At 38.3% G+C, this 64,588-nt stretch overlaps 3 protein-coding genes, 3 long non-coding RNA genes and 1 pseudogene across 8 annotated transcripts; 1 reads left to right on the top strand and 6 right to left on the bottom strand.

The window, feature by feature from the left end:
- Positions 1-4,956: 4,956 nt before the first annotated feature.
- On the bottom strand, positions 4,957-7,055 carry LOC136261858 (uncharacterized). Its single transcript, XM_066055937.1, has 4 exons — positions 6,632-7,055; positions 5,730-6,493; positions 5,449-5,672; positions 4,957-5,391 (listed from the first exon to the last, which is right to left on the bottom strand). The coding sequence occupies exons 1-4, from the start codon at positions 6,946-6,948 to the stop codon at positions 5,095-5,097; spliced, it is 1,602 nt and encodes a 533-aa protein (XP_065912009.1). The 5' UTR covers positions 6,949-7,055; the 3' UTR covers positions 4,957-5,094.
- Positions 7,056-10,166: 3,111 nt separating this feature from the next.
- Positions 10,167-13,058, bottom strand: LOC136261857 (uncharacterized). Its single transcript, XR_010704039.1, has 3 exons — positions 12,845-13,058; positions 11,716-11,770; positions 10,167-10,340 (listed from the first exon to the last, which is right to left on the bottom strand). It is a non-coding gene; the product is annotated as an uncharacterized lncRNA (long non-coding RNA).
- A 5,540-nt stretch (positions 13,059-18,598) lies between these two features.
- On the bottom strand, positions 18,599-20,805 carry LOC136260850 (mannosyl-oligosaccharide 1,2-alpha-mannosidase IA pseudogene; annotated as a pseudogene).
- Positions 20,806-20,836: 31 nt separating this feature from the next.
- On the top strand, positions 20,837-28,865 carry LOC136261856 (uncharacterized). 2 transcript variants are annotated; one of them, XR_010704037.1, is made up of 4 exons: positions 20,837-21,020; positions 26,517-27,588; positions 28,564-28,620; positions 28,673-28,865. It is a non-coding gene; the product is annotated as an uncharacterized lncRNA (long non-coding RNA). The 2 variants fall into 2 exon arrangements; XR_010704038.1 differs by having other exon boundaries at positions 27,528-27,588; positions 28,673-28,862.
- A 2,950-nt stretch (positions 28,866-31,815) lies between these two features.
- On the bottom strand, positions 31,816-36,839 carry LOC136262430 (uncharacterized). The gene is made up of 3 exons (XR_010704193.1): positions 36,750-36,839; positions 32,045-32,115; positions 31,816-31,988 (listed from the first exon to the last, which is right to left on the bottom strand). It is a non-coding gene; the product is annotated as an uncharacterized lncRNA (long non-coding RNA).
- A 5,051-nt stretch (positions 36,840-41,890) lies between these two features.
- LOC136261855 (uncharacterized) lies at positions 41,891-55,608 on the bottom strand. Its single transcript, XM_066055936.1, has 5 exons — positions 55,322-55,608; positions 43,561-44,024; positions 42,659-43,422; positions 42,379-42,602; positions 41,891-42,321 (listed from the first exon to the last, which is right to left on the bottom strand). Exons 1-5 carry the CDS (start codon positions 55,469-55,471, stop codon positions 42,025-42,027), a joined length of 1,899 nt encoding a protein of 632 aa, XP_065912008.1. The 5' UTR covers positions 55,472-55,608; the 3' UTR covers positions 41,891-42,024.
- A 6,029-nt stretch (positions 55,609-61,637) lies between these two features.
- On the bottom strand, positions 61,638-63,910 carry LOC136261519 (uncharacterized). 2 transcript variants are annotated; one of them, XM_066055527.1, is made up of 12 exons: positions 63,760-63,910; positions 63,536-63,697; positions 63,336-63,484; positions 63,183-63,278; positions 62,938-63,060; positions 62,759-62,884; positions 62,591-62,659; positions 62,453-62,538; positions 62,240-62,366; positions 62,083-62,179; positions 61,933-62,006; positions 61,638-61,883 (listed from the first exon to the last, which is right to left on the bottom strand). In XM_066055527.1, the coding sequence occupies exons 1-12, from the start codon at positions 63,905-63,907 to the stop codon at positions 61,749-61,751; spliced, it is 1,392 nt and encodes a 463-aa protein (XP_065911599.1). In that variant the 5' UTR covers positions 63,908-63,910; the 3' UTR covers positions 61,638-61,748. The 2 variants fall into 2 exon arrangements, with proteins under 2 accessions (XP_065911599.1, XP_065911600.1); XM_066055528.1 differs by having other exon boundaries at positions 62,938-63,054.
- Between the last annotated feature and the right edge of the window lie 678 nt (positions 63,911-64,588).

The following is a 64,588-nucleotide window of genomic DNA, read 5'->3' as shown; positions in this document are numbered from 1 at the left end:
AGATAAAGACTTGTTAGGATTTACTATTATTCCCTTGTGGCTGAAGGTATGAAGAATGAGTCAGTTACCTACTTATGTCCAGACCCTACAAGCATATTGATTTAGTACTTTATGAGGCACCGTGACAGAAAATTGTCTAGTTATTTAAGACTTGCAGCAGTAGCTATATATCTATAAAATGTATAAAGCATATTATGGCAAAAGTTGGCTTGCCCTCAAGCTCCCCCCACCCATGGAGTTTTGCCTGGTCAACCTTGAGTTAAAAACTATCTAAATGGTGGGAAACATAGCTGAGCTCTGAAATACAATTAGTTTGCTCACACTGAGCTGACTCAGTGACTCCTGAGAAAACAGTTTAAAAAATGAAATTTGCCAACTAGAGCAATGACAGCAAAGTTATGAAGAGCACAGTTTTAGTAAACTTATGGATGTAGTTAGATATTTGACAGAAAATCTTTTTAGGGCCCTGAAGTACTACAAATGAGCCAAATTACATTTATTACAAAGCCAAAGTTGGGAATTAGTAAAACGCGGAATACGGAAAAACGAAATAAGCAAAACTTATCTTTTGCCGATTGTACAAATAGTTATATATATAGTAATTATACTTTATTTACCTTGTAACAGCTCTGTATGGCGCACCACGGCGATGGATAGAATAGCAGCTGGCGAGCATTAAATGGGACGAAGCACACAACCAATCACCCTAGAACAATCTACCTTTGCTAAACTTACTTACCTACACTCTTGATTCAAACCTGAAGAGTTTTGTAATCCATTTAAAGACACACAACCACTGGACTTCACTACTGAACTCTAGTGTGACTCTAATAAATTCGGTCATATGCACATGAAGGGTAGCTAAGAATAGATCTAGGTCTTGGCGTTTTGTAGCTATATCAACTAAGGTGTATAGCGAAGGCAGATCGTTCTAGGGTGATTGGTTGTGTGCTCGTTCCATTTAATGCTCGCTCCATTTAATGCTCGCCCAGCTGCTGTTTATCCGCTGCTGTGGCATGCCATGTAGAGCTGTTGCAAGGTGTAAATAAAGTACGATTGCTATAGAGCATTAAATATTTGTACAATCTGCTTGACTCTAACCTACGCAATTGCCTTAGCAGGATTATGTGCTGTAGTATTTCTGATAGCACTTAGTTTCAAGCTACTTTACCTTTTCGTATGGGAGGTTTGGGGTTACGTGACGCACAGCATTCTTCTCACCCTTATTTTCTGGGTTCATTCAGCCCAAGTTTTGGTGTCCCGCTTAATAGAAACTTTTGATGCTACTTTGTCCATGCCGGGAGAAGACTGCTCTCTCTTATTTAGATAATTTATCGGCCCGGCGATTCCTACAACCAGTGTATCCTCCCAATGTGAACTACAGGCTTCTCTTGATAATCAGCTATTTTCACAGATCTTTAATACCTCAAACTTTCGTGGTCAAGCACGCCTGCTTGCTGTTTCTCATTCTTCTGGATTAGTAGTGGCTGGCTGAAGGAAATTCCACAGCCTTCTTTGGGTTTGGCTTTGTCTTCGCATGATTTCATTATTGCTCTTCGCATATGGTTGGGTGTTCCGCTTTTTCCCTTATCACCGCTTTGTACATGCTTGTCTGTGATTGATCAATTTGGTGACCACCTCCTAGGTTGCTCACATGGCCCATTGCGTATCCAATGCCATGATGCTTTGGTTACTGTTGTACGTCATGCTCTACTCCAACGGACCATCCTGGTGTTCTTCGGGAGCAAGGTATTGCCTCTTCTGACTGGTCTCGTCCTGGGGACATTTATCACCCAGATTTCTCATTGGTTCGTCCAGCATACTTTGACCTCTCTGTCAGGTGCACAACTCAGCCTGCTTTTATATCCTCTGCTGCTTCTCAGGCTGGGGTGGCTGCTGCTGCTGCCAGTGAGGTAGCTAAGGACAATCACTATTTAGATTCTGTTACCAATGATGGAGCCTCCATCATGGAGGTGACTTTTCACAGTATCCCTCTAGTGTGTGAATCATTCGGTGTTTGGTCTCCTTTTGCTTTGTCCACTCTTTTTAAAATTGCTGACCACACTACAGTTAAAAATGGTTTGTCTCAGAAGTTGGCTAGGAGGCAATTGTTGCAAAGGTTATCAGTGACTTTATGGAAATACAATGCCAAAATGGTCCTCAGATACTATGCACTTTGCTCAGAGGACACGATAGATTTTGTTTAGGTTTTATAATGTAGTTAAGTAGGTCACAGTGTAGCTTGTAAGTAGTTTAGTTTATTGTAATTAGTGTGGTAGTTTGTAATTAGCTAGTCTTTGTATTCTTTTGTGTTTATTTTTTCATTTTATAAAAATCTGCAAAATATAAGTTTTGCTTATTTCGTTATTCCGTATTCCGCTATTCCGTATTCTGCGTTTTACTAATTCCTGCCAAACTTGTATAATTCCACCAACAAGAAGGCTGGGGTTGCACAAACAGAGTAAAAATATTAGGTTTTGTGTTTCACTGCCTGTCACAAATAAAAATCATGTATAGGCACATTTGCAAGGACAAGAAACACATGACCTTGTTCATGGCTTGTTTGCAATCCTTCAAATTCCCAGAATCTGGGGATTCAGAACGAAATGGCTTTGGAGTTTTAATACAAAAGAGGAAGCTCCTGCAAGACTTGCAATAAGCTACTGGCTGGTCTGGCCAATTATCATTTCTCTTACGAGCCGCTTCTGATACACTCCCCACTGCCATAAATCTGCGAAGGTGGTCAATAAAATGTAATACAAAATGTTTATTATGTGAGTCCTCCCAACCTACAACAGCACATGTCTTGAATCAGCAGCGTTACACTTATCGTCATAACCAGGTGCTTTCTGCTCTAGCCACTATACTTACTAAGGCTTTTACTGACTGTCCATCTATATGATTCAAGTGTTTGCTGACTTGCATAACCACTGAACCTGTGAAGCACCTCAAGCTACCATTCCAACTTCGATTCTGATAACTCCATATTGCCCTGATATTGTTGTGTACAATTCACAAGCCCATTCTGTTGCTATGACCTGTCCACTAGACTCTGTCCATCATTTAGAATCAGCACGGAATAGAAAGCAATCAGAAGTTGAATATTTATAATTATTGGCAGACAGATTAAATATCATGAAACTATCGAAATTTCAACACTTGGCCAATACCAACCAGCCTCCATTGGAAGTTACCTTAATTTCATCAAATTTTCCAACCCTACCAAACTATCCCTAAATCTACTGTAACTGTGAGGAAATGTTTAGATGATGCTGCCTACCAAAGTATTCTAGCCTCTAAGAGGATATTTTTGGCTAGGAATAAAGAGTGGCTGGATGTGGCTAGTATAAATTTATATAGCTTCTTTTTTATATTTTTATATTCACACCCTTGCCATGCCCATGCAAGTTCTTCTTTAGGATGTGGTCACATGTGACCAAGGACTATCATACTTTCTGTAATTTATGTACTTTCATCATTTCATAATATTGATGGTTTTCTCTCTCATGGAGGAAAACTCATATGATGAAGGGGACAATGAAGTGTCACTATTACAAGTACTTGCATTCTGAGACAGTGAAGAATAGTACACAGAAATGTCCTTAATGCCCTTGATAACTGCTATACAACTGCATGCACTTAACTACTCAGACCGGCACGGCATAATTGTGATGGTTTGTTGCACCATAGATCTATGACTCACACAAGAGGTAATTACAATGCTGGAGGAGGACAAGTGATCGGTGAAACTTAATCGTTTGCAGCATCCCAGAGAGATGAAAGAGCTGACAGGCTGAGTTGGCGTCATGATACATATATTCCATGGATTAATTATACTGATTGTGGGTTGTAGTTGTTTCATGTTATATTCCTCCGCAGCTCCGTAAAAGCCAGGTAGTTCAAAGTAGACTAGTTTGACCAGTTTATCAGGCTACTTCACAGGTCTATGATCGAGCTCCAAACAGAAGTTGAGTAGACTCTCTACTCAGTTTACTTATTTACGTAGTAGTGCTGGAACTGTACATGTGATGTTTCAACTCCCTGGGATACTCTTCTATCAGCAACAAGCTGCCTATCCCATTTACAAATCAATCAACTAGCTACAGGGTCAGGTCTTACAACTGTTGGACTGAGTCACTGGACACTGAGCTGTAGTAGTTAATTGTTCAGGCATCTAGCTAGGACACTGCATGGGTTATGATGCAGTTGTATGGTAGAGATTGTAAAATTGCAGTGTATTTAAATACATGTGTAGCATTCTGCAGCTGTACTTGTATGCGTCACTGACTGTGTCACTGTAGAACCATGTAGAACCATGTAGAACCATGTAGCTGACACTTTGATATTCATGGCAACTATTGCCATGCAGCTTGTGGGAAGTACACCCATGCACTGTACTTGAACTTGCTGCAGAGGTATAGGTGCACCCCCTGCTCATTTTCTGGTAGTTTTCAGCAAAATTTGAATGTTTGAAACTGATCATGAGTGTTGTTTGCAAAGTTGTTTGCTCCCTTGAGAAATACTAATGTAAATTAAGTAGCCAATAGCTAGCTAAACAGTGTATGAAGTTTCCAGTTGGAGATTTTTGGTGAACACTTGAAGGCAAGGTTAGAATATTGCTACCAAGTAGAAATAGGTTTTCATAAATTTTCATGTTAATTAGGCCAGACAAATATAATTAAATTTGATTCTTTGTCCGCCTGTATCACCTTCTAATTACTGCATCTAGATTCATTACTGCTATAATTGATCACCTGTGCTGGAGTTCAGATGTTTAGAGAAAGTAGCAGTCATTTTCAGCTAAGAAGACATTCTTTGTAAGTGGTAAAGTGTAAGCATAAGCTTTAAAATGGCTTTTGATAATCCTTGTAGTGACAGATAACCTGCATGATGGTGCTGTGGTTCATTCAATACTGTGAAAAAATGACCACCCACCCACATCAAAATTGAGGAAGTGGCTGAAAACCTTAGGTGTCATACATGTAGGCATTAAATAATTACACATGGAGTTAGCTACATGTACAAATTACCTGTTCAAGTTGTATACAAAAAGCAACTCAAAGCTACAAAAAATCTTTGGAAACAGAAATGCTGTTAGTCAAACAGGTACTGGCACTGTGTAAGTGCTAACATCACAGAAGTATATGTGAATTCGTCAGAGCTCCAAAATGTATTTGGGTATTTGTATGAGTTGTAGCCATGGAAATCTACTGGTGTTGGTCTACCAAAATGTTCCTTCTTTAGCTCGTCTTCATACCATTGTTCATCCACCACTCCCATCATGCCAACACCACTATAAAAACCATTCTCAAAAGTGGGATGTATGTCAGAAGGTATAGTTGAGCCATTAAGAAAACGTCGATAGTTTGCAGGGTAATAGTAAGGATTGTCCTAGTAACAGTACACAATGATTTAATTAATACACCTTATAAGAGATGTTTAACTGACCTCGTACTCATTTCTTCTTGAAAGTGAGAAGAAACCATTGTAAAGTTTGTACTTTCCAGATAGTGTATTGTTTATCAGCCAACCACATAGCTGCTGGATAATGGTGCGTACAGCGGGTTGGGTATCTGGACTCAGCTTGAAACCATCTCTCCAAATATAGAGAAGTGCATTAGCTGCCATAGAAGTTGAGAAAATTCGATCCTCGGTGCGATTCACAGGCATACCTAGAAGGATACAACAGATAAGTCAATATACACAATCACACGTTTATAGTTGCGTACCAGAAATGTCTACATCATTATTTCCTATATAGCCATCATAATATGCAAGACCATTTTCATCATGATTAGCTTGTTGCAAGATCTCTTCAGTAATATTGTTTCTCAAAACTGGTTCAAGCGTAGTTAGAGCTGTATTCAGTTCTGTGTAAGGCAGTTTCTGGTCAGTTGCTTTTAGAAGCTGAGTGATACGCGCAACAAACCAGTAGGTAACAATCTTGGAATAATAGTACAGATTGGAAAAATCTGGTCTACTAGAAAAATTGTGAGTTATTTCATATTCAATGTAGTCCACTGTGTCTAAATACAATTGTGAGTCAAACCAATCTTCTGGCAGAGTCCAGTTAGACAGCGCAGCGGCTGTGAGCCCGTACAGTACATTAGCTGCCACAGGTACAACAACGTTATTGACATTGGAGGGCATATACATATGCTTACTGAATGTCATTACATTTTCTGTAAAACTGGTAATCCAAGTTGATGGTAATTTTAGAGTGGTATGCCCATCGCTTTTCTTTTTGTTTAGATAATGTCTAAGATAAAGATACATCCTTGAATCAGTAAGGTTTTGATCAAGATCATTGGTAAAAGGCTGATAACTGTAGTTGCTAATTGCTTGTATACCATCTCCAATGAATTCATTGTCTTGTAGCCACTTTAAGTAAGATTTCTGGTATTTTGAGTTTTGTAAAACATAGCCAAGTCCAATGTAACCTAGTGTGCTATCTGCATCAGGTGGGCTGGCTAAGAATTGCACCAATCCTTGCCTGTGTAAAATGAATTAAAATTACAACAATTTCTAAACATACATGTTTAGTGAAGTATGACATATGGACTATAATCAATCACCACCGTTATACACATTTCTTAAAACTTCCACAAGTTAACATTACATGAGCACTTACACTGAACTTGTAAACTCCTGCAAAACTTTAGACTGATTAACTAACCCAACATCTTTCATCAACCAAGTCAACACATTAGAAGCAGTTTCTTCACTATCAGCTATATTTCTAACATTGGTACAATGGGTGGTCCAAAATTCAACAGATCCGTTATAAAACTCTGGCCAAAATGTCACTATGGAAGATCCCATTCTTTTATTGTTATCATGAAACTTGTTTAGGCCTTCCAGTGCAAGCAACAGCTGCCTGTCTCCAATGTCCGGTCCCCCAGGTATGGATGCTGCTTCCAGTTGCATTATGACTAACCACAGTGACATAAAAATATTATTGTCATAGATTTTCAGATTATCACGTAGCAGTTCTGACTCTGGATTACCAACAAAATTGAACCTAATATGTGATCGATATAGACCCTGCTGCCTCTCCCATTGTATGCCTGGAATAAATTAGGCTGCAGCACATGTTGCTGCAGACCTTCAATGCTGGTCACTGTAAAGCATTAATACAATACAATACAATTTAGCATCTTTTTTCTCCTACAAATAAAAGAAATTGCTACAATACACCAATATAAGAACAAAGCTAAAAGTAGCCTAAATGTACATGTAACCTTGTAGCACATCAATTATCTGGTGAGCAATAAGATGACATTGCAGAGGTTATACCAGCAGGGATATTAAACATGTAGATACGTCACTACTATAATTTGTATAGATCGCTACTGAACACATAGATAATTGTGTGTGCAGTAAAATACTAGTCTGATAAAACATCTAATATTACTGTACTAATGAACGAATTTAAAATTAATATTAAAAAAAAAACTTTTAAAAGAAAGAAGAACTAGCCCTTCATGTACCATACTCTACTTTGTGTGGTTTAGACTGCACCTACAGATCTAGAGCTATAAAACAGGACCTTCAGAACAAAGAATTGAGAAAAAGTGGGGCTAGTAGACAGTTCCAGGATGTCCTACCCCGCTAGGTCAACTGTGGATGGAACTTGACCCTTAAAGGGATTACCAGAGAACACCTTATGACATGATGGCAGAGTGCAACAAGGAAAAACCAAGATGACAGCAAAGCTAGCTCATAGGACAAGTTTTTAAAGCCGGACAGTTATAAGCCACAGTAGTCCTACTATAGTTGAACAACATCACCCATTCCACTTGTCTACAACACTGCCAATTTGAACTGGGACACTTTAATAAATTTTTAGAAGCCATAACTGAATTTTTGTAATGTTTTCATACTATACATGTGTCCATATGCACTTTTGTCTCTTACAAATAGTGTATACATGTGTACCCATGTGGTCTACATATACTGCAGCTATTGATTTGAACTGATGTTTTAGTTAGCTACCACCCAGCTATCAATGGGTAATCCATCATTAGAAGGGTCATTCGGGGCACCCCCTTTCTCCTTCCCCATTTTTACTGCTGTATTTAAAAATGAAATAGGGATTCAAGCAATTTAGTGAAACAAGAGATACGAATGATGGTATTACAACATAGTTCTGTGGGAAAATATGTAAATTGGCAATTAATAACAATTATTTTCCTAATTACCACCATTCATATCAAAAAACCAATGAATTTACAAGATGTGTTATTTAGGGGACAATATGAAGAACAGGGGCGGATCCAGAGTTTGAAAAGAGGGGGGGCACCTTGCTGAAAAACAGTTGAAGACCAAAAAAAAAAAAAAAGGTCACAACAGTAATAGCTAGTTATCCTTTACCAAATATATCACGTCTGTTATGTAAAATAAAATCCTATATATAGCTTCATAGGTAAGCTACACTGCCTCATTAACATTGTGACTGCTTTATTAAAGTAATTGACTGCTCTATTAGAGTATCTCGATCTTGTATGCAATTTCTTGAAGGGGGGGGGGGGGGGGGGGGGGGCATTTGCCCCAAATGTCCCATCCTGGATCCGCCATTGAAGAAGGATGTGACTTGTACTAGTGTTGTTTTAGTATGGAGTTTTAGTTTTAGTTATAGTTGTAGCTAGTTTCATCAATAATTTTAGTTTTAGTTATAGTAATCTTTCTTAATTCTTTTTAGTTATTGATTTAGTTATGGTTATTCACTCTTTGTTGTTTTAGTTTTAGTTATAGTTACAGTTAAAAACATGAAAACCTTTTAGTTTTAGTTACAGTTTTAGTTATGTACATGAAAATGATTTAGTTCTAGTTCTAGTTACAGTTAAAAACTTGAAAACCTTTTAGTTTTAGACACAGTTTTAGTTATGTATCTGAAAACCTTTTAGTTATAGTTTTAGTTGTGCATAAGAAAACCTTGTTTAGCTTTAATAGTAAGCACCAAGTGAATATTTTATGTGAATGAACTCTTGTTATAATTTCAGTACCATTTTTCCAGCTTAGTAATACAAAATCTTTGTATTACAAGACCTGTCAATTTTTTTATAATATAGATTAATACAACACTTAATACAGTGCATTTGACGCAATCTCTGTCACAGGTATTCCTTATTCTTTCTTAGTAGAACTTCCCTTTTCAAGTTACTATCAGTAAGTCTGTTGCGTTTGCTAGATGTCGATTCCCCACTTGTAGAAAATACTACTACTACCTACTACCTACATCACTACTACCTAGTACCTACATTACTGAGTTCGTGAATTTTGGTCAAACAGTTTTTATTAGTTAAGCTATATCCCAGGGAGAAATCATGTGCAAGACTTGCAAGTCTTCAAGCAAGATTCTTGCACGGAAAATGTCCCTTTTCTTGCAAGATTCTTGCAAGCAATGCAAGTCTAACTTGCAAGTAACTTGCAATATTCTCGCAATGCACGATTCCTGCAAGAAACTTTAAGTGCAAGATATGATTTTTAAAAAAATGACATCAGTCAAATAAAGTTTAAAAAAAGTGCAAGATTCTTGCCGCACGCAAAATGTCCCTTTTCTTGCAAGTCACTTGCAGTCTTGCAAAAATCTTGCAACTCATTTTTCCCTAAGTAGCGAGCTAGCTATCTACTATCAAGCATCAGAACCTCTCTCACAGCTTTTCTGCATTAGCTAATTCATATCAAACAATTAAGCGACTTTAAAAAAATTTTTTTTCGTTTACAAGATACACGCGTCTACACTGCAAGCAGGTTTTCAAGGCTCTGTCATGGAGCGTCAGATAACTTTTAAACCTTTCCCCCGTTCTAGCAGGAATGACCAAGATGACATCTACTTTCACGTAAAACGCAACAGCTTAATAGGGCCTTTTTCATGGTACAAAGTAGGGGGTTTAACATTACACATAAAACCATTGGCAATGAAAATATTGGCTCACCCCAACAATCCAGGCGCGAACTTTTAAACTAATCCCCGTCATACAAGGCTAGATCACTCCTTGCTTGAATACTTCAGCTAGTTATACCGTTCGTGACGAACGTTATACATGATACAAATAATTTTATAAAAATCACCATCTCAATCCAATAGTCGCATACCCCGGCTGAGCACTAATTATTAGTGAAGCGCGCGCTATATTACGTGGGCGAGTTGCAATGGAGAAGCATTCCTTTCGTGAATGTTTAATTCATCAACTTTTCAATGGTCAATAGCCATTGTACATGTAATCAAATAAATATTAATTTTTAAAAAAAATTGTCAATATAAAACTTTCAAGTTAGCTGTTTGCAGATCTCCAGAATGTAAACCTTAGCTGTTTGCAGATCTCCAGAATGTAAACCTGTGGAAAAAATAGTCACATTTTAATTGGTGAATTTTAAAAATCTTTATCACGCACGCACGCGCATGCACACACACACACACACCCACACTCACTCACACACACACACACACACTCACACACACACACACACACACACACACACACACACACACACACACACACACACACACTACACTACACTACACTACATATTCACATAAAAATAAAACACTACAAGGTATTGTAAGGGTTGTTTACATTAGATAATTTTGTGGTCCACCACATATAGCAACAAGGGAAATGTGTATCTGTGATCAAGAATTTAATTTATATTCTAATATCATTATTAGATGGTCAGACTACCTTTGTCAACTAGTGACTTTTGGTAAAAAGCGAGGGGTAGCGAATGCCCTGGGACTCTTGTACACTATGTGAGAAATCCAATCAGAAATACACAAATATTTTAGAAACCAAATCCTAAATCCAAAATCACGTAAAAATAATGGAGAAAGTGAGTTTAACAAAGTAGACAATGATCGATCACGAATACCTAAAACAAGATGTAGATCAACAACTGTAGAGTAGTGGTGGTAGTTATGAGACACTTAACTTCAAAGCATTGCTATCACCTAAAATTATAACCCTGGTATTTCACAACACTAATAGGAAAAAGTATACCCATATACTATATTATCCTAAAATTTCAACAATTTTCATACCATTTGGTGGTCCGTAAGATCATTTTTCTGGAACACCGTTGGTGTGTGTATTATGAGACATATGGGGGTATTATGAGACGCTGTGCGTTGACTATTTCATATTTGACTATGGCAAATTTTATATGTAAAGGGTAGCAGGGACACTGCAGACAGTCAAAGCAGATTAGTTCACTTCATAATGTACTTTACATATTTGTACTCTTAACAACATAGTGAGTGGTACAAAGACAATCATTGACAGTCTTTCAATATGATATAGCAAATTTTAGGAGCTATATTATCCCCTAATTAGAATTGTGGTTGACTTATAATCACTGTATGTGACGATCTGAATAGGTACTATCTCTTTACTGCTAAATCTGCAGGATTTAACCCAGTATACTTGTTTTAAGCTATGTGACCCATATTACCCCCTGTCCCATAACACCAGCCTCTACTCTACAGGTAGTTACTAGTTAGCAATCTCACTAAATGCTTTTAGAATACATAAAGATTGGGACTCTCGTACACACCATTTGGGTACTTTGCGTGGGCGTTGGCAACCCCTCCGGTACACCATTTCGGTGTTTTGCATGGGCGTTGACTACCCCTCGAAAAAACAAAAACAAAAAGACTATACAGAAGATGAGCCCTGCACAGCTACGTGGGTTTCTTAGTACAAAGCATACACTCACCTTATTTGCACAGTGCCCAATCGTCATCATGGACGCTTCCACCTCCCACCGTGCACTAAAGTAATAGAAACATCATTAAAATAATAATATAAGCATTAATATTATTATAGCATAACACAGCAGCTCAATATTACAGCATGATAAACAAACCAAAGTATTTATACAGAAAACTACGTCCTAGACATTTAATCGTCTTTGAGCAAGGCCATTTTAACAAAGGTGCAAATTGTGCGTGGGCGGGTGATTCATTATATTCTGTTTGCTGTTTATAGCTATCACTGGCAAACTAATGTATATACAATATCAAAGAACGTATATATTTAAACAGTTGCATGATACTTATAGACTGTTTTTTCACTGTCAGCCACTTCTTGTGCGTGGGCGACCCACCACCCATCCCCTCCGCACCCTCCCACCCACCCACCGCCTATATGATATACGTGCTATACAGGTGAGCATATAAAAGTTGCTAAAATTAACAGGTTTCTGTAGAATCAGTTTTTTAAAAATAATTCTAATTGAACAAACAGTACATTTTCATACTATAGCTAAATGACATTAAAATATATTGAATTGTTCTGATATGGTGATACAGGCGAATGATTGTTACATGGAAAGCCCAGAATGCAATATTGGTGGAGTCAATTCTACCAACTGTTGATGTGACATGACCACACACACACACCTTTGGTATTACCAATGGTTAACCCCTAACCACAGGTCAATCAAAAAAACCTCTAAACGTACATGTACAGTAGAATGATTGTAAAATACGTACATGGAAAGCCCTGAATGTAATATTGGTGGGGTCAATTCTACCAACTGTTGATATCACATTACCACACACACCATTGGTACTACCAATGGTTACCCCCAACCACATGTCAATCAAAAAAAAATCTAGTTTCCTCGGGCAACTATCTCCAGCCATAGATCGTAGCTAAAGGATCCGCTATGCTCCAGCTGAGTGTTGAGACTTGCCGGTGGTAATTAGGGTGCTAGCTATCCACTTTGCCATTGTTCACCGCGCTGTTGTTGAAAAGTAAAACAATCAAAAGAAGAAATAAACTATAACACAACCACTACATGACATGATGTATGATCACTACAGTTATTCCAAATAGCTTACCAGGCCTGCCTCTATCCTGATTCTGAGTGCTTCAATCAAATCTTTAGTCTTATCTTTGAAAGCTGACTCTTCACTGAGCACCAAGTACACTACTAGCCAAAGGGGAAGAACGCCCCGAAGGAAATGGAATCTACAAAGCATCATATGAATGACGATAGCTAGCTTTAGCTACTGCATGGTCGATTGGTGTGACACAGCTTATATGCAGCATAACAAAAGGCGAGACAAAAGGTCAAACCAGTAATATATAGCTATCGTGGGACAGCAGCGGAAACGGAAACGTACAACATATGGTGATGTTTTTATTTACTTTTTTTTACGACCTGCATGGTGATGTGATGCATCTATTATATAGGGCGTGGCTTCGTATGATCTCTTTGATACGTTCTATTCCAAAACAGTCCCTAAGCAGCCAGAATAACTGGGTTGGAATAACTCGCCACAGCACGAGATCGAGAGAAACCATTAATGGAATGATGAACTTGAACGTACAAATAGCTAGGCCTGCGAAAACAGGGCATGCACACTATCAATTGAATGCTTACTAAGCTGAAAATTGCATTGCCATAACTTTATGGTGTAAAAAGTTATGACTTTACAGGGGTGTAGCCAGGATTTTTTGAAGGGGGGTTCCAGCACCATGCAGCATTGAGTTACTAGAAGCAGGGGTCTGGGGGCGCAGCCCCCAGCCGCTGAGAGACTTTCAATATTTTAATAGATCAAAACTCAGCAAATTACTATATTTTATGCAAAAAGTACATTAATTATGATGCATTAAGTGCCCCTGGGATAAAGGTAGTACTAGATAAAGTCACCTAGTGGAAACAGACAGCTAGCTTAACACATAGAGACACATATAGTAATCTGTAAGTGATGGTTATATCTCACTGGTATAGGAACCATGAATCCACTGATACAAATGGAATGACTTACAATCAAACAATATAACTATACAAATATGCATAGCATGAATTCATTTTGCATAACACAAGTGATAAATTACTGGAGCTCTATATCTTTAAACACTGCATGCACACCAAAGCTATAGCAATATAAGGTCATGCTAAGTTTTGCATTTAATGTTGGAATGTCTGAAAAACTTCATATGGACATGGATATTTACATGCATGTTCTATTAGAGTATATCTGACTGCTCTATTAGAGTATATACCTCTATTAGAGTATATCGATCTTTTTAACAAGTTTTGAAGAGGGCTCATGTTACCTCTGTAAATCTTTCCCTGAGAGATGAATGTAAGTTTTATCAATTGTTGTGCTGTGCCATTACACTATATTGCAGGCTCATTTTGTCCTACCACACTAAATGGTGTGTTAGGATCCTGCTTGCAGAAGTCTAAATTTTACAGGGGGGTTCCTGAACCCCCCGGAATCCCCCCTCCCTACGCCCCTGCTTTAATAGCTATGAGTGATGAAAGTTTGAAAAAGTATACACTGTAAATTCAGAAGTGTGATGTTCATACTGATGGTATGACTCCTGCAGTCACTTAGTGTGATGCTCATACTTCAGAAGTATGACAACCACACTAAGCGACTGCAGGAGTCATACCATCAGTATGAACTTCACACTTCTGAATTTACAGTGTATAGCTAGTAGAGCGGCTAGGTGAAAAAATTGTTCACTTTTTGATAAAAGCACCAAACTTGGTACAACATTTACTTAATTCATACTATTTCATATTAGATATGGTGCCATGCTAAAAAACCTGAAAAGTAAAATCATTAAAATGTATCGGGAAGCTATAAAAGTGCTCAGAGCTGGCTCAATGGTAGTATGCCTCACCACCTAAATTTGGTCATTATTATCAGTTTTCACCATTATTTCATCATCTCAATGATTGTATAGAAGTTATAAACTAACTTGCTGGCTTACATAGCTAGGTATATAGAGAAAGAAAGGCTATAGAGCCATCTGCCTGCATTGTGTTAAGGCTAAGTTTCTGATCTAAAACATAAAATTAGGCAAAAATATATAGTTGATAAACAGTGTTGGGCAAGTTACTTTGTAAAAGTAACTAGTTACATATTACATATTATTTGCAACTGAACTATTTAGTTACAGTTACATATTACCCATAAAATAAAGTAACTGTAATAATATTACATATTATATTACTTAGTGTCCACAGCCTTAACTGTCACGTGTGAAACTACCACCTTATCACGTGACATGATTGCGTTGTTGGACAATATACAAATTTTGGTTATAAATAAGAAGCTGGTGAATAAGCTTCATTCAGTAGGCCTCGTTACTTCGTTGTGGCTAAGTGTTACTCAGGGGATAACTAACGAGATTAGTAACTTCGTTTCTTGCAGTAATAACAGTACGTAATATTAGACTCGTTACAGTAACTAAATTACTTAGGTAACGCGTTACATTTGTAAGTAAAGTAACTTGCGTTATATTACCTGTTTTTATTGCGTATTTCGTTATATTACTTTGTTACCACAAAAGTAATAATATTACGTAACGCGTTACATAAGTAACGCGTTACTCCCAACACTGTTGATAAATGACACTGTGTAATAAATACTAAACTACTCTAATAGAGCAATCACTTTGGCAGATAGAATTGGTCTTTACAGTGATGCCTTTATATCTGTATCTTAAACAATTTCACAAACTCATAGGCTATCTACACAGTAGCTAGTATTAGAGTATATCACTATATGGCTACCTGCATTATATTTTAGGAAACCACAAAAGATGTGATATTGATACTTATTGTATAGAGGATCACGTACGTAAACATGTTATTGAGGTCACTGGAGCTGGTTTTGTAATAAAATGCTCCAGCAGATATAAAATGATTAACTTTATGGTATTTAAACTACAAGCACACTACACACAGGGGAATACTGCATAACTATACACAGTAAAAACAAACTAGTGAACGTCACTACTAAATGTAGTGAACGTCACTACTAAATGTAGTGAACGTCACTACTAATGTCTGCCACAATACTCACTATTTTTGTGTAGTGACGTTCACTACTAATTTTGTAGTGAACGTCACTACATTGACCACCAAGTAGTGACGTTCACTACAAAATGTAGTGACGTTCACTACAAAAAGTAGTGAACGTCACTACTAAAAGTAGTGAGTATTGTGGCAGAGCAATTCACTACTAAATTTTTACAGTGTAGGGAAATTCATGTAGAAGTTGGTAGTTATCATGGGTGGCTCTGGTAATTTTCGTGACTAGTTTCCAAAGTCAATATCTGTTATAGAGTGACTAAATACTTTCTTTCTATATACATGTATGTGCGTGATTTCTTTGGAGTGTTATTTGCCACTATCAATTGCTGTCTGCTCAGTATTATTAAATAAACAACAGGTTACAATGGGGTAACAAGAAGACACAGTAGGTTACAACAAGTTATATAGTAGGTTACAATGGGTAATGACAGGTTATATACAATGGGTTACAACCAGGGGCGGATACAGGGGGGGTCAAAGAGGGCTCTTGACCCCCCCTCCAAAAATTTTTAGTATATCAAGATCGAGATACTCTATAAAGCAGTCACAGTATTAGAACAGTGTGTAGTTGTCATACCCAAAACGAATTTCATTAGAACATGATATGCAGTATGATTTGATCTTTGAATGAGGTGTTGAATATCACTAAGAAACCTCCTGGCATATTAGAAACCTTCTTGAGTTGGTAACCTGTTGAGTAATTTATTCAGACTTCAAGCACATTCACTGTGTAGTAAACACCAAGCCATGTTCAAAGTTGGTTAGGAACCACACCCTTGGTTCTTCATAATTTAGCTTCTCCTTGGTTTCTAAAACCATGAAGAACCCTGGGCTGGGTTCCTAACCAATACAGTGGAACCTGTTAATCAGGATACTTGAAAATGAGGACACCTTTGTAATCTGGACACTTGGTAATGGTCCCAAATGATTCCTTAGCATGTAAACTGACCTGCAGCTGGAAAATCAGGATGCTTTTATAAAATCAGGACACTTTTGGTTGGTCCCAAAGTGTCCTTAAAAAAACAGGTTACACTGTAGTAATACTTTCTTTTAAAACTCAATTAGCTACAAGCGTAGGTCTTGTAATGGAGCCCGTGATTGGAGGGTAAGAAATATAACTGATTTTGGAGGTGATTTCAGAATTTAGAATTTCTAAGTAATTAATGGATTTCTAATTATATTTCTCAGATAGCATATATACAAGAGTCCCAGGTTGTTGGCAACCCCCTTGTAAGGTTCACATTATTAATAGTGTATAATTATGCAATTTATGGTGTTTGTTTGGGGCCAACTGGAAGGACTGCATGTGCAAGTTAGGAGTATTGACAAAAATTATGCTAGCTGATTGAGTTATGCAGGCAAAATTATTCTCAAAATTTCTATTCCAAATTTCTCCAAAATAGCTGACATTGTGTTTTTTGTAATGTACATAATGCGCCAATAATTAATCATATAGCAGGACAGTAAAAATTGACAGATCTAGCTGTGCTCAAAACCCAGACGTCTCCGCAATCCATGTAGACACCACACAGTGGCCCTCACCAAAGCAAACCCCAACCTTGCTCTCATCCATGAGACAACATCACTGTGGTTTCTAGGTGCATATATATAGACAGTAACTGACCTATTTATTAATTTTGCTTCAATGTTTTTTACTTAGTTTCCTGTATGCATTATGCAGCATTAAAATGAAGAACAGCATGAGAAGCACCTCTGAAATATTCATAAAATGATTATGCTTGGCTTAGTTAGATAGCAGAAGATTCAGTTAAACAAAAAAAAAAACTTGTTGTAAAGGTTAGGGGTTGCTCTGAAGACATTTATTTGCTTGGTTATGCCTAACCACTGCTGCCAAGCTGTAGTGAAGGAAAAGGAGCGAAGCTGGTTTTTTGCATGGTCGATACTTTTGGGCAACCTTCACGATTCCTATACAGTATGAATCATAACTATGGGCAAACACAACACAATCAACAACAATATATTATTTATAGGAAACTGCTATTGCAAACAGTTGCTATATATCATGTAAATATAATTATATAATGTGGCCGTATGCCATGCCATTTCAAGCTGGTAGCACCCGAGTATATACACAGCTGCACCACTATACTGAAGTTAACATCCCATAGTTGTGGTGTATAGATGATTACTGGATTATATTATAACGAAAAGACAACATTAATATATACCGGTAGTATATTTATGATGGGCTGCTAAGATATTAAAAATATGAATTCTGTTATTGCTATATATAATTATTATGCCTTTGCAATGACCTGTGCATACAAATTTTGTGTAGCCTATATACAAAATAGTGGACACCAAGTGGTTGTGAATTGTAAGGTAGAAAATTGCTTCCATTTTTGACCAAAATTTAATGTATGGAATATGTATTAAGTTTTAATCCCATTGTATAGGTTTATCAATTTTATTTTATTTTTATGAACTATCGTGGAGTTTGGAGAGTTCACAGTACTCTCAAATGTTTGGGTGGTCTAGGATTTATCATGAATTGTACATCTGAATGTATTTGTCAAAGTCTGGATTAGGGTGTTATGTGAATATTAGAATAAGTATAGTCAAATCCAAAGACTGTGACTACTACCGTGCATTCTGCAATAAAGAACCTGCTCTGAAAATTTAATTTTGTAATAATTTTAGTTTCTGTTGTTGAAATGCATTGTATAATTTTTATCACAAGTTTTTGCAGTTCAGAGTTGAATACAAACAGACTATGCCAATTAATATTGACACGTTCTCTAGCATCACAATTATTTCTATAAATTTGCATATTTCCACATTAAATTATATAAACTTGTTTAATAGCAAAACAAATACTTTAAAATGTTCATTGCTACCATATTACCATGTCAATTATCTTTCTGTATCTTTGGTGGGCACATCTGGTAAAATTGGTAGTGGATGAGCCTCAGTGTTGAACACCCACTTGTCAAGACTTATCAACGAGTCATCACAAAATATCAAATATAAATACTTGAGTGTCTCAGCTAAAAAGAAGCTCTGCTGCACATCATCTTTTGGTGAACGCTGGTCATACACATCCTTTAGTCCACAAAACCCAGTTTCAACTCGACAATATTTGTCTATGGCCTGTATAGCATCCCACGCCCATTCACGATATTTGCTATCATGTGTAATTCTCCAGAGGATAAAATAACTTTCTACTGTTTCTGGTCTCATAAAGTAACCCTTACTTTTTCCTATTATTGCCATTGTTTTATCTGACCCAAATGAGAATGTATCAGGGCCAATATGTGTAGCTGTACTGATGTATGACTCATGACAAGTGTTGGTAAGATCAGCACCAATTTGATAATGGTGTTTCCTTTCCTCAGGATCAGTAATATGTAGTGATGACAAAGCAAACATCCCACCTGCAAAACAAGCAAAATGGTCCATGCCAGGTTCAATCCGACCATTCTTATAGTTACCAATGTAAGCCAACCCATTAGCTGACCTTTTGAGCATTATGCGTTCAATTGCTTTAATGGTTGTGAAGTACATTTCTTTAGCCTGCACATCTTTTTCACTGGTGCCGATCCAAGATTTTAGCAAGTACTCAAAGAAACTATCCCCTAGTGCTCCCATTGAAACATGCCTTGAACCCCAGTTTCCTGTACGGGGATTTAAGTAATTGTAATATAGTCCATCACGTTTCTCAACATCCTGTAACACTTGACGAATACGTTGCACTTTCTGCAAGTATATTGAATTTCCAGTGATGTTGGTTAGGTACTGAAATTCAAGGTGAAAAGTTCCAAATTCGGCCAAGATAGAACAGCCCCCAGATGCCCACCCCCAATTACGTGAGCTTCCTGTCTTTAAATTTAGAATGGCATTGGGTATTCCAGTGGGGGTATTGAAGGCTGGCAACAGTTCATCAACAATTTGTACAGCTTTAACTTTGTATATCTCATCTTTGGTCAAAGCATATAGGCTCAAGAGTCCACCAACAAACCTAATATTTATTTCAAACACTGATACATCAGTGGATGCTGATTTGAAATCAAAAGAATGAGCTATCCACTCACGCGCCATCTTGTATTCATTATGCAGTCCCATAATATAGAGAGTATCGGCACCATCAATTATCGTAGCACCAAGGGCACTCTGGCCAAAAATACCAGCTGAATGGCCTGACTTGGAAAGGGGCTTCAGTTCATTTTGTCCCCAAGCATACTTGACATAATTGTTCCAAGAATGTAACATTATTTCTTTGACCTTTTCTCTTCGTTTAGTGGAGATGGGATCAGAAACTCCTGGATCAATAGGCTCATAATTCCTCTCATCTGGTACATCAACAATAGTTTGCTCCTCTTCAATCTGATGATCATCAGGATCTTCTCTAACACCTTTATCTTCTTCCTGTCGCACCTCCACTTCATCAGCAGGATTGCCGACCTTCGTATTGTCTACTTGTTCGCTATCTACGGTATTATCAAATATGTTATCAGAGTTCACAGATGGCACATATTTTATATCCAAACGTTTGCCAACTCTATCATCAGTTTCCTGCTGATCTGGCATGACCTCTGGTAAGTAATACACACATCCAAGGAAAACAATCACAAACGCGGCTAGAATCACAAGTAGTAGATGTCTCCCCTTCCAGTTACATCTTCTTGTACTGGCAGGAAACTGAGGCTTGCCACCAGTGGAATGATACACAGGAAGTTGGGCCATAGAATCGAATCACTGTCTGCCGGCTCACTGACTGCCGCTCTAGCTCAACTGAATCCCGGCGAAGATTATTAAATTCTAGGCAGTTGTAGTACTTACCAACAATATGAAATGAGGTAAGTCTATCAACTTACATTTGCCCAAGCATTAGCCACGGCTTTGTCGACTTATTGAAATGGAACTCACTGACTCACTCTCCAACTCTCAAGCTCACTTTGGTACTCACCATTTAGAATCAACGGACCGCGCGCCCTCCCTAGTAGACGCGCGTGCGCTTTTTTTTTGTAGTGCATCATCTTCAGGTAGTTATCTGAGGAAAAGTCACGTGTTATATCAAGCAATACCTGAGTAGTATCACCCTTTTTAGTCGCATGTTTGGGTAGCGCTGTATTGCCATATTGAAGGATGCGGGTGTGGAGTAGCGCCTTGACTGTCTCTCCGGACGCATTGGAGTTTAGTGAGATTGGAAGTTTATTGTGAGTTTATGCACTTGTCAATTTCATGCCCCACCCCCCCACACCCGGGGAGGGTGGGGGAATACAGGGGATTTGACAAATCGCGGTGTCAAATTCCCCACTACTGGGGCAAAATCGGCTGTCAAATCCCCACTATGTCCCCACCCCCATAGTAGGGGATTTGACAACACCTCAAGGATGACTAAGCGCATATTTCATACACATGACTAGTAATAAACCTGCCCTGTAGCTAGTAAAATTATAGCGAGTGCGATTTTATTGTTTAGAAATGTAACTACCGAAAATCGGTCAGTGAATTGGACAATTGTCAATTGCCCCAGGGGTGGGGACAAGAAGCAATGTCAAATCCCCACCTGGGGTGGGGGGGGGGGGGGGGTGGGGCATGAAATTGACAAGTGCATTATTGTGAGTTTAGTGTGATTCAAAGTGCTTGTGTATTGTAAATGGCCTAAGGCAGTGTGTCATCTTACTCTACGCTGTATCCTCGGCTGTATGTATCCATACCCTGAAATATGCCTGATCATAGATAGGTGTCACACGCACGAGACGAGGTCTCATGATGTTCCCTTGGATGTTCCTGTCCCACTGTACTTGCGTGAACTAGCAAACATGTTATGAAAACCACAGATGCAAGGAGTGACTTGCACAGTCACCCTCGCAGTCACCACTTAAACTCTGACCATGGGAAAGGCACTAGACTTTAATTGCAGTTGCAGCTCCGCCTGCAGTCCATGCCTCTGTAACACCATGCAATGCAGCAGTCATGATTTCATTAAATCATTTGCTATGGAAACACCACATTATTATTATTGACGTAAATGTTCAGGACTGTATAAAATGTCATTGTATACTGTTAGTAAACTATTGACTCTTAAATTGTTACTTCAACTGCTGAGTTGGGTTCGCTAGCGTCTGTGAGCTGCTCGTCATTAATAATGTTTAAACTACCTTGATCATTCAATGTTAAATCACAAGCCACATTTCCAGTACTATTTTAGTGCTTTCTCTATTGCTGTATATCATGCTGTAGGCAAGAAATTCATGCAGGTTAATTTATCCTTTCGGCAGAGCGATTTCATGGTACTGCAGGTACAATAGGCGATAGAGTGTATAGCAGATACTTTTTGATCGCAAGAAAAGAAATATTATTGTGCGTGTTAGACGGAACAGACTCAACCCAATGACCACATGTGCCAACCACACACACACACATACAAACTCAGTATGCAAGTTGTTAGCTAATAGAGTTCACTTTTACAAGGACTACACCATGCATACGGTTTTAAAAGTACATTACTATATATTCGTAGCTGTGTAATGCAGCTATGTGACTTTCTGCTTGGTATACCACTATTGTAGGCAGAACATTCATTGTCATGTGTCTGGCACACATCAAGAAAAAATGTAGCCTCTCAGTTTGCCTTGTATTGTTGTCCACACAGAGTAACAGTAGACCTATACCTATCTATAATGGCATTACCTGGATTCATTAAAATACATTTCCAAATTGTTAAACTTTAATATGATACTTATAGAGTGCACAACTGCATCCATGCTTACATGTATAATATATAATTTCAAGTGAGATTATAATGTGTTATTCATTGTATTTGCTACTATTGGCACAGGTTAGCCTTTGAACCCGGCCTACTTTATTCCACGGACTGGACTGGACTAGACTGGACTGGACTGGACTGGACTCGTGGACTGAGCTGGAAACAGCTTTTAAACAATAATCCAGGAATTATATCCATCTCTTGCAACACTGGAGACACCACTATCGAGCTACAACTGCTGCTGCTGGCTCTTCCTTACAAGTCATGACACTAGCGCATGCACTAATTAATTAGAATACACTTACGATACATGCCGTACTAGCAGTGATACAGCATGATAAAGGCTATTCTTGTAGCGTAGATGTTTTCCTTTGTTGCTTTAGCACTAGTGTTAACAGCTGTAGAGATGAGCTAGTAATTATTCTTAACAGATAACTAGGTGGCACCTCCAGACAAGGTGATGGGGCTATGCAAATAATCTGGCTCATCACTACAACCCCAACGCTAGTGTTAAGTACTGAAGCAACAAAGGAAAACATGTACGCTACAACAATAGCCTCTGTCACGCTTTATCACTGCAAGTACATGTGTATCATAAGTGTATTCTAATTGATTAGTGCATGCGCTAGTGTCATTTGACTTGTAAGGAAGAGCAGTACCAGCAGTTATAGCTCGATAGTGGTGTCTTCAGTGTTGCAAGAGATGGATAATGCCTGGATTATTGTTTAAAAGCTGTTTCCAGCTCAGTCCATGAGTCCAGTCCAGTCCAGTCCGCGAGTCCAGTCCAGTCTGTGGAATAAAGTAGGCCTTTGAACCCAACCTTATCTATTGACAAAGCAGATAGTACAGGTGCGTAGTGTGTGTCTAGTGTTCACCCAGCTGTTACATCAATGGCCACCTGGTATAAACCAGGGAGGTACATGTAAATGCCAACTGTCCATATATCGCAGAGTGGGTGAAGGTCACAGATGGGACTTTGGGTGTCCATACCTTCACCTGTGAGACATGATACAGCCTCCTGTGAGTAACTGGTCCTGTCCCAGAATATTTGCTGGTACTGACTCATAACACCTGGGTAATGCACAGGTGTTTCAGTGCCGGTTCACTGCGTGCGTGCGTGTGCGTGTGTGTGTATGTGTGTTAGAGAGAGAGGCAGAATAGCCAAGTGGCTAGAGCACATCCTGTTAATCAGAAGGGTCATGTCCGGTTATGCTAAGTTGGTGTTGTTGTTGTTGCTTCCTTAAACAAATATCTTTACCCATATTGCTCCAGAGTACTCGGCTGTAAAATGAAAACCTGGTGACCTTGTGTCAACTGGGGAAGCAGCTGTAACATTAATGGGTACCAGAAAACAAGCTAATACCCAACTGTCCTGGTCTCGCTTAGGGGTGTAGGGGTCGTTGTGGAACTTCGGGTTCTGTGACTTCTCTCTGTGAGACTTGGGAAATCCTTGTGTAGCTTACGAGTGCTGCCCCAAGAGGATTTGCCTGCACCAAACTCAAGTAACTGAGGCATCCCAGTGCTAATTCACTGGGGAGCAATAGCCATGTTTTGTTTGGCTGCTGTGTTTTGCTTGGCTGCTGGTGACTTTTTTTTTTTTTTCTGTAGTGTGTGTGTGTATTTGAAGTAGGTAATTAGAGTAATCAAAGCAATTTATGCATTGTATATACTCACCATCCACAAAGTGCACATTATCCCCATTAGGTCCAGTCCATTGCCTGTCTAATATGCATAACAATAGTTCTGCCATAGAACAATTATTCATTACATTTTGAGATTTTTCTGCTATGGGTTGTTTATGTATGTAGTAGCTGCTTTTGTGTTGGGGTAGGACTCCTAGCAATGGAGTAAGCCCAATATAATTTTCAAATCAAACCACTATAAGGTGCTCAGCTGAGGGGTACACTGGTGACCCCAATCCGCATGCATCAGCTGTTGTCACCCTACTCACTCATTCATTTGGTGTGATATATTCTGCTTACAAACTGGATGATAGGACACACAGTTTGAGCTTTACACATAATCCATGTGGTATCTACATAGTTCTTGCAATGCACATTATTGTTTCACGATTATTGCTACTTAGTCTTCACAAAGTCATGCATGGAATAATTGATTAGAAAATACAGTAATGCTGTAGTATTCATAAATTTGTATATCTGGTTTCTTCATTACTGCAGCACTTGGTATAATAGTAGATTTTTAGCTTTAGCAATAGGTACTTTTTGCCACAAGTGCATTTGTCATGGTTATAGCTCAAATCGATGGCAACTATGTACCCTAACTAAGATTTCTAGCGTCACCTTTTAAAAATATTAGTGCGTATATGAAAACAGTCTCCAACATTTCTTGTTTCAAACCCTGAGTCCATGGAATGCATTGTGCTCATTCACTTATCAGTTAATGGTCAGCTGGTTCATTCATTGTCATTCTCATAGGTGTAGTTTCCTCTGGCCTTTATTTGAGGCCAGGTATTACCATATGTACGTATGGTGATGATAGTTTCAATCGCATGAAGATTGGGACAGCTGTGTGATTTGTGTTAGTGGCACAGCCCAAGGGCTATGAGTGTATAATATCAGCAAATACCAAGCAGCCGTGGCATAAGTGATATATATCACTTGGGGTGCACTCACCTAATAGGTGAAAGAACTAACGAGAAATCATCCCGTTTCTTTTATACGGTAACATCTGAAGATCAATCATGGTTTTAATAGCGTGGGCTAATAGCCATCCGAACATTATCCATACGTTAAAACGTCATTAATATGTTACCATGCTTCAACATGCAATGTTAGAAAACTTTCGATTGTGGGATGGAGTTTATATTGTTGTCATTTTTGTACTAAGTTAAGCCAACTAACTTTGGATAGTAAGTAAGTTATTATATTAAGTTACTACTTAGGACTGTAAGTTACTAACTGATTTCAAAGTAGCAGTAGTAGGTTTGCTGTTCCGTGGTCTGTTCAAAGGCTGATATGCGGTGGGTAGAAATATGCATCCACTATTGCCCAAACAATTATTTTGTGCCTTCATTATCCTTTAGGAACAACCAACTAGCTATCTTAGCAAATATACTCAACTTAGCAACCACTACAAATATGAGTCCCACTATCCAGAATACATTCATTTCACCACTAGACACACTAGACATCACCATCTGTTTCACTTAATTGTGCCACCAACAAACACCACCACCTACATGACAAGTTATTTTCCAAGAACCATCCGGGAATGGAATTCACTGCCACCGCAACTAATTGAACTGAACACTTTAGCTGCATTTTAAAACTTGATTGAACAGCACTTATAATTTGTAATTATCAGCTTTGCTCTCTGCCCTTTTCCCCCAAATAAATAAATAAATACAAAGCTCTATGTTGCTCAATATAACAAGTCAAAGCGCATCGTTTCTTTGAACTGGCTGGGTATCAAAGTCATTGGCAAACCGCTTTCCCATGATATTGCCTGGGCAATATGCGAGTTAAACCCCAAGTGGCGCCTTTGAACACCCACGCTAAAGTGGTATATATATATAATAGTTCTATAGCGTTTATCTTGTTGAGTACATTACAATAACTGTTTTTTGGTTGCCAGGAAATAACTTGTTGCTGACATGATGTACTGTAGGATATGAGTATCAATGCATAATATTATCATAAGATATTTCCCTGTGAATCCCTGTGAAGGTGTAAGTGTAGTTTTGACTTTTTTTCAAAGCCGGGTTGGTAAAAGACAATTACCCAGAGGAGGTACGATGTGGTTTATGTGAGCTACAGGGTTTATATAGAGAGCCTATTTTTGGAGTGTAATGCTAAGAACTATGTACCAATCACAAGGTTTTCTTACGCTAAATTCAGTAGTGTAATTCAATCCCAATGGTTTAACAGTAATATACATGGTCTATTGGAGACTTTGTCACATGATGAATAATTTCAAGTATGAAATGGAGGATAAGCAGCCACCAGAGAAGACAGCACTACTAGTAACAAAGTGAGGACTGCCCAGGGAGTCTTAATTATAATCCTTCATATAACATTAAAACATTCTTTCCACAATTTAAAAATTCAAGAATTCAATTAGCATTAATTCTTTATGATGGTGCTGAAATTACCCTATACTGAACTGTAATCACTTGCAAGTCCTTGTAGGTGTTTTGTCGTAATTGTTTAAGTTGGGTCCTAATACATAGTTAGGGTAAGCTGATTGACATGCAGTGATCTATTTAATGGCAGTGTAGCCAGATATATATGTGACCAGATTTTACAGAACCGATCCAAATCGCACATCAGGCAAAATCAAACTAACACCACCAGTGGATAGCTACACTATCGTACTACAAGTTTTGACCCTCAGCACTACTCAAACTACACGAGGCTGGTTTTTACACATGTCTTTTCTGGGTGGTGTGGAGTGCTCAAATGGTGGTTTCAGGCCTTGTGAAGGACCTGGCTTGGCAAGAGTCAGTGGTTTACTGGTGGACAGCCTTATAATGTTGGCCAGACGTGTTCTCTGTTGATTTTGCTACATATCAGCCACTAAGGAGCCAGCACAGCCCTGTAATCTCGTGTCTGGACTCCAATTGTGGTCTGCCTCCATTTTGAGGTCTAACTTTTGCCCTCCCCGCCACCCCCCAGCCTCCACCCCTTTGTGAGCACTTGTGATACTACTTCGCTCGTCCAACTGCTCAGATTTTCTATCTTATTTGGCGGGAAACTGTACAAGCAGCTACAAGTACTGGAAGTGGCTTGAAAGGTAACAGATTGATGCATCTTTTGTGTAAATTTCATACGCGTGCTTGCTATCCTTGGAGAGTTATGCTGGCTTCAATTCTTTAAAACCTTTTATCTCGGAACTTCTAATGTGCGATTTGGATCGTTTTTCCAAAATCCAGTCACATATATACACTAGTCAGTGTGGTACAGCATGTAACATGCTGTGGTTTATGTAGGTGGATTGTGGTACTTCAGTGAGTGTGAGTAAGGAAAATGAATGAAGGTATCAGTCATCAGGTATGACATAATTATATATATATATAATTAACAATGTATACCAGTCCCCTGTCACTATCTGGCATTTGCCTGCAAGCTGTGAAATTTGATTGTCGATTTCTACAAAGCAATTATCATACATAGCAATAAAATTAATTCCTCTTTAAAATATTTTAAAGTTTGTTTAGTAACTTTAACCCGATGCACTGTTAAGCTGTAGGCCAGCTGTGGGCATGAACCTGGTTTCCTGAAATTGGATATAGGAAAACCACATGTCTGCGTGTAGTATGATTGTATGTTTGTCTGTCCACATCATACTTGTGAACAAGTTTGAAAAGTTTCAACCTTAAAGGAAACTTTGTTCAATGAACGAGCACCCATATGCATAAGGTTAGCTTTCTTACACTTAATCATTCTCATTGTGATAACTTAAATGAAGATGGCTGATCTCTGAGAACATTGAATGGGGCTTTCCTTGTGTGCTGTGAAGCATTTTAACTAGAAATGGTGGGTGGACACACCCATCACAACTTGTAATGAACCGTTTACTGGCTAAAGAATTTGCTTTAGAAAACATGTCAGGAAGTACACCTTTGCTGTGTTTGGAAACTACTTGAGGCGGCCACTATAGAGAAGTGGTTAAGAAGGTGGCCACTACATACAGAGAGGTGGTTAAGGAGGTGGCTGCTGAGTGAGCCACTCATGTCAATGTCTGTGAATACATCTCAGATCCAGCTGCCAAGTAAATTTCGGTAGTAGGTGCACGTGTGGTGGCTACAGCTCTTCTATGCAAACATGAGTTCACTTTTCGTTGAGATTGTTTTGTTACTACTACACTACTCTGCTTGTCAAAGTAATTTAACAGTAAAGGTACATTGCATTGAAGGTTTAATATTTTCAACATTTAAAATTTACTGCAACGGGACTGTGTATTTTGCAACATGCACATTTTACTTTGCATGTACAGTGTATAAGGTCTGTTTGTATCTACATTAGACGTAAAATTATTTTGATGGGACTGCGAAGACAAGATGCTTATACATATTGAGCTAGGTAAGCTACATACATGCAGTGGTTACAGATATACATATATTTCTACTTATAGGAGAAACAGAAAATGGTGATTCAACGTTGCTGTATACATCTGAGAACAATTATAGTGCTACTTTGACATTTACAGTGTGAATGTTGTGTCTGTATTGTGTTATTGTAAACTGTTTACACATCGTGATCGTTTTTATTCCTCACATTAGTCATAAGTCAGTACATTATGTTTATGAGTACACGGTAAGGATCCAAAGGCAGTGTATGTGCTTACTGGAGATCCAGGCCTAAGGCTTGTTTGGAGACCTAGTATGGAAACCACATGATGAAGTGTCAACTGATATCACTGATACCCTTTCTACATGTGTCAGCATAAAAGTGCCATGCTCCATGGCCGTGCATGGGTAGTCAGTGGTAGTAAGGGGCATTGTTGCGACTATGGAAAGGTGGAATGATGTGATTGTTGTACCACAAAGCTAAGCAATTTACTAACCGCATACCAAATGTACAAATGTGACCGGATTTGCAAAAGAGGGTCTTCCACACACATCCAGTTTGCCAACTTTGGCAATTCATATCTTTAGAATGGAAAGAGCTATCGACTTGAAATTTGGTCAGAAGTGAGCACCAACATAGCTGAATATACATGGTAAAAGTTTCAGGATAATAATTATGTTACTTGGAACACTAAGTTATGGTCTCCCAAGTTTACCGAATTGGATGTGTGGAAGACCCTTTTTCCTAAATCCGGTTGCAAATAATGTTCTTTATAACTCTTTCACAAAGATTTCTGAAATAATGTTGAAGATGCGCACAATTACGCATACAACTACTGTTGTAAATTATGCTACTCTTGAAAATTAAATACATTATAGCTAACTATATAATACAGATCTAGGTACGGATAAACTTAGGGGAAGTATCATCATTTAAATGCATATACAAATTATAATACAGATATTTATATACACTATCCATATCCTGGCCTTTCAGTTTCAGTATAAGGCCGGTAGTTTATACAGGAGCATGTATGGATTATTAACCAACTGGTCTAAAGCATTTTTTTAATCTTACATTTTTGGTTATTAATTTTATTTAATTAAAAGTATACCTCCCCCTAGCAGCATACTCTTTGCATACCTGCATAAAGTTAGACTGTAAAGATGGATGACTCATTGTAATGTATGACTTACTGATATGTAATTCTATTATAGCTAGATAATAATAATAGACCAGTATGTCACCGACCTGTTTGTGATAGAATAGACTCAAATAAGCACACTTCTTCAAGTGTATGGCATTTAATGTAACTTTGTTTACTTTTTCTATATATGCAAATATGCATGTTTTGATTTACATACATGGATAGACTACATCAGTATCATTCATGAAGTGATACAAGCAATCAGCGAAATGATTGTTTTATTAGAAAGTTTAAGCTAAAATACATAATGGCACAGATCCCAGATTATCCCGACACGTATGGACTCTTCCATAATTATAACCATTGATTTCTTTAACAGATATATAATTATACAACCAAGTACTAAGAATAATACGAAACGCGGTTAAAATTACGTCATAAATAAATAATTAAATAAATAATTAAATAATTAATAATTAATGTTTGAGAAAACCACGAGGCCTAGAGACATGAACTAACCGGGGATAGATTCGCCTGTGAATGAAGGCACAAACGTATAATCATCGCTCCTGTTTGTGCTGATGACTTGACCATACGTGTAATTCTATATAACGCCCAGTACCACACCCTTGCTTAATTACTTGCATATTGCGCGAAGAAGATTAGCGAAGAAGATTAGTGATGCCCGTGCAGGAGAGCCAGAAGCCACTTGTGTAAACAAGAAGATTACAAGTAAGTTTTTATGTTTGTAACATCTCAAGTCTCCATGCCAGCTGCCAGTGGATTCATTCACGTAAATAAACAATTAATACAAGAAAACATTAAACTGACATAGCTATGCCACGCTCTTTACAATAAGCTTACAGTTACATATAAAATACAAGTAAACAATTTTGTCTTGTGCAGCTGGCATGGCGAACTTTCTTTGTGTTGGTGTCAGGCAATTCAATACGTGCTTAATCTTTTTTTTGCCTTCACCTGGCGTAGCTACTAGGCTCTAGTGGCTTGGCTGTCTTCCTTTATCTGGTTCATTTGGCTTGCATACGCCTACAGCATTGTGTAGCTATCTCCTGAAAGTTGTGTATGCATAACTATAGTGTGTCACCCATCACTGTGCCATTGCTACATCACTGATGAACCTTACTTAGCTCTAGTTGATGTTGATATGCATTGCTGTATATTGGCTAATAATTTTTATCTGCATGGTGATGTTGCCTATAATGTATTGCTGCATACAATACTGCAATAATGTATAGTTCTCTCCTGTATGTTTTGTATACATATACTTTGTACACATCACTGTGCCATTACCACACCAATGATGTACTGGCACTTAGCTACTGGTGGCCTTTAGTAACGATGCCACTATTGTGTTATATCTGTCACTACTGTGACATGTTGAGTTGATTTGGAGATAATGCATTCACCACCTAATAGCCTCACCGGGGGGCTGTCACGTTGGTGTATGTACTTGGTTGTATGTGACGCGGTCCTAGTAATAATAATAATAATAATAATAATTGTATATAGACCATAATTGTAGTAGTACAGTTTGTATAACAATGCATTATAGTTTGCAACGACTGTAACCATGCTTGCAACAGCACATGTAAAGAGTTATAGGTTATAAAGTTATATAATTATATATATGTATATAGGCAGCAATAAACCCATACATGCATGGTTACTACAATATACAATTACACACTCAGTGTTGCAATGTTGTATTTAAGATACATATATAATATGAAGTTCACCATCGATAGCAATATATATAGTAAAGATCTGCCAACAGCTTCAGAATGCGTGCATTATAATGCATAATACCTTATCATAAAATAGTACTACATCCACTTAAGTGATATTTACATTAAGGTTATAAGCTTATATGTACTATACACTCTGCATACTATATAGTTACAGTGCATGATATACTTGTACACAGTACATGCTATTGAACTTGCAATCACTCTTATAAAACACACATAATATTATCTGCCCACATTGTTGTTCCAGTATATTGCAACATAAGAGATCTATTATATTTGAAACAGTACAACTATGGCATGTATTGGTTTAATTTGTATTAACATATATACACTTCTATTACATGTACACTGCATAATATTATGTACACACAGAACGCTTAAATATGCAACATTGTAACTGCTGTATTGCTGTTTGATGCAGTGCTGCTGTGTAAGAGTCCCTTTCCATGTCTCCTTAGAATGACCTGTTAGTTATATTTAATGGCATACTCAACTGCACTGTATATAAACTATAGCTTACCTATGTAACAAGCATTGATGGCCTGCATCACTAAACTGTTGAAATCCCATCATGTCACAATATTTTTTAATCTATTAAATAAAATCATGTGGGTCACTAATATCCACCACCATGAATACAGACTTGCAGTTACAACGTATGAACACAATACATGTACAGACATACATGCACAGTACAGGACATTTTATTTAACATTTGACTTTCAAAATGGAAACATCATGCAGGATTTTAAAATTATGAGTTGTCTAAAATATATGTGCAGCCTGTTGGGATAACTAGCTACTTTTCTCTGTACTGTAACTATGTTACAACCATGGTTACATAGTATCTAGTAATCATGCATTAAAACCAAAACACCTCCTCGGGGAATTGGAAGCAGTGGAAATGGAAACAGAAAATAGAAACTGGAAAAGGTCAAATCTTCATTTACATGTATATACTAGGGTAAAACCATTGCTTAGTCTCCACCTCTCAAAGACCACCTCATTACAAAGACCATCTCTGTACAAGGACCACATTGTAATTAGGTCTCAAAGATGCCAAAAGGCATACTTAATGACCTATAATGACCACCTCTTTACAAAAACTGAATGTAATAATGAATTTGTACAATTACATATATTCATCATGATCCCAACCCGTTACTGTAACCAGGTATACTCCAGGACCTTTACTATAATGTGTAAAATATGTACGCCTCAGAAAATTAATGGTGTATCTCCTCTTTATGACCCCATGGTAAGGTCAATATTATCCTCCATATTTTGGTCTGATCAGACCATCTGTACCATAAATCAGTTGATCAGTTTGTAATGGATATTCTCATAAAGTGTTGTAAACTATAACTGTATCAAAGAAAATGCAGTCTCAAAAGATTACCTATCATTTTCTAGGTGTGTTAGTGAACAAGTCATGCATAAATCAGTTGATCAGTTTGTAATGGATACTCTCATAAAGTGTTGTAAACTATAACTGTATCAAAGAAAATTCAGTCTCAAAAGATTACCATAAGTACCTATCATTTTCTAGGTGTGTTAGTGAACAAGTCATGCAATACATGTTTGTAGCTTAGCTATGAAATCTTAAGAAGTGGTCTTTGTAAAGAGGTGGTTATTGTAAGGAGGTAGTCACTGTAATTTTCTTGTATATAAGTGTGCCTTTGTCATCTTGTGACCTTGTACAGAGGTGGTTTTTGTAATGAGGCGGTCTTTGGGAGGTGGCCACTAAGTAAGTGTTTTACCCTAATATACATGTCATGAAGATTTGACCTTTTCCGTTTTCCATTTCCATTGCATACAGTTTATTCTTCCCCTGGGTGAAATGGGGACATGAAACTAACTAGTAACCTAATTTCTAGTTAGCTAACTTTACAAAAAGTAAGTTGCATGGGATATAAGGAATTTGTTAATATTTCTACCCCTATACCAAGTTTTTACTTCAATATTTTTTCACAAAAGTTTCAGGTTATATGTATGCCAACCAATTTCACTTGGTAAACAAATGGCATATACTTGCTGATGACTGTCTTACACATCCTAAAATGGAAATAAAGTCTATCTGCTTCAGTTTATAAGAAGTGCCTCCATGCAGACAATATCATATACATCAGACTAGGTACTCCAAAAGAAAGCATGTTTTAATTCTTGAGTATATACATTTCTCACAAAGTTTGGGATAGCAAGATAACTAGTCTATTGTGGCCACGTGTACACAAACTACTGTGGAGTTGTGGTCGCAACTGTAGTCACACCAACTCAGCATTTGCTTTTGATATTTGTAATGAAACTCAGTACTTGTCATGCAGATCTTACAACATGCAAATATAAAACTTTTGGACTGGACTTTTGGATTACTGGACTAGAATACTGGGCTGGATTACTAGAATGGACTACTGGACTCACGTTAAGTTTGCTCAAGTACCTTTTCAACTATTATGCATCATTAGCGATGTACATGTACACCACATTCTCAGTCTTGCATATTAGAGGCACATACAAACTGTAGTCTTGTCTATTCAACAGTATGAGTGCATAATTAAGAGTTTGAACTCACTAAATTAACATAGTTTTTCACTAATATGTACAGCCTTACCTGCATGCCTGTTAGATAGAGTGAGCGAGTGTGTGTGTGTGTGTGTGTGTGTGTGTGTGTGCATGTGTGTGTGTGCCGTGTGCGTGTGTACATGTGTGTGTGCATGTGTGTATTACCAGGCCAAGTGGCTAGAGCATCAGCCTGGTAATGGAAAATTAAGGTTCTAGGTTTGATGCCTGGTTACACCAATTGATATTTTGGTGTTTCCTTGAGCAAGAAATTTTACTCACATTACTCCAGTCTACTCAGCTGTACAATGGGGACCTGGTGGCCTGGTGTCACTGGGGAAGCAGCTCACCCAGCTGTAACATCAATGGGTATTTGGTAAACTGGGGAAACTGTCCATGTATCACATAGTGGGTGAAAGTCCATGTATATGGGACTTCAGGTGCCCATACCTTCACCTGCGAGACATGGTACAACCTTCTACAGGTTACTAGTCCTGTGAAAGTCTTTGAGATACTTGTAGGTAGTGCATCAAAACTTTTTGATGGGATATTTGGGCTTGACTGCACCTACCTATGTACCAGTGTACCATCCATACATGATAAATTTCTGAAAAATGCTCTTTGTTTTCTAGCTTGAAATTACAACCTATTATATATGATTTTCATGATACCAACATTTGTATACAGCTACAATATTGTGTTATTATACTGGCTATTGGTATATCAATGATTACAATTTTTGCAAAAAGATTGAAGGTATAAATGTTGGAGTGTGTTGTGGAAGAAAAACTGGAAAATATTTTATAACATAAACATGTTTCTTGCACAACAAAAAGCTAAGCAAAAGTAAGCAATGGCGCTATATTAGTTTAGCTTTCTTTTAGAATTAATATGGTATAGTATAACATTGCAATAAAGATGGTTCAAAGCTTCCTCTTTATTGTGGTCCATTTATATGCTAAGGGATACTTTGAGACCATTAAATGTCCAGACTCCGGATTTTACAGGTGTCCACATATGATTAAGTGTCCAATATTAACATTATTAACAGGTTTCACTGCTAATTGATAGTCAAACAACAAAATGATTTGCTCCGTGGAAACCTGTTAATGTAGACAGTTGGGAGGCTCCAACTTCACCCGTAAAGTGAACTGGAAAACCAGTACGTTTAATTATCAGGATACTTTTATCACTCGTGAGCTTGGGAAGAGTGATGTATTAAAGACTGGCACTACTTTGACAGTGATGTATACAGCATTAATTTTGTGCATGGCGAGTTACTTAAACACCTGATTTAAACTAGCTAATGGTCTGTTGTGATGTAAATTTACTGTACTTATCATTTGACATGAAAGACAGGTGTTCATGTTTGTGGGTACATTCTACCTGTTGGTGTATAATACAGTATATTGATTTTAGGTGGTTTCTAAATGTTCTAAGGCAAATAGTCTGGATGTTTCATTATTCGGATACAGCACTTTTCTTAATGCGAATGACCAAATAATATACTGTATACATACAAATTTTTGAGGTACAGTATGTAATTTTCGGGATTGATGAATTTCAGGATTTTCGTGGTTTTATTTTTGAGGATCAGTCGTTCTCACTGAGGTTATCTATTAGAAAGCATAGAGCTAATCTTGATAATTGTCAATTTTCAAGGATGAAAATGTTGCGGAAAGCAACTGCGAAATCCACAAAAATCACGTCCCTTGAAAATTTGGGTGTGTATGGTAACCATGGAATGTACAGTTCTGTAAATTCATCCTCTAATACGCAACCCCAAATAACCTAGAGCTGTTGGAACCACAATTACAACAAAAGCGAGGCTAGGAAATTCCCTCACCTTCGTGGCTTTCAATATATAATAAATTATCAACAATCCTTTCCATGCTACAATACCAATTTAGAATCACCTCCCTGGACTCCTTAAATTGAATAACGTGCTACTATATATACTTACTATGTTCTTGTACAAGTAATTTTATTTGTATATGTGACTGTACCCCATGGCCAGATGCAAAAATAAGGCACGTGGGCACAAACTACACACTATCACACAAGAGGTCATATCTTATTACTGGAATAGAATAATATGTATAATGTTAAGAGTGATGAAAATACAAAAATGTAGGCCAATATACGTGCCCACATGTCTTGTTTTCACACACATCACCATCTTCAAAAGGTATATGCTACATATGGGGAATAATATTTACTATTAATATCCACTCTGACCACACACTTTAGTCTAGCAATCATAGATATAGTTGTCTATGGTTGTTTTTTATTGTTTATTGATGTAACTACAGAATTACATGTAAACACAATGACTAATTTTGAAAGCGAAAATTTATAATTTCATTTGTATACAAAATAATAAGGTTTCAGTAGCTTGTACCTAATTCTGAATAGAAGAGTTTTAAGCTAGTAAGGTCTGAAAGTTTAGTACTAGAGTTTAAATGCTAATACAAAAAGATTGTGAGCCCTCCCCCCCAACCAATGCGTGGGGCATTTGGGGCAAATGCACCCTTCTTCTTCCCTTTGTGGAGGAGTCATATCATCTTTTAATTGATTCAGAATTGCTAAATTTTCTCAGGCCAATATCAAGTGACCACTTAAGAAGTACACTGTATCCACATTATGGCCATTTATTACAAACTCACCCAAGTCAAATGAGCTGCTACACAGGCTTTCAGTAGTGGGTCCCTAGGGGGATAGTGAATAATAAATAAAGAAACTGTTACCCAGTGCCTATTTGTACCCCTCCCCTTGCCACTCATGGATCCGCCCCTGCCCCCCTTGACAAACTCTCTTCCCCCCTTCAATAGTTTAAATCAAAGTGCCTCAGAATGTATCAGAAGCAATCCGAGAAAGTCTAAAATGCAAAAAATCTCCTATGTACCTGAGAATGCACCTAAAATGCAAAAATCACCTGGAGTGGCAAGTTATTCTCAGATACTTGAGAATGCACCAGGAGCAACAAAACACAGTGGCATGTTATTCTCAGGTACCTGAGGATGCACCAAAAGCATTCCACGAGTCTAAAATGCAAAAATTTCTGGTGAGCATGCCCCCAGACCTAAACACCATGTGTGTACATGGTAAGCACATGGATCTTTAAACTACTGCCCCCCCCCCCCACCTCTCATAAAACCTTCGTTTGCCCCCCCCTACCCCTGACTAGATGAAGGCCTGCTATGGAAGATACTTGTTTGTGTACAAGGTACAGTTACAATAGCTAATCTCATGTACAAATTTAAGAGTGCTGCAAAGGACAACTATCAAGTACATACTTGTTAGATATACAATGTGAATGTGAGTTTTATGAGAATTTGGCTAATTAAGAGTTAAGCGTCCTTTTAATGTCAAGGCCCATTTTGTACTTAGACCAAGAATGAAGATCGTAGACATAGTACACAATACTTTGGAGTACCACCTCCTTGTATATACAACTAACGGTCAGCAATTCCGCAGTCTCTTAAATACACAACCACATACTGATTGCAGCATTGTAACACTGCAGGGAACTTACTGGTCATGAAGATAATGTACTAATCCTTGGTGCACTGAGGATTGAATCAGTGCACAGGCATTATGCACCTATCAATGCTTTGCCCCACTACCATGAACACGAACAGAGGTAGGGGAATCAACTGCCAACCTTGCCCCAGGTAGTGGGGCATTTAATCACAGCTGATATCTTGTCGAGCTTTAACACTCTCAGTCTTTACTTTCAAACACTGAGATTTATCCTTGGATTTCTCGCATTAAGTTCTATCTCTTTCTGCAAGGCTCACGTGCTGTCTACTAGATCATGTGCAAAAGCAAGCTGTTAAAAGATATGTTGAGTGATGTAGTTCCAAGCCGACTGAAAATTGCTTTAGTGGTAGCTACGCCATCTGGTAGTAAATGAGACTGAGTTGTGGGCCATTTTCCATGCTGAATCCCCACTTATCCCCCAGTGAAAGACCACGGGAATAGTAGGGGATAGCAAGACCACCAGGTAGTGGGGATTAGAACTTTTAATGTTCAAATCTCCACTTATCCCCCACCTCTTCCCGTGTTCATAGTAGTGGAGAAAACATTAATAACTAACTCAAGGTGTCTCTTAGGTGGAGGTGTGTGAAGCAGGATCTGGGGGCATGCCTTCCCCCCCACAAAGGAAATTTTGAAACGTATATGCTATTTAGGTGTGACGCTAAACAACAAGCTTACATGGTCCGACTACATCCAAATCATAACTAAAAAGGCAAGTTCATCCGGACTTTATACGATAGAACTTCAATACTTGCCCAACCAACATCAAGAGCTCACTCTATTTAAGTCTTGTAAGACCGCCTCTTCTAGAGTATCAGTGCATGCAGTATTTGGTTACCACATTGTAAAAATTACATTCAACTCATTGAAGCTGTCCAGAGAAGAGCAGCTAGGTTTGCTGTTAACTGTTATTCAAGATATCAGAGTGTTACAAGCATCCTACAGCTAGATTGGGTTGTTGTAAATCTCCAATAGCCATTTCATTTTGAATCCCCAGATTCTGGGGATTTGAAGGATTGCAAACAAGCTGTGAACAAGGTCATGTGTTTCTTGCTCCTTGCAGCTTGCAAATATGCTTATGCATGATTTTTTTGTGACAGGCCAAAACCTAATATTTTTACTCTGTTTGTACAACCCCGGCCTTCTTGTTGGTGGAATTATACAAGTTTGGCTTTGAAATTTGTAGTACTTCTGGGCCCTAAAAAGATTTTTCTGTCAAGTATCTAACTACATTCGAGTTGTAACAGTTATTTTTATAACTGACTATATTATTTTCTTATCAAAATATGTACATTTTTCCTCTTATAGAGGTTGTACATTAATCAAATATAATAATAATAATAATCCATAAGTTTACTAAAATTCTGCTCTTCATAACTTTACTGTCATTGCTCTAGTTGGCAAATTACATTTTTAAAACTGTTTTCTCAGGAGTCCCTGAGTCAGCTCAGCGTGGGCAAACTAATTGTATTTCAGAGCTCAGCTATGTTTCCCGCCATTTTAGATAGTTTTAACTCAAGGTTGATCAGGCAAAACTCCATAGGTGGAGGGGGGGGAAGAGCTCGAGGGCAAGCCAACTTTTGTATGCTTTATGATATATACTGCTGCAAGTCTTAAATGACTAGACAATTTTCTGTCACGGTGCCTCATAAAATTACTAAATTAATATTCCTATAGGGTTTGGACATAAGTAGGTGATTCGCTCATTCTTCATACCTTCAGCCACAAGGGAATATGAGCCAACCCTGGTAGCTGGTTAAATGATTCTATGAGGATGGCCTTGGGAGATGTTATTTAAGTTGGAGTAAGTTAGTGGTAAATTGTGCTGGATATAAACAAGTCCATGGATGATGTTGTACATCATTATCAAGTTCATCTGGTCTCTTCTTTTATGCATGTGAAGTGACTAAAAAGGAAGTTCCTGCAAGACTTGGAATAGGCTACTGGCTAGGTTTCATCCTGGATCATTTCTCTTATGAGCCACTTCTGATACACTCCCCACTGCCATAAATCTGTGGAGGTGGTCAATACAATGTAATACAAAATGTTTATTATGTGATCCACAACAGCACATGTTTTGAATGGTTGCCCTGTTGCAAATCAGCAGCATTACACTTATCATCATAACCAGGTGCTTTCTGCTCTAGCCACTATACTTACTAAGGCTTTTACTGACTGTCCATCTATTCAAGTGTTTGCTGACTTGCATAACCACCGAGCCTGTGAAGTACCTCAAGCTACCATTCCAATTTTGATTCTGATAACTCCATATCGCCCTGATATTGTTGTGTACAATTCGCAAGTCCATTCTGTTGCTATGTTGGAATTGACTTGTCCACTAGATTCTGTCCATCATTTGGAATCAGTATGGAATAGAAAGCAATCAAAAGTTGAATATTTACAATTATTGGTAGAATTTGACAGATTAAATATCTCCAGTTACTATGAAACTGTCGAAATTTCAACACTTGGCCATTACCAACCAGCCTCCATTGGAAACTACCTTAATTTCATCAAATTTTCCAACCCTACCATAATTGTCCTCAAATCTACGGTAAGGAAATGTTTAGATTATGCTGCCTACCAAAGTATTCTAGCCTCTGAGAGGATATTTTTGGCTAGGAATAGAGTGGCTGGATGTGACTAGTATTAATTTATATATAGCTTCTTTTTATTTTATTTTTATATTCACACCCTTGCCATGCCCATGCAGGTTCTTCCTTAGGACATGGTCGCATGTGACCGAGGACTATCATACTTTCTGTAATTTATGTACTTTCATCATTTCATTCTCTCTCATGGAGGAAAACTCATATGATGAAGGGGGCAATGAAGTGTCACTATTACAAGTACTTGCATTCTGAGACAGTGAAGAATAGTACACAGAAATGTCCCTAATTCCCTTGATAACTGCTATACAACTGCATGCACTTAACCACTCAGACTGCCACGGCATAATTGTGACAGTTTGTGGGCCGCATATATCTGTGACTCACACAAGAGGTAATTACAGTGCTGGAGGAGGACAAGTAATCGGTGAAACTTAATCGTTTCCAGCATCCCTGAGAGATGAAAGAGCTGAAGGGCTGAGTTGGTGTCATGATACATATATGCCATGGATTAATTATACTGATTGTGGGTTGGAGTTGTTTCATGTTATATTCCTCTGCAGCTCCGTAAAAGCCAAGTAGTTCAAAGTAGACTAGTTAGACCAGTTTATCAGGTTACTTCACAGGTCTATGATCGAGCTCCAAACAGAAGTTGAGTACTCGTCTACTTATTTACGTAGTAGTGCTGGAACTGTACATGTGATGTTTCAACTCCCTACTATCAGCAACAAGCTGTCTATCCCATTTACAAATCAATCAACTAACTACAGGGTCAGGTCTCACAACTGTTGGATTGGAGTCACTGGACATTGAGCTGTAGTAGTTAATTGTTCAGGAATCTAGCTACTGGTTATAGGACACTGCATGAGCTATGATGCAGTTATATGGTAGAGATTGTACAATTGCAGTATTTTTAAATACATGTGTAGTATTCTTTACTTGTATGTGTCTACTGACTGTGTCACTGTAGAACCATGTAGTACTGTAGAACCATGTAGCTGACACTTTGATATTCATGGCAACTATTGCCATGCAGCTTGTGGGAAGTACACCCATGCACTGTACTTGAACTTGCTGCATAGGTATAGGTGCACCCCTTGCTTATTTTCTGTAATTTTCAGCAAAATTTGAATGTTTGAAACTGATCATGAGTATTGCAAGGTTGTTTGATCCCTTGAGAAATACTAGTGTAAATTAACTAGCTAATAGCTAAACAGTGTATGGAGTTTCCAGTTGGAGATTTTTGATGAAAACTTGAAGGCAAGGCTAGAATATTGTTACCAAGTAGAAATAGATTTTCATAAATTTTCATGATCAAGTTAATTAGGTTAGGCAAATAATTATGATTAAATTTGATCCTTTGTCCGCCTGTATCACCTTCTAATTGCTGCATCTAAATTCATTTCTGCTATAATTGATCACGTGTGCTGGAGTTCAGATGTTTAGAGAAAGTAGCAGTCATTTTTCAGCTAAGAAAACATTTTTGTAAGTGGTAAAGTGTAAGCATAAGCTTTAAAATGGCTTTTGATAATCCTTGTAGTGACAGATAACCTGCATGATGGTGCTGTGGTTCATTCACTACTGTGAAAAATGACCACCCACCCACATCAAAATTGAGGAGGTGGCTGAAAACTTGACCTTATGTTAGGTGTCATACATGCAGGCATTAAATAATACACATGAAGTTGCACACAATACTGTATATGTATAGCTACATGTACAAAGTACCTGTTCAAGTTGTATACAAAAAGCAATTCAAAGCTACAAAAAATTTCTGAAAACAGAAATGCTGCTAGTCAAACAGGTACTGGCACTGTGTAAGTGTTAACATCACAGAAGCATATGTGAATTCGTCAGAGCTCCAAAACGAATTTGGGTATTTGTATGAGTTGTAGCCATGGAAATCTACTGGTGTTGGTCTACCAAAATGTTCCTTCTTTAGCTCGTCTTCATACCATTGTTCATCCACCACTCCCATCATGCCAACACCACTATAAAAACCATTCTCAAAAGTGGGATGTATGTCAGGAGGTATAGTTGAGCCATTAAGAAAACGTCGATAGTTTGCAGGGTAATAGTAAGGATTGTCCTAGTAACAGTACACAATGATTTAATTAATACACCTTATAAGAGATGTTTAACTGACCTCGTACTCATTTCTTCTTGAAAGTGAGATGAAACCATTGTAAAGTTTGTACTTTCCAGATAGCGTATTGTTTACCAGCCAACCACATAGCTGCTGGATAATGGTGCGTACAGCGGGTTGAGTATCTGGACTCAGCTTGAAACCATCTCTCCAAATATAGAGAAGTGCATTAGCTGCCATAGAAGTTGAGAAAATTCGATCCTCGGTGCGATTCACAGGCATACCTAGAAGCATACAACAGATAATCAATATACACAATCACACGTCTATAGTTGCGTACCAGAAATGTCTACATCATTATTTCCTATATAGCCATCATAATATGCAAGACCATTTTCATCATGATTAGCTTGTTGCAAGATCTCTTCAGTAATATTGTTTCTCAAAACTGGTTCAAGCTTAGTTAGAGCTGTATTCAGTTCTGTATAAGGCAGTTTCTGGTCAGTTGCTTTTAGAAGCTGAGTGGTACGTGCAACAAACCAGTAGGTAACAATCTTGGAATAATAGTACAGATTGGAAAAATCTGGTCTACTAGAAAAATTGTGAGTTATTTCATATTCAATGTAGTCCACTGTGTCTAAATACAATTGTGAGTCAAACCAATCTTCTGGCAAAGTCCAGTTAGACAGTGCAGCGACTGTGATCCCATACAGTACATTAGCTGCCACAGGTACAACAACGTTATTGACATTGGAGGGCATATACATATGCTTACTGAATGTCATTACATTTTCTGTAAAACTGGTAATCCAAGTTGATGGTAATTTTAGAGTGGTATGTCCATCGTTTTTCTTTTCGTTTAGATAATGTCTAAGATAAAGATACATCCTTGAATCAGTAAGGTTTTGATCAAGATCATTGGTAAAAGGCTGATAACTGTAGTTGCTAAGTGCTTGTATACCATCTCCAATGAATTCGTTGTCTTGTAGCCACTTTAAGTAAGATTTCTGGTATTTCGAATTTTGTAAAAGATAGCCAAGTCCAATGTAACTTAGTGTGCTATCTGCATCAGGTGGGCTGGCTAAGAATTGCACCAATCTTTGCCTGTGTAAAATGAAGAAGAATTACAACAATTTCTAAACATACATGTTTAGTGAAGTATGACAGATGGACTATAATTAATCACCACCGTTATACACATTTCTTAAAACTTCCACAAGTTAACATTACATGAGCACTTACACTGAATTTGTAAATTCCTCCAAAACTTTAGACTGATTAACTAACCCAACATCTTTCATCAACCAAGTCAACACATTAGAAGCAGTTTCTTCACTATCAGCTATATTTCTAACATTGGTACAATGGGTGGTCCAAAATTCAACAGATCTGTTATAAAACTCTGGCCAAAATGTCATTATGGAAGATCCCATTCTTTTATTGTAATCATGAAACTTGTTTAGGCCTTCCAGTGCAAGCAACAGCTGCCTGTCTCCAATGTCCGGTCCCCCAGGTATGGATGCTGCTTCCAGTTGCATTATGACTAACCACAGTGACATAAAAATATTATTGTCATAGATTTTCAGATTATCACGTAGCAGTTCTGACTCTGGATTACCAACAAAGTTGAACATAAGATGTGATCGATATAGACCCTGCTGCCTCTCCCATTGTATGCCTGGAATAAATTTAGCACCTTTTTTCTCCTACAAATAAAAGAAATTGCTACAATATACCAATATAAGAACAAAGCTAAAAGTAGTCTAAATGTACATGTAACCTTGTAGCACATCAATTATCTGGTGAGCAATAAGATGACATGGCAGAGGTTATACCAGCAGGGATATTAAACATGTATATATGTCATTACTATAATTTGTATAGATCGCTACTGAACACATAGATGATTGTGTGTGCAGTAAAATACTAGTCTGATAAAACATCTAATATTATTGTACTAATGAAAGAATTTAAATTAATATAAAAAAAGCCTTTAAAAGAAAGAAGAACTAGCCCTTCATGTACCATACTCTACTTTGTGTGGTTTAGACTGCACCTACAGATCTAGAGCTATAAAACAGGACCTTCAGAACAAAGAATTGAGAAAAAGTGGGGCTAGTAGACAGTTCCAGGATGTCCTACCCCCACTGCTAGGTCAACTGTGTATGGAACATGACCCGTAAAGGAATGACCAGAGAACCCCTTATAACATGATGGCAGAGTGCAACAAGCAAAGCTAGCTTATAGGGCAAGAGGAAGCTTAAAGCCGGACAGTTATAAGCCACAGTAGTCCTACTATAGTTGAACAACATCAACATCACTTATTCCACTTGATAGTGCCATCTACAACACTGCCAACTTAAATTGGGACACTTTAATAAATTTTTAGATGTCATAACTGAATTTTTGTAATGTATTCATGCTATACATGTGTCCATATGCACTTTTGTCTCTTACAAATAGTGTACACACGTGTACCCATGTGGTTTACGTATGCTGCTGCTATATTTTAAACTGATGTTTTAGTTATTATTATGATTACAGTACTTGGTAAAGGCAGAGCCTGTATACCAGAAGACCTTATAAGGCCTAAGATGTTTATATTAACTTCACTAAGTTAGCTACCACCCAGCTATCAATGGGTAATCCAACATTAGAAGGGTCATTTGGGGCACCCCTTTATCCTTTCCATTTTTACTGCTGTATTTAAAAATGAAATACGGATTCAAGCAATTTAGTGAAACAAGAGATATGAATGATGGTATTACAACATAGTTCTGTGGGAAAATATGTACATTGGTAATTAATAACAATTATTTTCCTAATTACCATCATTCATATCGTTAGTTTTTATTGTGGCTTGGATCCCTACTTCTTAAATTAAATACACTAGTTTGTTATCTTTTTTTGATATAGCATATAGACACGCGTGACTGTTTGAACATGGATGTTATATTAGGGTTTTGAATTTTGATAACGCAGTCAACCTAAGATATCTATCAGAAGTTTAATTTAACTAAATCTGACCTATCCCGTGGTCGAACGGCCCTGTAGGTGTGAAACCCCACAAAACCAGGAGCAACTGTATGCTTTGTTTTTGTAGTTTGTGTGTTGTTAAGTATGTTGGGCTGTACTTATAATAGGCTTTTACTCTTCCCTGGGTGGTGATCTAACAGCAACTGAGGCGTGACATGCATGCCATGCAGCCAACTCGGCTTGGGCCGACTGGATTCTATTACAGTAATGTACAATGAGCATCCTTTGTTTTTTTTACGCTTTCATGACAGAGTTTGTATGCCTCCTGGTTTTGCATGAATTCTCCTGATTTTGTGTGGCTTCTCCTGGTTTTGTTTGGCTTCCACAACTCACTAGCTAGTTAATACATGCAAATCCGAAGCAGAGCAGAACATAGGATTTCATACCTTTGTGCAGGAGTGTCCTAGTTTTGTGCGGCTTCTTTCCTACAGCTCCTGGTTTTGTTTGGCTTCCACAACTAGAACATTAGATTTCATTCTTACTTCTGTGCAGGAGCAGTTTAAATGGATTCTCTCCTTGTTTTGTGGTCTTCACTTACCAGCTAAGGAAATAAATAATTTTTTTCTATCTTGCATGACTGTAACACAGCAGATAACTCTAGCTGCATGTTCTCAGTCTTTGGCTCAATAGTTAGTTAGCACTAGAGGGTTCAGTTTAGCTGCAGAGCAGCAGAAATAGCAAAAAGTACGCAGGGGGTAGCTAGTAGTAGCAACTAGCAAGTAGTTTTTATTAGTAGCTATTAAAGTACATATAGTAGTAGCAGCAAGTAGTAGCAAGTATAGTATAGCTGTACTAGCAAGTATTAACTGTAGTATAGTAGTAACTGGTAGTATAGTAACTATAGTGGTAGCAGCAAGTATAGTAGTAGGAGCAGTAAAAGCAGTAGCAGTAGCAGCAATAAGCAGTAGGTAGAGCAGCAAAAGGAGCTCATATCCTGCATGCAGTAGCTAACTGGCGCAGATAGTACACAAGTATAGTATATAGCACAGGAAAAGGAGTTGCAGTGGCTAGTAGCAGTAGTAGAAGCAGCAAAGCAGAAACAGTATACATGCACTTCGAAATTGAACGCAGGGAAGCACGCATCCCTAGGGATATATGTGCGGGGAACGCCTTACCTGGGGAACGTAATACCCAGGGAAACATATATCACTGTGACTTGTAGATTGCTAGCCAGTTAGTGATATGTGTGTGGGGAAACACGGATCCCTAGCGATATATGTGCGAGGAACACAAAACTAAGGGAAACATATATCACTGACAGCAGAACATTGGATTTCATTCTTAGGCCACTCCAAATAAATCCTCTGTTTCCCGTCCACCGCCCGCATCTAGTTACTGTCAGCTCTAAATATTCCATTATTCCGTATTCTTCCATTATTTTCTGGTTATTGTTGCATACTGACAGGCTCACTTGAAACCCTGTCGGCTCACATGTCAGCAGTGCTATCAAGTCGGCACAAACTTCACATTTGCGCTATTTTTGCAACTTAAAAAGGAAGGAACAAGCTTAAGCATGCTTTTATGCAGTTTTTAATGGTTGTGCCAGGCAAATAATGACTTGAAAAGCTGCCAATCTTATAATGAAATAATGGAAATGGACCACCCGCCTGCATGCAAATACGCTTGAGTCCAGGACGGGGAACAGAGAATTTATTTGGAGTGGCCTTACTTTGAATTCTCTCCCAGTTTTGTATGGCTTCTTTCCTACAGCTCCTAGTTTTGTTTGGCTTCCACAACTGGCTTAATACAAATCCGAAGCAGAACGGAACATCGGATTTCATTCTTAGACCATTCCAATTCGAGCTTTGCAAAATGGTTAATTCAGTTCAGAAATATAACTACACACATGCGCATAATGTTATATCATGTGATTACGTGGCATGGCTTCTTGATTTGTGAATTGTATCATATCCATTTCAATCATCTAGTGGTATTTTGTTTTAACATTGTACTTGGTAAGTATTTATAGTACAGGTATATTTGTACATGTTATATATTGTAGCTATAAAACACTGTTGTTGCTTTTTATAGTTCAATGACAGTTTTGGGGTGAATTGTACAGTTATAAGCCGGGGCGAGCTGGGGTACCAGCAGAGTACTTTTCTGATGTATATGGAACAGATACTAGTTAGGAATATTACCCTAGCTTGATATGATGCTGCAATGTGAAGAATGTGACAGTTGGAGATTGGACATAAGCTTAAAAGAGCCCAACATTTACAGCTCGAAAGAGCTTCTTTAAGAGATTACACTTTTTTTTACATGTGGTGCATCAATGAGTGATCTCGAGTTACTAGAGGGACTTGATGTTTATGCAAGAGATATAGCTTGTGGTGTTTGAAAACTTGTATTACATTGCGAAGTATCCACCTATTTGTGTCTATTGTGCAAAAGATATTGAATGGAGTGAAAAGGAATATTATCCCCAATGTGTTGACTGTAGACAACCCAAAATTCAAAAATCATATGTACTCATATTGTACTGTCGTATCCTACCAGTTTTTGTAACTATGATGTCACTTACTTATTTTATTCAACATGATAATAGTGAAATGTTTACAATACTTCTTCATAATTTTGTTGCTTTGCTGCTGAATTCCACCCGCCCACATCTAAAATTTAATTTTAAGGGACCAGCAACATAAATACCAATTGGAGCGGCCATACTTTTGTGCAGGAACAGTTGAGTGCTATAACCGTGTAACTGAGAAATTGGTGCCAGAATGAGTAGAGTTAGAATCACGATAAGAACATAAGATTTCATATTTCAGGCAGGATTTCATTGAAGGTGTATGAGATGACCCCTCGGGATTTTGGGGTCCAAAAATAGGTTTTTGTCCTCAAAGACCAAATGAATGATAGCCAAAACTTTCTCACACCACAGTAGTAGTCACCCATCAACAAAGAAGTCACACATTAACTATTGTAGAGAACAGTCAAGAAGCGTGGCTGCTGGTTCTTCACTCAGTCCGGATAGGGTTGAGTAGGAGGTCCATTGGGCTGTCCACGCCGTGAAGTTGGTGCCGTGATCCACGTCGAGGTCCAACTTTGGTAGGTCGCTCAGTCGGAATACATAAGGCATCTGGCCCGCTAGGAAGAAAACACAAGGGAGAAAGACTGTGTAACAATATGGCGTCACCTTTACGGGTGCCTCACACCGGCACCAGGGATTTGCTCCGAGGATTAGATAGGTTACCCACGCTAGAACGTGGCTGCTCGCAGCACCATGTAGAGAACAGTCAAGAAGCGGAACACGAGGCCTTAAGGATGATCACGTAATTATATCCAATCAAACATACGCAATCTTACAACACTATCAGGCGTGATACAAGTGGGCGTGTGTGTGCAATAGTCACGTGTGTGCGTAGTGCCTATATATTGTATAAGTGTTCTGTCTCTTACAACTATGGTTAATTCTGAGACTGTTAACCATCTGGGTGAGACCGGTATTGGGAAAAAATCGCCCAAAATAGCACCCTTTTACAATCACTGGCTCTCTCAACTACTTAAAGTCTGAATTCTTGGCATAAAAGCAACTCTTATGATACATACATACAACTTGTTGTCAAGAGTTTTGTGACCTGTGTTGTAGTCTCGCACCACCTGCCCCTATTCTAGGTATAGGAATGGGCGGCGCGAGACTACCTTCATTGCTAGAAACTATAGAAATAAATTAATAGGCGTTTATTCTAATAATTTCAGGCCCACACGATTGGGTATGGCTGATAGCACTATTATACCAAAATCACATAAGATATATATAAGTCAAGTTACTGTTGAAACCACTACAAAAGATATCAAGTTCGAGATCAAGTGTAGTTAAATCACCATCTACTATATAAAGCTGAAATTCTGTCTGTCTGTCCGTGATCCAGCTAACTCCCGAACAGTAGCACCGATTGATCCCGAATTTGCTACATATTAATCACCATCAAGCTGGCACCAGGAAGTTTATTAATAGGAATTTCTAGCATGTCCCGTTTGCTGCACAGCACCGAAAAATTGCCATTACCCCAAGTTCGTAAATAGGTTTTTCGAGCACAGGTACTTCCCACTACATGGAATGGCTATTGCAGCCCTACTGCCCTACGCCGTTAATCTTATGGTATAATTAAAAATTTTTTTTCTCCAGCCTTAATGGCACTCCCTTCCACCCACACGTCTCTATGGAAAACAAGCTAGAGGAAAAACATAAAAGGGGAAAAAGAAAGAATTTACCTACAGAAAAGACACCTAAAAGAACCTACAGAAGCCCAGGGAATGTCAGTGAACTGGTAGATGCCCCTGTGTGACAGCAAGATCTATTGCTGGGGGCACACCAACATGCTTAGAGCGTGATCGAGAACCACGGATGCACATGATGGAGGAGCGAAGCAAGGAGAGCCCCAAACTTCAATGGAGCCAGCCCATCACCACTGAATATGGGGAACTCCACTTCTCACTAAGTAATTGAGCCAAATGCTTATAGGTGGTAGTGGCTGCTTTCCCCATTCCACCGGAGGAAGAAAAAACTAATGGGGTAAAGCTGCCATGCTCTACTTCATGTATACGCTCCTCATAAGCAGTGTTGGGCAAGTTACTTTGTAAAAGTAACTAGTTACATATTACATATTACTTGCAACTGAACTATTTAGTTACAGTTACATATTACCCATAAAATAAAGTAACTGTAATAATATTACATATTATATTACTTTGTGTCCACAGCCTTAAGCTGTCACGTGTGAAACTACCACCTTATCACGTGACATGATTGCGCTGTTGGACAATATGCAAATTTTGGTTATAAGTAAGAAGCTGGTGAATAAGCTTCATTCAGTAGGCCTCGTTACTTCGCTGTGGCTAGGCATTACTCAGAGGATAACTAACGAGATTAGTAACTTCGTTACTTGTAGTAATAATATTACGTAATATTAGACTCGTTACAGTAACTATATTACTTAGGTAACGCGTTACATTTGTAAGTAAAGTAGCTTGCGTTATATTACCTGTTTTTATAGCGTATTTCGTTATATTACTTTGTTACCACAAAAGTAATAATATTACGTAACGCGTTACATAAGTAGCACGTTACTCCCAACACTGCTCATAAGCATGATGCTGCTCAGCCTCATGCCTACGAAAAGTGGCAGCCAAGGTGGTGGACTGATTGGAAGCTGCAAAGAATTAAAAACGCGAACATCAAAAAAGGTGAGATGATGTAAGCACCTCCAAAAACCACATGCTCTGATATCCACTCTGGCATTATCATCAAGCACAGCTGAACGGTGATGCATAACCTCACCAGACAGGGCATGTAAGTGAGGCTCCACCTGGACATCATGGCACACTTATGTCATCAAACTAGCAGTCAAATTGTGTACTTCATTTACGTTATTATACACACCCCTTGGTGGTAGTTACATGGTGAATTCTACCACTATGGTGTTACTATGGAATATATAAGTCTTAAACATTTTCTGACACATGCCACGCCCACACTTCGTCAGTAATTAACTTCAAACTCTACAAGCCTACTCTTTACCTCAAATTGTTTATCCAGTGGTGGAATTCATGCCTGCAACTATTGAACTAGCCTTACAATTCAGCAAGAAAGCAAACAGACAGGAAAGTCGAAGTATAATATAGCATGAATTTACGGAAAGATGCTTACCTTGGAATCCCGTTGCTATGTCAATAGTAATGATGTCAGACGTGTGTGACGTGCTGAACAATTCTAAACAATGCATAATGAAGGAAAGCGAGTTTCTGTGTTTCTTGAATGGTAAATAGGTGGATCACAGCAAAGTCGAAGAGTAACAGTGAGGCATCTCTGCCTGGAGTGACGTCCATTTTACAAAATCCATGCCAAGCAACACAAACTCGCGGCTAAAGAGGAGTGATATCTTTCAGTGGCCTCCTGGAATATGAACTCTGAAGAAGAGTAAGAACAGCAGGCCTGAACTGAATGGGATAGGAATACAGCTTTGAGTGAGCCAAAGACAAACGAAAGCAATTGGGAGAACTCAGCTTTTTTATTTATTTATTTATTTATTTGAGTGAGCCAAAGGCAAAAGAAACAAACGTAGCTAGCTAGGAAGAATTGGCAAGGAGCTACTAGGAGTGATTGAGGCTATGAGTGAGGGGGAACTGGAACTACCCATGCTGGAACTTAATAACTCCCAAGTGAATTTCTTTAAACTAAAGGTCTGCTAATACCTGTTGTTTTCCGTGCGCTACTATCCATCTGCTGCACTAATGAGCACACAGAGCTTACATCCTGACATGATCAACATGGCAACTTTAATTCAACTTCACTATATGGACGCACAATCTACTCCATGTACACTTGCAGTTTAATTTTTGTTTTACAAATGCATTTAGCTACACTGTAAAAATTTAGTAGTGAATTGCTCTGCCACAATACTCACTACTTTTTGCAGTGAACGTCACTACTTGGTTGTCAATGTAGTAACGTTCACTACAAAATTAGTAGTGAACGTCACTACACAAAAATAGTGAGCATTGTGGCAGACATTAGTAGTGACGTTCACTACATTTAGTAGTGACGTTCACTAGTTTGTTTTTACTGTGTATACATGCATGCATGTGTGTATAAGCTTGAATATATACTGTACAATTAGTGCTATAGTCGTGAGCTATATGGATTACAGATACGGACACTACAGCATATTATGACATGTATGGTTAGGTACAACAAAATAATACAGTACTCGACACCTCCATGAAGGGAAGGTGTACCAATCACTCATTTCAACCTGCACGAAGGGCAGGTACCACAGCTAAACGGAAGCAAATGGGAGTTGTCGAGGCTATGAGTGAGCCGAGAAACTGAGTGAGTAGAATAGAATTTATAGTTTGCACTTGGGCACAGCAGATGGATAACAGTGGTAAACTACAGGTATTTGCAGGCCCGCCTTCAGTCCAGCTTTAATACCCTTAATCACATGATCAGCTGGCAACTTTAATTCAACTTCAATCACACGTATGCACAAACCAACTCCATATGTCACATATGTACAATTGCTGTTTGCTTTATTTGTGTGTGTGTGTGTGTGTGTGCGTGTGTGTGTGTGTGTGTATGTGTGTGTGTGTGTGTGTGTGTGTGTGTGTGTGTGTGTGTGTGTCAATGTCAGAAAGATTATACATCAACTTGAATGCCAGCTGCATCAATAATATTATTAGTGTTATAGTTGGTGAGCTAAATGGATTACAGACATGTACACTAGAGTGTATTTTGCTTCTACAGCAATACATATATGTTTAAGTACAAACAATACAACAGGCACAGTTATATAGCTCAACCTGCACGAAGGGCAGGTACCACAGCTAGTAAGGTGGTAAGGATGAAATCACATGAGCCTGAAGTTATTAGCCTATTACAGTTTCTAAGGAGATGAAGATCACAAAACTCTTGACAATAAATTGTATGTATGTAGCGTAAGAGTTTTACACCAAGAATTTGGGTTTTAAACAGTTGAGAGAGCGAGTGATGGGAAAAGGGTGCCATTTGGGCAATTTTTGCCCAATACCAGTCTCACCTAGATGGTTAACAGTCTCAGAATTAAACCATAGTTGGTGTGTGACTTCTTTGCTGATGGGTGACTACTACTGTGGTGTGAGGAAGTTTTGGCTATCATTCATATGGTCTTTGTGGACAAAAACCCATTTTTGGACCCCAAAGTGCTGCCTAAATGATGCAGTGACGGCTTCACCAATCAAATTACCAATACTTTTTGGTAAAGGTTTCCTCACAGAGGAAGGTTGAAGTGCAGTATTGTGATAAAAGATCATCATTTCTAGGAGTTACAGCTTGTAATCTTGTGAATTTCACATATTTCGATTGATTTCCACCCCAAGAAGGCGGTAGAATTTACCGCCACTGCAGTTGTATTCAAGTGAGAGTTGGTTCAACATGTTACAGCAGTTAGTAAATTATTTTGAAGATGTTGATTTTTTACATTGGTAACCCTAATTTACGTACAGTTTGTATCATGTGATCATTCTCATGTGATGCCTGGTATTTAAACGAGGAAATGGCGCTGGATCAGATATGTGTGGGAGATTAATAATCTATGGATCAGAGCACTGGTTCAGACATGGCTGGGGACAACAAAGTGATATGTAAAATAAAAGAGTAACAGAATGTTTTGACTACCTGGCACCTACAAGTGTTATTTGAGTTGTGCTTGAGGGAAATGATCATGTGATGCTATGGATACACTGCAAGACAAAAATAGAGAACAAGTGACTATGTGTGGTTGAACACTAAAAGATAGTGACATTCCAGTGTCTTCAAAGATAACAGATACCAGAATTCAATGGATATGTCAGTGTGCTCAACTACTTCTAGTGTGTGGCATAGCAGATGGTGGCAGAATGTATGTACAGATACAATTAAGAGCAACTAAGCCTGCATTAAACAGGTGGAATAGATAGAAAGCATAGGTACACAACTACACATTGTAGGAATCTGGACCGGTCGGTACGACCCAGGTGGTAGTTGGTTAGCCTAGTGGATAACTGATCACGATGTATAAAACATGCAATTTGTACAGACAGATCATTATACCATATAAGTACAGTCCCATGATGAGCATAATTAGGTAGGAATGTGGCTGTTGGTCACATGTCTGGTTACTATCCTACACACATTAATTATCAGCCTAAGGGCACATTTTATGTACGTACATACATTATGGTTGTTCTCTCCATCAGGTTGCACGGGATGGATGGCATGCAGAACTTTGTTGATCTCACTCCTGGCAAAGGCTACAGGTTGAGAGCTCTGTACTAGAGGTGGCCACTACAATGAGGTGGCCTTATTAAAGAGGTGGTGCACTTTTATCAACATTTGCTAGTGAAAATTTTATCACGTGATAGAGGACTGGGGATCAGACGATTCTAACAGTGAAGATATAATGCAAGGCACGAAACTTGGTCGCTATTCCGGTGGTACCTTATGCTACTACAAAAACAGTTGGCAGGACAATTCTGAGGAAACCAACTTGAAGTCCAACTGTACAGCTATAGCTAGCTACAATTAAATGAGTGGGAATTGGAGTGTTGGATCACAGAGAAAAATCATCCTTGCATGTAGTCTACTCTCATGCAAGAGGCCCTAGTTACCCAGGGAGAAATCATGTGCAAGACATGCAAGTCTTCAAGCAAGATTCTTGCATGAAAAATGCCTCTTTTCTTGCACGATTCTTGAAAGCAATGCAAACCTAGCTTGCAAGAAACTTGCAAGTACAAGATATGATGAAAAAAACTATGACATCATGCAGTCAAAGAAAGAGTGCAAGATTCTTGCACGTAAAATATCCGCAAGTTTCTTGCAAATCACTTGCAGTCTTGCAAAAATCTTGCAACTCATTTTTCCCTAGGTAGCAAGCTAGCTATCTACTATCAAACGTCAGAATCTCTCTCACAGCTTTTCCTGTATTAGCTAATTTTTCCTTGGGCAACTATCTCCAGCCACAGATTGTAGCTAAAGGATTCGCTATACTCCAACTGAGTGTTGAGACCAGTGGTGATTCTAGACCTGACCTGCAGGGGCGGCCAAGTAGGGAACAGCATTGTATGGCTGTAATATAAAGTAGAATTTCAGGGGGATCTGGGGGTGCAACCCCCAGAAGCTAAAGGAGTTTTGCAATTTGAAGGCATGAAAACAGCCTAAAATTTATGCTAAAAGCATGAAAAATGCTCAAAATAACAGTGCCTATCCTATACTGCAACTCCCCCCCCCCTCCCAAGATTTTAAAACTTATTTTTCAGCAGGGGCCATGGCCCCCCTTTAGAATCGCCTATGGTTGAGACTTGCCGGTGGGAATTAGGGTGCTAGCTATCCACTTTGCCATTGTTAACTACGCTGTTGTTGAAAAAGTAAAACAATCAAAAGAAGAAATAAACTAACACAACCACTACATGACATGATGTATGATCACTACAGTTCCAAATAGCTTACCAGGCCTGCCTCTATCCGGATTCTGAGTGCTTCAATCAAATCTTTAGTCTTATCTTTGAAATTGCAAGCTGACTCTTCACAGAGTACCAAGTGCACTACTAGCAAAAGGGGAAGAACGTCCCGAAGGAAATGGAATCTACAAAGCATCATATGAATGACGATGGCTAGCTTTAGCTACTGGTCGATTGGTGCAGACGTAATAAACAACCGACTCTCTATTATCTTTTGATTGGTGCGCTCGGATTGGTGTAACACAGCTTATAGCTAATAACTTCATCATAACAAAAGGCGAGACAAAAGCCAAAGGTCAAGTCAGTAATATGTGTATATAGCTATCGTGGGACAGCAGCGGAAACGGAAACGCACGACGTGGTGATGTTTTAACCTGCATGATGAGGTGGGGTCTAATCGACGGAACGGAAAGAGGCAGAACGGAATCAGGGGCTAAACTACGGTGTCACAGTGATATGTGTTTCCCCGCGTTTTGTGTTCCCCGCACACATATCACTAGGGATCCGTGTTTCCCCGCACACATATCACTAACTGGCTAGCAATCTACAAGTCACAGTGATATATGTTTCCATGTACCCCAGGTAAGCGTTCCCCGCACACATATCTCTACATATCTCTGTATAGGGATGCGTGTTTCCCTGACGTTCAGTTTCGAAGTGCATCATAGATATTCTATGAGTGCATGTACGTATACTGTTTTTGCTTTGCTGTTTCTACTACTGCTACTAGCCACTGCTGCCCCTTTTCCTGCTGCTACTTGTCTACTAGCTGCGCCAGCTATACTGTATGCAGGATCTGAGCTCCTTTTGTGCTATACTTAGACTATATAGTTGCTGCTACTGCTATAGTGCTCCTATACTTTCTGCTACCACTATAGATATACTACTTGCCACTATACTACCAGCTACTATTCGCTGCTATACTATATGCTTGCTGCTACTATAGCTAACACTTGCTAGTAGCCTAGTACAACTATATACTATACTTGCTACTACTTGTTGCTACTAGTACTGAAGTGAAGACAAATATGTATGAGAATGGATTGGAAGTAGAGAACTAACACACATACAATAATAAAAATTAAGTTAGCTACTATACTGTCTAATGTTTTCTGCAAATAGTTTGATGTAATTCTATAAACAGTATATAGAATTTGGCTTCGGCCATTTCCAAATAGCATGTGTGTCCATTTGTCACATTTCACCTGTGAAGAGAAAACAAGAAAACGTAGCTAAATCCAACACTCACATTATATGCTCGCATACCCAATCACAATAGTATGGATGGCTTAAATTTTCATCTCCTGTATGCTAACATAATATTTTCTTGTCCATGCAGATATCTTGCAATGGATTCATACCTGTACAGTAAAGTGACTTTGAAAGTACATAACTGACTGGAAAATCTGTAAAGCAAAAATCTGAGATCTCTCATAATAAAATCTCTCAAGTAGTGCAAACCCTGCATGTCCAGTGAAAATCTCTCAAGTATATAGCTAAAAACTACTTGAATATGAATTTAGCATGCATGCATGCACACAAGTATTAGCTCAATGTACACGACTGATGCATACAAGAGATATAATATGCAGTGCAGCTCTTAGAATTGCATTGAATTAAGACCGACTGCTTGTCTTTATTGGTAACACAATGCATTCTATTGTATAGCTTATAGATTCACAGACATGCAGCATATAACATGTAGCAGGGTATAGATGAATCCTATTTTGTGTGCCAAGAAACAGAGAATTAATGAAATATGGAGGAGACTAAGTGTGGTGCTTGACTAGACATTGGGTAGCCTGCAGTTTGAATCCTGGGGTAGGAGTGATTTTCCTTTCTTTGGCCCATTTTCGGTTCATCTTATTGGCTGTGTTATAAGTATGTCAAAGTCTACATATGTTAGCTCAAAGGCTGCAGCCGCACTAGTTGCTATCAGATCTTCATGCTGGACACTGTAAAGTAAAAGTAAAAATTAAATTGCTTCATCAAGAATGTAAAATGTACAATTTAAATTCGGTTTCAGCTATACACAAAACACCAGTAGTAGCAAGCAGTATAGCAACAGTAGCAACTGCAGTAACAGCAAGCATGTATAGCTATAGTGTAACAGGAGGTGGATTAACTCCGTTAAAGGTATCTGGAGGTGGAGGTGGATTGGGAGGTGGATTAGAGTGTATCTGGAGGTGGATTAACTCCGTTAAAGGTTTTCGACGCCCTCTGCTCCCTCTTCAGGAAGACAGTTTAATTGTGGATGATGATGCTAAGGCCACTGTATTTAACCAGTATTTCCAATCTGTGTTTACAGCCGAAAGGTTGTCAGATCTGAGCTCTGTACAATCTTCTACTACTGCCCAGTCTTCAGTTATTGATTCCATCAATTTTACATCAGATGATGTTTTTCAGGAATTAATTAACCTTGATGTCTCTAAGGCTTGTGGTCCTGACCTTATTCCTCCATTATTATTAAAGAAGGCAGCTGCTTACATTAATTTGTGTACCTTTGTCTAAACTGTTTAATCAGTCAATGTTAACTGGAAAGTTGCCACAGGATTGGGTCACTGCTAATGTTGTTCCTGTATTTAAGAAGGGTGATCCACGTCTTTCTAGTAACTACAGACCTATTAGTCTCACATCTATTATTGTTAAGGTGATGGAGAGAATTATTTGTTGTCAAATTGGATCTGCATGCCCTTTCCAATCACTGTAGACTTTAAAGTAAATGTCAACATGGTTTTCGCCCAAACCATTCTACCATTTCCTTATTGTTGTCTGTGATTCATAGCTGGGCCCTTTGTCTTGAACGTCGGAGTACTACCCACTGTATATATATTCCTTGATTATGCAAAGGCCTTTGACTCTGTCCTTCATGAGCGTCTGCTTATTAAACTCAATGCAATAGGGATTACAGGGTCACTTCTGAATTGGTTGAGGGGTTTTCTGACCATTCGTCATCAACGGGTGGTGCACTGTTAAAAATAAAAAGTAACCACCACTCTGAGAGTTCCCAGTGTAGGGAGGATTTAACACCCCATGGAGAGTAACCAACACTCTGAAGAGAATAACCATTACTCTGAAGAGTAAGCGACACCACCTTCAGAGCATGTGTTACTCCCCAGTTACTTGTCAACGCAGGTGGGGACTATTCTACGGAACGGAACGGAACGGAACGGAACGGAACGGAATGATGGACTAAACCACGGAACGGAACGCTTTCTCAAATTGAAGCTTGCAACTTACCATTGCTGAAACTTCCCTTATAAGTTAGCAGTGGCATCTCCAGTGGGTGATTAAACATAAGACAAAAAGAATTAACGGATCGATTGTGGGTTTTTGTTGGTTGTCATTAGTAACGAAGTATTATTGTGGGATGAGCTGTATCAGTGATGTTCATCCATACGGAAGGGAACTTTATGTGAGCTGTTTTTCTTATTTAGACTTTAGAAAACAGTCTGGGCCGGTCTTTCAAGTCATAAGTCAGTGTATAAATAAAGCAAGCAGGAAGATACTGGTAACAGGAAAGAGCCAGCTGAATTAAAACTTGAAGAATTTTGTGCAGTGTGTGAGGAGCAAATATTTTGGCAGACCGCAAGGAGGGTATATTCTGCAAACATCACTGAAGTGTATGCATGGAGTTATTTATATATTAACAGCTGGTGCAGTGGACTAATGCCGTATTCAATAGTGAGCTGATTTTATCTGTTGCACAATTCAAGGATGTGTCTGACTGCTAGCCTTGAATCAGGTTAAATGCCAAAACTCCAAGATCAGCCAAATCTCTATTATAAGCCGCATGTGAAATCATGCCCGTAGCCACCAGGCAAACGTGATTTGGACCAGGATGTGTGTGTAATTTCAATGTATCTAGTCAGACCTGAAATGGAACACTCACATTAATTACATACCACCTAAGAATCCTAGGATTTCTTAAGTGTAACATTTCACATGCTTCACTTCAAACAAAACAGGTTAAATTTGTTCATCTATTTTCAAGTGATTCCCAGTCCAGCTGGTCCATGAAATTACAATGGGATCACGTGTATTTGTTACAGTGCGGGCTGTCCTGTGTTGGATCTACTCTAGAGTTGAAATTTCAAGGTAGACTCACTGCCAATGTACTGACACTAGTACTGTTGTAGCATGTTTAAGTGGAGGACAAATGAAATAGTAATGCTAGATTATTTATGTATACAAATTTTTCATAATGAAATTGATATCCCATTTTGATTTGTACTTCCACTTTGCAACATATTCAAGAACAAGAAGCTACCACACTTAATCTCCAATCACTGTCATTAATTAACCAAGATCTCACTAGTCTGTAATTCACCTTACTGTAGTGATTTTATTGATTCATCTGTATGTTTTCTTCATTTTCCTTTGAAGTTGTACCAAGAGTTCATAATAAGGTGGAGAGTGTCTAACTTGAATGCATTCACCAAACACCCTGCTTAAAGTAACACCTCGGCCTTATTTCAGAACAAAGGCTTTACCTTCTTCAGCAACACTAATCAACAGTTTTCTATCCCCCTGTAAAGGTGTTGATTTGATGAAAGGTGAACTTTACGCAGGGCGTTTGTACAGGCCATACTGGGAGTTAGACACTCTCCCCCATACAAATCAGTATTACGAACTCTTGGTTGTACAGTATAGGTAAACAAAGATAAGTTTCTCTCCCATCTTATTCTAGGATTTCTATTGACAAGGAAAATTCAATTATTTGTATACAGGCTCAAAATTGAGAAAATATAAAGAAAGTGGATTAATATTATACAGTCAGTTTGCTTTTGGATATTTAATGTCTCCAACCACAACAAAAATTCGATGAATCCATGCATCTCATCACTGGTTGTCTGAACATTCTGCAAGTGATACCTCACTCAATCAACCATATATTCTGTTTATTAGACTGAATAAAGTCATGATTACCTAAACAATCACTTAATTAATGTTTTATAATTATCCTATTCCATTTTCCTAGAGGTTCCACTGATAAAATGCAATTTCAGCAATGATAGCAGCTAGCCAAGCTGCAAGTTGATTCAGAAAGCATTCCATTCTGTAAAATAGACCCCATCCAGAATTCAACTCAGTACTCAGGCTGAGATATCTGACAATAGTCCACTACTCTGTTAATGAATCATTGATGTTCACACAATATAGCCTCCTTGAGGTATCTGAATGTTTGCTCCTCACACACTGCACAAAATTCCTTTAGATTCTGCTTAGACTGAGTTGATTCAGCTTGTCACCATACTTGTTTCCTTTGTAGTGTAGCTATACACATACTGATTTATGCCGATTAGGAAGGCTGGGCCTCAAACTGTACATTCTAAAGTCAAGTAAGTAAAAATAACTCACATACTAGTAAAAACAAGTCATGCATTAAGTTCCCTACTTGATACATCCGAAGATGAACACACTGAGTCAGCTATTCCCACAATTAGTACTTCGTTACTAATGATAACCAACAAGAACCCACAATCAATCCTTAAATTCGTTTTATCTTTCTTGGGGTACGTTTGATTACCTGCTGGAAGTGTCACTGATAACTTGTACAGCAATGGTAAGCTGCAAGCTTCAATCTGAGAAAGCGTTCCGTTCCGCAGTTTAGTCCATCATTCCGTTCCGTTCCGTTCCGTTCCGTTCCGTTCCGTAGAATAGACCCCACCGTCAACGCACCGATGGTCCGGGCAAAAACGGTCCGGCCGGACCATTTATGCTGTCATAAATGGTCCGGCCGGACCATTTGTGCATGCATAACTGGTCCCCCCGGACCATACATGTCTGTGTAAAAATGGTCCGGCCTGAACATAAATGGTCCGCCTCCAGTCTTTCATTAGCCGGCCATAACGGCACTCCCTACCTCAAGTATTCCGCCACTGTGCCAACAGGGATCCCTCTGCCACCGTAACTAAGCGTCCACAAACGCATGCCTGATGCCGTGGCTTTGCTACAAGAAAGCTATATCAATACCAGTACCTGGACTGAGCATAATATAGCCGACCCTATAGTAGAACGTCTCTTTGCTAGCATAAACAACTATGGTGTACTATACTGTAGTTTCTATTCCAGAACAATTCGTGATTAGAATAATTACACTGTTAATTCGAGTGGATGACTCCTGTGCCAACTTGCATGAAGATCATACAAATCATAGCTACATGTATGAGATTCATACAAGTTGCCACAGGTGTTATCTACAGTGTATGAAGTTCATATTTTCGAATTAACATGCAGTGTAGATATATTCTGGCACAGCTAATAATAATTAACTGTAGCTATGTTAGGTATAGTTACTCATATCTTGCTACGTAGCTAATTCTGTTACAATTTTCCACAGGTGAATTTTGCTATTAAAATAAGATTATAATGCTAAAGCACTGTAGCTATAAAGATACATGGCATGGTTGCAATTATTCAAAGTCATTAATCTGGTGAATGTCCTGGGAGCATTCGTGGCATGAAAAAGTGTTTACATTCTTGGCCTCTTCAGGCTTCAGGTTGGTGCAGATGATGTGTGACCATTGCTTACATTTATCACATCGTACCTGTAAAAATACATTAAAATGTGCATATATTATTGTGTACTAGTCTTACCCAATCAACATGTTGTGGATGACTTATACTTAGTTCCCCTGCACCACACATTATACACCTTTCGGTCATATCAACTATAGAATGTGTATATCAAATACCATAATGCAGGCACATTCGTTTGTAGCTAGAGGTCATTATGTACTATAGTACCTGAGTATGAAAGCAATGCAACACCTATATCAATCCGTGCTTGTGTAGTATTCATTCTGCACAGGCTATTTTCTTCAATGCTTCCTGATAGAAACAGCTGTTCAGCCATTTAACAAAAAACTATAATGCTATACTTATAATGATTGTATGATTATACCTTCATGCAGTATACACCACAGTTGGAGGTATCATACTGAATCTTTCTCTTCAGCTGCTTCAACTCAAACTTAGTGATGTCTAAATGGTCCTTTCCTAATATTTCACCCCTTCTCTTGAAGTAATTCCTGTATAAACAGGTGTTCAGCAATTGAAGTCACATTTTCAAGTAACATGTATGCCAAAAAACTTATTTGCCATGTAACTAACTAACTTTACAGCAGCAAATGCACCACGGCTTGACCGTGAAGGTCCATAGGGATCAAGATAATAAAAGCTTTTCTGCTCCAAGTCCATAGCCTAAAAACATAATAGCGTAACAGATGACAATGTTACTGATGAGCAGACTTACAATGAGAATCCAATGGTTACTACCTTGGTTGTAGCATCCTCCAATGTACTTATACGTGCTCAATGATTCCTAGCAACCAAGGGAACAACTCTCATTGCAATAATTATACATAGCTTAATTACTTTGTTATTGTGTGCAAAATGTTACTAACCGTCATTGTAACTGTACCTTAGACAATAGGTGTGAATGCTTCCCAGCAGAGGTATGGCTGAGTATGCAAGATAGTGTCTGAGAAATCATGGCAAAAGTATTTCCTTGGATATTTGATAACAGTTCAAGGTATGTATGGATTATCTTTGGAATTTAATACATTTAAATAAGCACATACATGTCAGACATTAATGAACCTCATCATTTACATCTTGATTTGGTTTTAGGCTGTGGAAACTTCCGTGGTGAACTGCATTTCTACCTATCCTTGCTTTAACAACATGACATGGTTTTCCATTCCAAATCTTAGTAAGCTGTTTCTTGAGGAATAAAACACATGATAATATTTTGTGCATACATACATAACATATATTCATTATACATGTGCTCCATGTAGCATAATGTATAGCTGTATAACTACTGTATAGCATTGTTATTATACCTCTGCATTATTAGTGGATCCTGTATCCATCTCACAGTCATTCTTATGAATCTCCTTCACTGGATCACTCTTTATCTTCTTGCAAGCACTCTCATTCTGTACAATGTGCCACATGTAGCAGCACCATTATGCAGATGAATATGCCAAACTTACAGTTTTAAAAACATCTTTCAGCAATTTGCGCTTCCTCTGTGGTTTCACAAGATCAGGACAATTCTTATCAGGACTAGAAAACTGCAGTAATCTTTTACATTTAGTAACTCCTTTAGGCGAATCAAAAATTGCATCTACAATTCTATTCTCTGTAATTTGTGATGAATCAAAATAATACAGAAATTTGTTGAAACACCTACCAGGTGATTTAGGTGTAGCATTAAGCTGTGTATCTCCTTTCTTAGTCCCACAAATTGGTGAAATTCGAGTGCCACTTGGAAGTAGTTCAGGAACAAACTCTTCCATACAAAGAGGTGTGCTAGCTTGAATTATACTGTTAACTTCCTGGCTATCCTGTACAACTAAATGAAATAAGTACGATGTGCACACCTTGAAGTATAATTCAATAAATATACACATATACCATCAGAGTGCTCCTTGCTTATTCCTTGGCTTAATGAAGGAAGTGGCACAGGTGAATTAGAATTTCTTGCAGTACTGTCAGATTCCATTTGTTGATCTTGCAGTCGGTTTACTACAAACAAATAACTTATAAATTTATCTATACACATAATTTATGCAGATACACACAATTATGCATACAGTATTAGTAAGACAGGGTGTACATCCTTAACTGAATGTATTATATAAATAAATATCTTCACAATCCTTAAATTTTTGATTTTTGCTTGATGAATCGGAATATGATGTACCAGAACTGGTAGATGCATCTACTGCAGTTGGACTCTAAACATAAACAGAAGAGGTAACCAAGGTAGAAGTAATGTCAAATATTCAGTTAACTTACTTTAGGAGGTATTGGCTGTATTGGAGACATATAAGGCTTGAGACGAGTGCCATGCACTCTTTCAATGACCTTTTCAGGATTTTCAACTCCTTTTAAACTGTAGAGACCTTTTCCTAGTGATTTTACAATTTCATAAGGACCAAGCCATCTGTAATCCAGTTTTCCTCCCTTCCTTTTCTTCCTTTTATTATCTCTAATAAGCATTTTGGCTCCTACAGCATAAGTTCCTACATAAAGAAATTGAACTGGCGTATCTTTAGATATATATTACATACCTGGCTTATAGTTTCGCTTATCATACTGTTCTTTTTGTCTTTGTTGTGCTTTCAGAATGTTAGCCTTTGCAGCATTAAGTGTTGCTTGCTTAGCATGATGAAGCTCATTAAGTAGAGAAGGATCTTCTGCTTTGCAAAAATCCGTTAACAATACATCAGGATCTTTCTTT

The sequence above is a fragment of the Dysidea avara genome, chromosome 7 (genome assembly GCF_963678975.1).
Source record: "Dysidea avara chromosome 7, odDysAvar1.4, whole genome shotgun sequence".
NCBI classification, from domain to species: Eukaryota; Metazoa; Porifera; class Demospongiae; order Dictyoceratida; family Dysideidae; genus Dysidea; species Dysidea avara.
Note: the sequence above shows the minus strand (reverse complement) of the source record. Positions and strands in the feature narration are given on the sequence as shown.

Bases quoted from the DNA above. Each gene is read 5' to 3' on its own strand.
- LOC136261858 (XM_066055937.1), bottom strand. From the start codon at position 6,948: ATGTCACTGTGGTTAGTCATAATGCAACTGGAAGCAGCATCCATACCT. The intron at 6,494-6,631 runs GTAAGTGCTCAT...CATTTTACACAG, and splicing joins CAGGAGTTTACAAGTTCAGT to GCAAGGATTGGTGCAATTCT. The intron at 5,673-5,729 runs GTACGCAACTAT...GTATCCTTCTAG, and splicing joins TAATGATGTAGACATTTCTG to GTATGCCTGTGAATCGCACC.
- LOC136261855 (XM_066055936.1), bottom strand. From the start codon at position 55,471: ATGATGCTTTGTAGATTCCATTTCCTTCGGGACGTTCTTCCCCTTTTG. The intron at 43,423-43,560 runs GTAAGTGCTCAT...CATTTTACACAG, and splicing joins GAGGAATTTACAAATTCAGT to GCAAAGATTGGTGCAATTCT. The intron at 42,322-42,378 runs GTCAGTTAAACA...TACTGTTACTAG, and splicing joins CAAGAAGAAATGAGTACGAG to GACAATCCTTACTATTACCC.
- LOC136261519 (XM_066055527.1), bottom strand. From the start codon at position 63,907: ATGTGTATAGATAAATTTATAAGTTATTTGTTTGTAGTAAACCGACTG. The intron at 63,485-63,535 runs GTAGGTGTTTCA...CACAAATTACAG, and splicing joins TGCTACACCTAAATCACCTG to AGAATAGAATTGTAGATGCA. The intron at 61,884-61,932 runs GTAAGACTAGTA...GTATTTTTACAG, and splicing joins ATCCACAACATGTTGATTGG to GTACGATGTGATAAATGTAA.